Here is a 72089-nt window from a genome sequence, read left to right as displayed (position 1 = left end):
TTCTTTCTATGTAGTCCAGGCGGTTCTTGAACTCTCTCTATCCACTGACCTTAGCCTTCTGAGTGCTGGGATTACAAGCATGTACCACCATGCTGGGCCCCCAAACTTCATTTTTGAATCTAAAGTCTTTTTGACTCTCTTACTTCCAAGTCCCATTCCACTGAGCAGAGGAATGACTCCTGAGGACAGCAGGAAAGAAGTCCTAAAGTGCAGCCCCTGCCTGGCTGGAGAGGAGTCAGGCCTTCCCCTTGTGTGAGGCCAGGATGGATGAACTCTGACTCATTTGGCAAGCGTGCTTCCAAACAAGAGCTCTAACTTGTCTCACTGGCAGCACAGCAGATCTGTACACGGTCTGAGGCTCTGCTCCTGTGAGTCAAGGAAGGATAAAAGATACGTGCTCAATTTGCCATGAGTTGACTGCTTCTTTGATACCAACTCCGTAAACATGAATGATTTGATTGATCGGTTTTGGGCTTGTGACAGCCACGTTTTCTCTCCTCTATGACCTCTCTCAGACTCCTATCTGCCTTGTCACTATTCTGGCTCCTCAATGTGCCCCTCAGGTTCTGACCTCAGCCCTTCCCTCACATTTCTGTCCTGGAGTCCTGACTGTGCCATACCTCGAAGCTCAGCTGCTGGCTAATGTCACCTAGAGGTCAGGCCCTGGTCCACGCGACGTTTCTGATTTTGGTTCCCTCATGTTCTCCCACTGCTGTAACCTACTCCAGCCATTCCCCCCAGTACTTCAGACCTAGTGAGCTCCATCTAAAACCAACTAACCACGTTTTCCCCAAACCTCCTGACTTCCTGTTTCTTTGGCACAACTGCCTTTCTCCTTCTCACTAGGTTCAATGCCTCAGTCACGTTGGACCACTTTCTCTGTTCCTTCCCCTCTGAAAGTCCTCCCTGCCTCCGCCTTCCCATCCAGGTGAATGTTTCTCCATGGCCTTGCTTCCATCCGTCCTTTCTTGCCTAGCACCGTTAACTTTCTTCAAGCTCAGCTCTGGAAGGTGTGTGGCTCTTGGCTCCTCTCCTTGTAGCACCCCCTCACACACCCAAAGCTCCCCACAACCCCCACCAAGTCTTTCTTAAGCACTGTTTGGATCCACCTTTGCTCTGCTTCAGATGCCCAAGACAGGTCTTGTCAAATCCAGACCTTCACCCTGGCATTCAAGGCCTTCCCTCATCCAGCTCCAACCTACCTTGGAGCACAAATTTAGATCTAGCCCCACTGGTGTTTTGGCTATTCTACAGTCCCACCTTGAACTTTCTATTTTGGCAAAACCTCTTCACTCCTGTCTTAACCCAGAGCTACCTCTTCCGTCTGGTATCACAACCAGGTTCCTAGTGAGGACTTGGTTTCAAATGGCACTTATTTCCTTCTCTTTTGTATTACTGGTTGTGTTCCTGACTAATCTCAAAGGACCCCACATCTCCTAACACATGTTAAATATACTAAGATGCACTCGTTTAATGAGGAAGTGGAACAAATGCTCACTCATTCCGTTGGCTATGCCATCAAGTGGCCAGTTTATTACTCAGCCTTCCTGACTCTGAGCAGGAGTTGCTTAAGGGTGGCCAATTGGCTGTATCATCAAAGCAACCCTGTTTTGGCAAAAAGAAGTCCACATATTGTTACTATTTTTTTTTGAGTAGCAGAGAGAATGCTAGAAAGAAAATTGTCACGGGGCAGGAACAGACTTTCCCACTTATGTTGGCTATTTTTGTTGTCTATATGGCACACCTTCTTTCTGGTAATGGACCCTGCATAATTTCCTGGCTCCCTCTGCTCCCACCTCCCGTCCCCTGCCACTAGAATGGGAATGTGAAAGCTAGGGTCCAGTGTTGAGAATTCATGTACATAGTGAAGCCCCCAGAGCTGGGTTTTGGGTCCACGCTGTAACATTTGGATCCTTCACGGTGACATTTGGTTGGGGCTGGCAGGGCAGAGGCTGTAAAGATATGACCTAGAAAGAACTGCCATGGAGCAATCCCTGCCTGGAAACTAGTGGCCTCCTTATTGGTCCCCCCACAAAAAATTATTTAGTAGTCCAAGTGATAGTCACCAAGACATCGTAAACTCTGGATGCCCCAAATGAAACTCTTTGCCCTTCAAGCTGCCCCCCAGTCTTTCATAGTACAATAAACGGCAACCTTTTCACCACCTGGATACTCAAGCAGAGCACCTCAGAGACAACTTTGATTATCTTTTTCTTCATAGCTAATCTATCAACAAATTTTATTGATTCTAATTCAGAACTGGCCCTTTCCTTATCTCCTCTGTCACTAATGCCATGACATAGCCCCTCCCTGCTAAACCTCATATCATCGCAGTCTTTCCTTGCCCAGTAAGTTCCAGCCATATTGGCTTCTCTTGGTTCCTCTAGTGACCCTTTGTCTTAGTCCATTTTCTGTTGCTATAACAGAGCACACAAGACTAGTTGATTTATGGAGAAAAAAGTTCATAGTTCATAGTTGTAAGTTTTAGTTCATATGGTGAGGGCCAAGTGTTGTTTTGTGCAAGGAAGAAAAGCAGAAGGGGAAATAGGCACATGCACAGAGAAGACATGGTGGGGGGATGTAAAATTGCTTTAAAACTATCCATTCTTGTGGTAACTAATCCAGTCCCATGAAAGTGAGAACTTTCTCATTACCCAGACATTAATCTGCCTGTGAGGACTCTGCACCCATGACCTGGACACCCCCCCTTCAATGTTTCTGCATTGTGAGTTTTGGTGGGGACAAACCTTTTCTTTATTTATTTATTTATTTTTATTGTTTTATTATTCATATGTGCATAAAGGCTTGGGTCATTTCTCCCCCCTGCCCCCACCCCTTCCCTTACCACCCACTCCGCCCCCTCCTTCTCCTCCCCACCCCCTCAATACCCGACAGAAACTATTTTGCCCTTATTTCTAATTTTGTTGTAGAGAGAGTATAAGCAATAATAGGAAGGAACAAGGGTTTTTGCTAGTTGAGATAAGGATAGCCAAATAGGGGGGATAAACCTTTTCAAATGCAGCACCCTTGCTCACTTGCTTTGGAAATTGTGGAAATGGTTTATCAGTTTCTAGTCTCTTAGTTCCATGTCAATTCCTTTAGAAGTGTCACCTGGCAGCCTTGCCTAAATAAATCTTCTCCCTTTCCCAGCTTTTTGTCACTGTGACACAGCCTTTTGTCACTGTGACACAATAGCTTAGAAAAACAACTAAAAGGAGGAAAGGTTTATTTTGGCTCATGGTTTCAGTCCATGGTCACTTGGCTCCTTTGCTTCTGGTCATGGTAAGGCAGACAGCATGGTGGGGAGCACATGGTGGAACAAAACTGCTCGCCTCATGGAAGCCAGGAAGCAGAAAGAGAGAGGAACAGGCTAGAGACAAGACATGATTCAAAGACACAGCCCAGTGACATAATTCCTCCAATTAGGCCCCACTGCTCAATAATGCCATCAGAATTTGAATCCACCAGTGGATTAATTCATTGATGAGGTCAGAGCCCTCATGATCCAATCACTTCCCAAAAGCCCCACCTCTGAGCCCTGGATTGGGTATCAAGACCTCAACCCATGAGCTCCAGGTCATTTCATAGCCAAAATATGTCTTCCTTGCTTCTGTTTATTTACTTATGGTACCTAAGACAATGGGTCATTAGCTCATTTAACTTGTTGACTGGAATGGAAGCTGTCCCAGAGTCTACTCCCTTTCTGGTCCTCTGCTGCATCTCCATGTTTAGCAGGGTCAAGGTACAAATGTTTATAGAATACTTATAACAAACTAATTTCCTCTGCAATATTGTCATTTTTTCTTTCTTGAAAGGTCTCCTGCTTTGGCACCTAAGCCATAGTATTCTGGTGCTACCTGTTGTGCTCCTCCTCTTTCATTTTCTGAGTCAGTGTTCTCTAAAATTCTGCCTTTGGCTTTCTTCCCTTTGGTCTACATTCCAGAAGGTAAATTCCACGACAGCAATGCCTTGGTCACCATTGTATCCTTAATGCTTACAGAGTAAGAGCTCAATAAAAATAATTGATGAGTGAATAATTCCTTTCCCTTGGTAGCCTTTCAGCTTCAATTCTTCCTACAAGTGTCATAATCATTTCTTTATGCAGCCATGACTGATCTTCCCTACACTTATGATTCCTGCCAGACACTTTCCAAGGACTTGTGGACACTTCCCAGTTGACATATTCAAAGCTGAACTCATTACTTTCCCTCTAACCCTTCTTCTTCCACACTTCCTTTCTGAGTTCTGTTGTCACTTCTGATAAAGATAACATTATATTTCTAATCAACCAATTTACATTTGGGGGTCCTTTTTACTTCTTTGCCCACTTGTTCCCCACATTTATTTGTATGCCAAACTCATTTCTCTCCTCTCTCCCATTCCTTTTCCTCTGGTCCCCGTGCTCCAGACTAATCAGTTTCCCCTCAGCTGGACATCTCGAAATTCTTAGTTTCCAGCCTCCTAATGTCTGTCCTCATTCATGCCCACCCATGCCCAAGTCTCACTGCAGACCATTCCAGACTTCTTTTTCTAAAGCACACCTTTGCTTAAACATCATCTGTTCTCCAGAATGAGCATAATTAAATGTAGGCTGGCTGGGAGCATGGTTCAAGTGGTAGTGTCTGCCTAGCAAGCTCCAGGTCCTGAGTTCAACCCCCAGTACGACCACCAAGCAAACAAACAAACCCAGGCTGAATGTAAGAATCCTTCATGATGTGCCCCAAACTATGGCTCTGCCTGCTTCTCTCCCTGCCACCTCTCAGGCTTGTCCTGCCTTGCAGTCCAGATTAATCAAGGTTCCTTGTATCCATCTTGTCTTTTCTTCTCTGGCACTTATTTTCACACTGTTCACTCTGTGTCCAGTTGCTTTACATGTTTTATTGTATTATGGCACTTACTTCTGCTTTGTGTTAGAGATATTTGGCTGGTTCCAATTTATTAACTCATAAATTCCTTGGGCATAGGACTATGTCCAACTCATGGTTTTTAAAACACACATCTCAATGGTGCTTTTCCCAGAGGAGGTCCTCGGCATTTACCTATTGAAGGCTGAGATGCACTATAAGACAGTGTTTAGGAGTAAGAGGGTTTTGGATCCAACTCCAGCTGGCCTGAGCAAGTAAATTTCTCTAGCCTTGGCTTTCTGAAAAATTGGAAGAATGTTGTTTGCCTCATATGCTATCATGAGAGCACCTGGTGTCTGACAACTCTTAATAAGTGCTGCTGTAAAACAAATCATCAGAACATGTTGTCCTTTTCTTTAGTCACATGGAAGAATAAAATTTAAAGTACCTACTAAGCCTGAGAAGCTGTCTTCCCTCTGTCCCATCTTACCTACAAGCAAGAAAGGATTATAGATGTTCTCCTCTAAGTACACTCGCAATTTCCATCTCATCTTCACAGGAATATGGAAGCAGGAAATATTCTGATAATACTGTGTGCATACCCATTCAATGCCTTGGATTTATGGAGACTGGGGGCAGCTGGACAAGGCAACATAGCAGGCCCTGGAGTGGGCCTTGCTGCTATGGCTTCTTAGCATCCTTCTACTTTCATGTCACAGGACTAAGCATGAGGAGGGTGTTTCATGTCATTCAGAGTTCCTGATTTCATTCCACTTGGAATCCCCCTGATGATTCTGCCATTGCCTTTGGCCAGTTGATGTTGTTGTGAGTTCCTCGGCCAGTTCCTTTCTGTGACTCATTTTCTAGCCAATAGCCTAGACTTTTCCATGTCAGTAGTGAAGGTTGCTCTAGTCCAAAGAAGTCAAGTCAGTGAACTCCAAGTCAGGTTCACAGGATACAAAACCATCTGAGGGTCAGCGCCATGGCTGGGGTTCAGGTGCTGTAATGTGTAGCTGTTAAATCCACTCTTTCATAGGTGGATTTTATAGGTGATCACACCACTCAAGACATGTACACAGGCTCATAAAAAAGCAGATTTAATTCCATAGTGTCCCAAGTTATATCAAGGTAAAAAATGGGGACCAAGAGGAGGCCATCTGGCTTAGATATTAGGAAGTTAGTGGTGAAAAGTTTTAGTGTCATTGTGAAGGTAGAAATGTACCTCCTTCTATACCAACTGGCCAATAAATATTGATTGAGCACCAGCAATGGGCTAGCCTTACACTAGACTTAGAGGTCTAGTAGAAAACAAACCAAATTTAGTACTAAGCACTCAACTAAAGTACACAAAATGGCAGTTATGGCCCCTGCCCTTAAGGAACACATCATTTTTTTGAGGACTCAGGGCAAAACTAAGCTAAGTGGATAATATGAATGATGGAACTGTACACAATAGCTCAGTTCTAATTTTGTATTGGACTATGGTATATTCATAGAATTTCAGAGCTTCCAAGTAACCAATGGGCCAAGTGTGGTAGGTCATGTCTATATTCACAGCTACTAGAAAGATAAAGACAGGGAGATCACAGTTCAAGGCAATACAGGCAAAAAGTGAACAAGAAGATCCTATTTCAAAGAAAAAATTAAAGTTGGGTATGGTGGTTTATGGCTAGAATCCCAGCTACTCAAGAGGTTGAAGTAGGAGGATCATGGTTGGAGGCTGATTAGGGCAAAAGCATGAGACCTTATCTGAAAAATAAACTAAAAGCAGAAGGACTGGGGTGTGGCTCAGTGGTAGAGTACCTGCCCAGCAAGTGTGAGGCCCCATGTTCAAATCCCAGTGCTGCTGAAGAAGAAGCAACTTAATGGTTTTCTTCTTCAATCTTTTTATTTGTTTGGTACTGGGGCTTGAACTCAGACCATTGTGCTTGCTAGGCAGGTGCTCTATCACTTGACTCATACCTCCAGCCCTTTGGCTTTAGTTATTTTTTGGATAGCATCTTGCATTTTTGCCCAGGACTGACCTGAATCACAATCTTCCTATTTACATCTCCCACACAGCTGGAATGGCAGGCTTGTGCCACCACTTATTGATTGAAATAGGGTCTTGTTAACTTTTTGCCTAGGCTGGCCTCAAACAGTGATCTCCCAATCTCTGCTTCCCAAGTAGCTTTGATTCCAGGCCTGTACCACCATGCCTGGAAAATCTTGTTTTTTATATGCTGAAATTAAATCCATAGAAATAAAGAAACCTGGCCAAGTTTACATAGTTATCCCTCTTTCTATGGCACAGATTTCACATGTGATAATACCAGCTTTCAATTATTACTGTCACAATCTAGTGAGGTTTTATGTATTTATTTTGAGAACTTGGACTTAAATGCAAAATGCCATTATCTTTACAAGCATTATAACAATGATAAGAAAGTCCTCGTTCTCACCTTCCTTCAGAACTGGGAGAGGAGATGATGATGTCATCCAGGAACTGCACCAGCCTATTCTATTGGTTATTTTTGTGTAGCTGTGATCAAAATACCCAAAAGAATGACTTAGGAGGAAGGGTTTATTTTCACTTGTGGTTTCAGAGATTTCATCCGTAGTCCTTGGCACTGTTGATTTGGAGCCTATAGTGAGGCAGAACATCATAGTGGGAAGCATTAGAGGAGGAGTCTGTTCACGTCATGGCAGACAGGAAGCTGAGTGCCAGAAGGAGGACTGCGAACTAGGTATAACCTTCAAGGATACGCCCCCACTGACCTACTTCCTCCAACGAGACCCCACCTCCTACAGTTTCTACAGCCTCCCCAAATAACACCACCAGCTGGGGACCACCTGAGCCTGTAGGGGACATTTCATATTCAAGCCACACACCTATGAACTGTTCTGCTCCAGTGAGATAGATACCCTGGTCAGTCTGTACTCTAAAAGTTATGAGATCCTTGGTTGGATGGATGACTGTAAGATGGTCCCTGCCTGGCTTGATCTTCTTTGACAGACTGGGAACTAAATGTTGTGTTTGGCCACAGAGGAATTTGGCTGAACAACAATTCATTTGTAGCTTGCCTTGGAATATCTAGGTTTCTCATACACTTAGAAACACTGAGCAGTGTACTGTGGGAATTAACTTAATCCAATTTAGCCTCCCTTTGAATAGAAAGCCATGATGCTACGTGTCTGTTCTATTAAGCAAGTGCTCCTGTCTATAATGGATGTTTGTGATTCATTGCTTATTGTGGAACCACTTATATGGAAAGTTTCCAAAGATCTTCTCAAAGTCCAAACAAAGTGTCTTGCTCCCTGGTTTGGGGATCAGTACTGAATAGCTCATTTTCAACTTTCACAGGGCCACACACCAAGCCGTTGGATAGAAAAGTCTAAGGGGACTAAGGAAGTCCTGAAAATGTGAGCACAGACCTCAGAATGATGACCATGCCAAGGTTTCCAGAGGGCAAGGCCTTCCTTTGGCCATGCTGGGGGAGCAGAGATGCAGGGGCTACAGAAGTCACTGTGGGAAGTTTTCAAGGCATGACAGAGTAGAGCTTCTGTTCCTTTCCACCCCTGACCTAAAGCTCCAAACTGGCTTTCATTTGAAGTTTCTGCAGGCTAGGCCTTTTTATGGCCATCTCAGAAAGAATGGTTTTCTTTTTATTTTCCTCTGGATTTTGAGTCTGACAGTGGAGTCCCAAACACTGGAATGGCTCCAGAAGAGATCCAATCTCTCTGAGGCTGTCGACCACGGCCAGCATGCAGCTAGCTGGCCCAGCTGGGGTGGTGTAAAACATACATTGGGGACTAAAGCTTGGGCACAAGGTCTGGAGATTTATAACATGGGCATTATTTAATCTCACTGTCTCTCAATTGGCCCATATTTAAAATGATGATAATAAAAGGATCTACTTCATGTGGTTATGAAGGATAAAATGGGTCAATACAGATGAGAGCCCATAGAACAGAGTCTGGCACCCAGTAAGTGCTGAAAGCCTCAGCCATGGCTGGGGCTGGACTGTCATCTCTGAGGCAGCTCCATAAATGGATGTGGCAGGGGCACGGTGGGGTGAGGTGGAGTTAAATGCTTCAGCATTTGCCCAAGCCAGTGGCTCTCAACTGTGGAATTCAGCTGAAGTGCAAGTTAGCAATAAAATTTTTTCCCACCTACAGTTTTGACTCTCAAAACCTACCACATATAAGTATCATTTGTAGAGAAGCTCTGATAAGATGCGCTATAAGATCTCAGAAAAAACTAAACTTTCTGTTTTTGTTCTTTGAAATGAACAATAAACACCTGGTTTAGCATTGTTTACGGAGCTGCATCTTGGAGAAGTCAAGGAACTCAAACGAATCTGTACGGTGAACAGGTGTCCTTTATCTCATTCACTACGGCCCTCAGAACTTGGTAGTTACTGGGGTTGATACACAAATCGTGGGTCACTTCTTTCTGATCTAGCCTAAGCGGTACGACTCAGAATGGGGGAGAATGCAAGCCAATTCTGGAATGATGCTGGGTCATTTAGAGGATACCTATGAGATGGAAAACAGACTGTGCTTGTTCCTGCTGTATTTGACTGAAGATTGGCTCATATTTTTGCTGGATAATACAGGCTAATGGAGGTCTCAGTCAAGATAACTTGATTTGTTTTAACTAACTGAATTAAATCAATTTAATAAAACTGACATTTTAATGAGTTGACTAAAGCAACATACCAGCTTTGACATCTCCCCCACGAAAATATGAATGAAAGAATTACTGCATTATCTCCTTCATGGGTGGAAAATAAGACAATGACATAAAGGGGGAAAAATCTAGACAGGAACAGTCATTAGCAGTTCTCTTCAACTCATAATTTGCACTAGTCTTTGATTTTTTTTTTTTGCCCCTCACATCTGATTCTTTTCTATCATGTCTTTGTAGGTGATATGTGATTTGCACATATACATAGTTAAAGTGAAATATTTGAATTTGTTTTGGCGGTACTGGGGTTTGAACTCAAGGCCTTGTGCTTGGTAGGCAGGTGCTCTGCCCCTCAAGCCATACCCCTGGCCCTTTTTTCCTTTAGTTATTTTTCAGGTATGGTCTCCTGTCTTTTTTTCCCCAGGGTGGCCACAGACCATGCTCCTCCTACCTGTGCCCATGTACCTGGGATGGTGGTTGTGCACAACCAAGCCCAGCTTACTGACTGAGATGGAGTCTTGCTAACTGTTAATAATTAAAATAGTGTTTAGTAATTCAAAAGTTTAGATTTTGCAGGTAAGCAAATGAGGTTTTAGACCAATGATTCCATTTAAGAAGGTATCTTTGAAGAAATCACTGGATAACTAAAACACTAAGATGTTTATTAGATCAATCATGTAGTACTATCTTCTAAAGATACCAAACTAGTATCTTATTATAAAACAAGGAAACTAATTCATGCATACACAATTGGATAGAAAAGTAGTCCTTGGGTTGGGAAAGATGGAAGGAAGGCATTATCTGGGATTTCTTGAGAGAATCTAAGCTTTATTTCACTCCAAATCCTGGGATGATGGGAGAATATGCCAACAGAATGAAAACTTATAATGAAAGTTATTTGTGATAGGTAAATTAAAATACAAAAACCTAGTGCAATTATTAACTTATTTAAATTATAATAAATAAAATAAATAAAGCCATGTGTAAACGTCCCATAAATAATGTGTACTGTTTAATCCATTAACAATCCTGCTTGAGTTCTCTGACACCTACAAGGTCAAAGCAGTTTAAGAATAGATTTTGCACCTCAGGGTGCTAGAGTCATATTTAGATGAAAAGGGAGAACTACAGACATTCTACTTTTTGGTATAAATCTTAAGAGAAACTCTAAGTGGTGCTGGGGCTTTCAGTACAGCAGCAAGCTCTATATTAGCTAAACATTTATCATTTTTAAATGCCTCCCAGCAGGAAAAGCAAATCTAACATAGTGATTTTCATAATAGGATGTAAACAAAAAATGAATAAAGTAGATCTATATTTATGAATCTTAAAAAACAATTATTAAGGGATAAAAACAATTTGCAGATCAATATTGTATAGGATGATAAGACCGAGGTAGATTGGCGGCACTCGGGTTTGAACTCAGGGTTTTGCAATTGCTAGGCACTTGCTTTACCTCTTGAGCCACGCCTCCAAGATTTAGGTAGTTTATTGTGGAAATTGTTTAAAAATGCACAAAATCAGGTGGGTTGGGGGTGCACACTTGTAATTCTAGCTACTTGGGAGGCAGAGGCAAGAATATCACAAATTAGAGGCCAGCTCAGGCAAAAACAAAATACAAACAAAAGTGCTGAGGGCATGGCTCATCATGGAAAACTTGCCCAGCACGTGTGAGGCCCTGGGTTCAATCCCCAGTACAAAAAAAGAAAAAAGCACAAGGCCATACTAGACATCTATATATACATATGTATATGCACATATATACATATAATATATATGTACCATAAAAGTACACACACACACACACAAAAAAAAACCACGAGAAGATGAAAACATCAATTCAGGAAATTAGTTGCCCTGTGAGGGAAGGTGAGTGGGCTAGGGGAAGGGCATAAAAAGGACTAAAACTGTATATATAATGTTTTATTTTTAAAAAACAAATATATTAATCATACATTAAATTCTTAAAATTCTGGGTGGTAGGTAAGGCATATTTGTATGTTATTCTCTGTCCTTAAAATATTTCATTTTTAAAAGATCAAGTAATAGTCTTTTAGACTTACCACATTTGTTCCATCTGTAAAGGATAAGGAAACAGAAATACATGTTCCATCTTGACTGGTCCAGGGAGAAGAGTCAATTCAGTATCTTTTGGACCGAAGAGATGAGATGCATTAGTATTGCTTGCTTGGAAAGAAGTTTGCCAGCTGGAGGAATTTCTAGTTAACAGTTAATACTCCTCCAGAAGTATTACTTTGGGGAATTCAAGTAATGCACTGTTGTTTGTAAATAAACTTGAGTCTGACCTTTCATCTGAGTTTTTGTGTGCTTGGGTGAGCCTTGTCAATCCCCCCCCCCCCCCCCCGCCTTCTCTTCCCCAGCTTTTCCCAGCTGGCCCTTCCGCCTCTCCATCTGTAAATGGAGTGCAGCTGGTTGCAGTCAGGAAGTCCCTAACCTGCTTCCCTCTCTGCCCCACATCTTCTGTTGGCAGGGCTTGATGAGGAGCAAGTTTTCCTGTTAGATGAGATTCTGTGTCTTTAGACACTGTCCTTACCTGATTGGCCCCTGGACCACATGGAAGCTGGTCCCAGCCCCTAACTTTGAGGTCCTCTCTTGCTTCCAATAATTCAGTTTTGTCTCCTTGTGAGATCCTAAGATCTATGGTGCTGGGCAATAATACATTTGTCTTGCATCTGGCTTGACCGTCACTTCCCAAGGCTAAGGCCCCATCTCTTGGTACTAACTAGATGCTCTCTTCAGAGCCCAGCCTTCTCCTGTGAGGTCTCATTACAGCTGCAATTAACCAATCCATTTCATTAACTAGTTTTAATGCTTACTTCCTCTGCTATAATGTAGGTTCTGTGAGTGCTCAGAGCAACACAAGTCATAGTGATTGATTCATGATTAATTTCTGTCTGCACAGAAAATCATATATACATATACGGAGATTAAAAATGGAATGTATTAAAATTTTAGTATGTTGTCCCTTTTAAATTTTTTTGAAAAATTTCAAATATGAGTTCACAAGATAGTCTTATAACGAACTCTCTTTGAATACCTATTACCTAAATTTAATGATGATTAATATTTTGACATATTTTACCTACTTTTTTGCTAAAGCATTTAAGGCAAATCCTAGGCACCATGGCATTTTTCACCCCCCAACCACTTCAGTATATAACTCCAAGAAGAAGAAGAAGAAAAAAAAACCCCTCATTTTCCTAATTGCATCTAAGAAAATTGACAGTAATCTCCATGTGACACCCATCCATTTTCAGTTTCCATGATTGTCTTTTTACAACTGCAAGAAGTATCTTTTTATAATTGATTAGACTTAGAAACAGCTTTTTGTCAAGAGTACTTCATAGGTGGTCCCATGTCATCAGATGTGTCATCTGAGGAGGCACCTCAGCTGTTGCTCTTTTCAGGCATTCTTGTTTGCTTCTTTTTTTTTTTAAGTTTTAAGGTTAGAATTAATTTGTCTAGCTTTAGAAAATAAATATGATGTTATTCTTTTACCAATATTATATTATGTTTATGAATTAACATGGAAATTTTTATCATATTGTCTTCCTATCTGGTATACAATGTGTTTTTAAAGACTATAAGTCATAAATTGGCTTTTTCATTTTCTTAATATGTTTTTGGAGACTTTCTACTTCAGTACATATAGATTCATCTCATTTTATTTATTTATTTATTCATTTATTTTTTGTTCATTTATTCACATGTGCATACATTGTTTGGGTCATTTCTCCACCCTGCACCCTTCCCCCACCCTTCCCCCACCCTCAGTTCCAGGCAGGTCCATCTCATTTTAAAAAGACTGTAGGGTATTCTGTTAGGTGAACTCACTACAATTTATTGATTTATTGTCATCTCTCTCTCTCTCCCTCCCTCCCTCTCTTTCACACTGAGGATTGAATTAAGGACCTCAAGCATGTTAGGCAAGTGCTATGCTCCTTGAGCCCTGCCTCCAGCCCTTTTGTTTGTATTTTGTTTTTGAGATAGGGTCCTGCAATTTTGCCTGGGCTAGCCTCAAACTTATGATCCTCCTGCTACCACCTCTGGAGTAGCTGGGATTACAGATGTAAACAACCATAACCAAATTTATAAACATCCTTTTAATGGATGTTGTTTTTATTTTTAATGTACTTTGATGATAATTCCTAAGCATACATATGCGAGATTTCTGAAGAATAAATTCCTGAAAGAGGAATTCTGGGGCCAAAATGTAAACAGTAGTTTCTCTTTATCTTTAAGGAATACTTTCCAAGATTCTCAGTGGATTCCTGAAACCAGGGACAATATGAAACCTGATATATCTGGTAATCAATAGGGGTGCTAAATGACTAACAGGTGGGTAAGGTATACAATGTGAATACACTGGATGAAGCTATGACTCACAGCATGGGCAGTGTGAGATTTCATCATGCTACTCGGAGTGGCATGCAATTACAATTTTTTGAATTGTTTATTTCTAGAACTTTCCATTTAATATTTTCAGTTCACAGTTGACTGTCGATAACTAAAACTACTATAGAAAGTGAAACCTTGGATAAGGAGGAACTACTTTACACACATCCAAAGTTGTGATAGAAATTGCCAAGTTGCCTTCAAAGAATGGTAGCATTTCCTGTTTCAAAAAGGCTGAATGTTTTCCCTCGCGTCCCACAGTACAGCTGATGCTCATAATCTTTACAATATGATACTTGAGTCACACTGCCAGCAGCCCACTTTGACCCACTTATCTAGTGCAAACTGAGTCTCCATGATGCTGCTACCTGGGCTGCTTCTCCTAGGGGTCTGCACAGGCACACCTGGGCTCAGTGGAATGGCCAAGACTCTGTCTTGAATTGGATTATCTCAAAAAGGGAGTCTCTTTTGGGTGAAAGTAAATTTGGGGGAAGATGTGATCTTAGGAAATACCAATAGAGAAGTGGCAAAGTGAGATGGGAAAAGGAAGACACCCTGTAGCAGTGCGTTATGGGAAAGGGAAAACACCCTGTAGCAGGTGCATAATTAAGTCACTTATCACTGTGGAAAACTAGTGTTCAGTTCCTCTGGAAAACTGGGAGAGATGGTGCAGAACACACTCAGAGTTAGACCAATGGGGAGTGAAGATATTAAGATACCAACCCCACATCTCTGGTTGGATTGAGAGGTACTCTGGCTTGGCCTGTCAACTTGCTTATTGGCCAGGAAGAAAGCTCTGAGGCTGAGAGTTACAAGTGTTGGCAATCTTCAGTACAGAGGAGGCGGATGGGACAGCAAGAAGAAAAGGGAATAAAGAACTCATCTGAAAGATGGAAATTCACTAACCTTTGGTTTCTGCTATCTTCTCCTGAACATTAAGAATTCATTTATAAGAAACTTCCACTCTCAAACTGGGGTTTTCCTACAAAAATTCAGAACCTGTTCTAATTACTGAGTTCATTATTAATTTTTGTTGTGTTATTTTCCCTCACGTATATTTCAGGTATGAATAAAGATCTTCGAGTGGAACTTGATAACATTCCACATTGAATATAGTAAAATCACAGTTGTCCTGGGTTGTTAACCAGAGGTTTCATTTCCTGGTGACTGCCTTCCGTCGCCCCTTCTTGGTTCACATGGTCATTCGGATGGCCCCCTTCTTTTTTTCAAGTGCTTAGGTTGTTTGTTTCTGTAGTCCTGGAGAGCTTTGTCTTTCATATACTCAGCTGTTGTGAATGGTTTTGTGTATCAAATCTGAGGAACTGAGTCCCCCAAGTGCCTTGTTTTCCAAGGCCAGTGGTATGAGCAAGACAACTCTGTGTATCCCATGGCTGCCGTCCAGGTCTGGGATATCACACAGTTGGGTCCATTCTTAGTGAGCTGTCACTGAGTCATAGCTTCCTCCAAAGATGGAAAGAACATGTAGCTTGAGCCGCAAAGGGGTGGGTAATTCATTGTTCTAATCATTATGTCTATAAATCATTACCATTCCCATCCCTCTGATGGGAAACTAGGCTTAAATGGAGGATCTAAAAGTGAGGAAAAGTTAAAGAAAGGGAGGAAAAAATGAAAAGGTCAAATTGGATGTCTATAAACCATTCGGTGGCTAAGATTGGTTTTTATGGATAGGGTCTTTTTGAACAACTTGAGAAATACCAGGCAAGGTCCTCCTAGTCCCTTAAGAATCTAGGGAGATTATTTTTCAGAATCAGAAATATTTGCTTTGGAAAAGTGCCTGTTTTAGAGTTTGGATTTTCCATAAGTATTTTTTATGTCTTCCCTTATTTAGTTTTTTTTATAAATATCAATGATAAGTAATTAAAAAAATCAAAAGCAACATAAACATATTCACTTACAAATATAAAAGAAAAATTAGTTCCAGGGCTGGGGGTGTGGCTCAAGAGGTAGAGCACAAGGGTGAGGCCCTGAGTTCAATCCCTAATTCTGTCTTCAGAAACAAAAATCAGTTCTTACTGGATCAAGGGGAATTAGGATATGGGTCGGGGGGTGGGGAGTGTCTGTTCTGGAGTCAGAGCTCCAGTGGGAATCAACATTCTGGGGTGTTTTTTGCTAAAATCTTGGATGGTTTGTGTTTTATTCATGAGGGAATCTGTTTCCTGTTATGATGTACTTTGTTTTTACTTAACCTACCTTATTCCAAAATTATGTTTATAAGTGGCTTAGCAGAATAGAAAAGTTGGACACAAATTTTAGTTCCTGTTATCAAAGAAGTATCTTGTAGATTACTGTTAGTATAAATCCGAGTTTTGGTTTATTAAGTTTGCTAAAGAAAATGGAAGGTAGTTACTCTCAAGTGCTTTACTGTCTGAGGGTCTTAATGGTAGTAGATTTCACCCTGTTTCCATTTTTTTCCTCCTGGAATGCATTTGTTTAACACTTAAAATTCTACTTTATGTCACTACTTATCAGGTAGAACCATGACCCTTTGATGTGTTTTTTTGGGGAAAAGATCTTGATAATAATATTAGCATACTAAAAACATTTCCCCAGCATGTTTAATTTTTAACAATGATTTATAATAAGCTAAATATAATCAGCAATGTTCAACTTTTATTTAAAATGTGAGCCACAATGTTTTAATATTGCCAAATGGCCAATTTTAATCTTCTCTCTCTCTCTCTCTCTCTAGAGGTACTGGGGATTTGAACTCAGGGCCTTAGCCTTCAAGACAGGAGAATTACCACTTAAGCCACACCCTAAGCCCATTCTTGCCTTATTTTACAGATAGGTTCTTGAGTTTTGCCCAGGGCCAGCCTTAAACTACAATCCTCCTACCTATGCCTTTCAGGTAGCTGGGATGACTGGTACAAAAATGGTCTGGAGTGATCCTTTTTTTGTAGAAGCTTTTGATAAGAACCAAAGAATAACTGATAAAAAATATTTATGGGTTTGCTTTTGTTTTTGCATTTGCAAGTATAGCAGTGGGACAGAAGGAAAGAGAGAGAAAAAGGCCGTTAGAAGGTGAGCTCTCCATGCTCGGACCAGCTCCTGGACTTGCCTAAGTTCCCGACTCATGCATATTTCCCTCTGGCAGTGCGTTGCTGTGTCTCCTCTCCAGGAACACATAATTCAAAAGTGCAATCAGTACACAAAACAACTGCTCGTCTAAACAAATGGGCACTTGAATAATTTAAAAGTTTTATAGGCTATTTTTTAAAAGAAATGCTGCCATACTTTTGCCGAGTATTCAGAGTAAATTGAATTAATTGCCAAGAAGTATTATCAAATTTTATTTGCTGCTGATGACGCAAGTTTCTGCTGAAATATTAGACTTTGACCTTTAAATCACATTTTAAAAAATTTAACCAGTTTACAAAAGAACCACTCTTAAATTTGGGTGCAGGCAAAATTTTAGTTTTCTGATAATCAACTGGTTTTGGGTGCATGACACACGAAAGGGAAGAACAGAGAGTTTTGCTCAGAACAGGCTATTGTGACCTTTTTTCTGTGGGGGTGATATGTCTTTAGGAATACAGGGTTAAGGGTACAATCCTACAAACACCATAGTGCTCACGTGAACAGTCCTGAGTTGCTTTACTGAATGTAAAACTAGGAAGTCTCCTGTTAAGCCAAGTGTTGACAGCCTGTTCAGTATACTGACATTTATATAAAGCCCAGAAAGCTGAAGAAAATCTAAGCGGATAAAAATCCGTGAAAAGAATGATGTAGTTAAAATAGAAATGTCTTTCTTAAAAATTGGCCGCTAATGTAGAGAAAAAGATCAGATTGTTGAGAGACGAGATGTTTCAGGTTGGTAACTGAACCTCTGCAGGTCGCCTGTGTCTGATGTTGTTTGGAGGTGGCTCTGAACCCTTCACAAGCCCTCCACAGCCAGAAAGTGTCCAGGGATAAAACTCACTCCAGGGGAAGACAGATGTTTTGTACTAAGTGAGAGCAATTGGCTGAATGGAATGATTGCTTTTATCTTTGCTACTGAGACTCTGGATCTGCCAAGTATATTTATGCTCCTTGGCAAAGGCTAGATTTTAATTTCTTGGCAAAACATTTGCACAGACGTCCCTTTTTACAATAGCTAGTAAAAGATCCTAGTTTGTAAACACTCATTCTACAGGGTTTAAAAGCTACAGTGCCGGATTAAATTGCCTAAGTCTCCAGAAGGGAAAGAATTCTTCACAAAAGAATGTTAAGGCAGTTAACAGGAAAAGGTCTCTTTTGCAAAGGTATTTAGTCTGGGTCCTCTCCTGGTCTTCTCAATGATTCTGAGAAATGGACTGAATTCCCCATACCACTTAAAAAAGCAGTGATACCTTCCAGCTCTCTCGGGTTTCTCATAAATTCTGGGGCATCGTGGGATCCTCTTGTGTTTGTTTCTGTCTGGAGTGAATGTGATGGTGTCATTTCAGCACTATGAAGTAAGTGAGAACACTGGACTGAGCGATTGGAGGCATCGTTAAGTGTTGCTCAGGGTACAGTTCCCTACATAGTGAGACCAGGGAGTCAGGCATAAGTGAGCTGCTGGCATGTTGCATTAAACAAAACTGTCAGAAATAAAACACCAGTTCCTGAAACTGCTGAGCTCTTGGGAAAAAGTGCGCCTACGTGGAAAAATGTTTCATGTCATCAAACACATTGCCTCCTGGCTGCCACCATGTTCCTGAAGAGGACATGTCCACAGTGAGGGTCATGCCATGCAGGTATGTGATCAGGGGCCCAGAACACAACTGTTTTCCTTGAAGGGAGAGGTGACTAGAAAGTCACCAAGTTGATTTTTTTTTGTCTTTCAAGTGCTAGGTATGAGGTATATGGTAAAATGTCATAGCCCCCTGGAATTACCTGTGACATGTACTCTCCTGAGGGCTATAGATATTCCTTAATTAAGGTTCTGTTACTGTTAACAAGCATTTATATTTTCATACTTAAAGCTCCATTTTGATAAAGAAAAACTTATTCTTTACACCCAGAAAAGCTAATTCTGCCACTTCCAGGGAGGGTGAATTTATAACTTATACAATACAGCTCTTCTGTTTGGTACTTGTGGAAAATATTAATTGATCCTGTCACTCCAATAAGCCCTCAGATTTTTCTCAGTAAGGTGTTCCAGGCAGCTATTACCCAGAGGCTTTGCATAGAAACATAAGAGGGTGTCATGGCACCCAAGAGCAATGCAGGAATGCCTCAACAAGATCACCAAGCAGTCTGTGGGGACCTCTTCTTTATCTGTTCATCTCTGTTCCTCCTTCAGCGTTTATGACAGGCAGGACACTGCCTATCTTACCGCAGGGATCATGCCCAATTCCTTCACCTGTGAATGCTCTTTTACATGGGGAAGCAGACTTTGCAGATATGATTAAGCTAAGTTCTTGAGATGGAGAGATTATTACCCAGCTGGGCCCAGTGTCATCACAAGAGTCTACAGGAGGGAGGCAAGAAGGTCAGAGTCAGAGAAGAAAGGACAAGGGAAGCAGAGGTCGGAGTGATGTGACCTAAGCCAAGGAATTTAGGCAGCCACTAGAATGTGGAGAAAGCAAGGAAATGGAATCTCCCCTATAGCTTTCAGAAAGAACACAGCTCTGCTGGCCCATTTAGGCTTCTGATCTCTAGCCCAAAAGATCTTTAATTTGCATATTTTAAGCTAGTAAATTTGTGGCAATTTGTTAAAGCAGCAATAGGAAATTGATACAGCATTCACCTCATTTGTCTCCAAAGGTGGACTTTTTCTGCCCTTCATTTCTCATAGTTCTCCCTATAGCACCCATAGTGGTGTGACAGGTACTGTCACACACAGATTCTGACTCAACTCTCTTAGTTCCATTTCCAGATTCCAGAAAGAGAATGTGACCAGGTCAGCTCTGGTCAGGGCTTTCCCCCTTGGTTCACCAAATAAAACCAGGGTGTCAGGTCATACAGTATTAAGTTTCCTGTTTTGTATGTATGTGTGCATATACATAAATACTAGTGTCTTGGTTGGTCATAGTTCTTCAGCATAAAGAATGGCTTTCTAGAGATTAATGGGTAATTGTATGCTATTTATCATTAAAGATTTTAGCAAAATTATGTCTTCTTGCAGAATTCTATTCACTGTGCTATGGTTTGAAATATCCCCCAAAGCCTCTTTGTTTAAAGGCTTGATTGCCAGCTGGTGGCACTATTGGGAGGGAGTGGAACCTTTAAGAGATAAAACCTGGCCGGTTGCGGTGGCTCACACCTGTAATCCTAGCTACTCAGGAGGCAGAGATCAGCCAGCCCGGGCAAATAGTTCATGAGACCCTCTTTTGAAAATACCTAACACAAAAAAAGGGCTGGTGGAGTGACTCAAGGGGTAGGCCCTGGTACCACCAAAAAAAAAAAAAAAAAAAAAGAAAAGAGAGAGAGAGGTAGAGAGAGATAAAACCTAATGGGAGGAAGTTAGGTCATTAGGGTATCACCTTGAAGCAAATATGAGGACCCTCACCCCATTTGTGTGTCTCTCTCTCTTTGCTTCCCAGTCACCATGAGTTTAACAGGCCTCCTGCCATGATGTACTATGCCACTACAGGCCCAAGTGACCATGGGCTGAAGTCTGTGAAAATGAACCAAAAAAACAAAGACAAACAAACCCTTTCCTCCTCTTAAGTTGATTGTGTCAAGTATTTTGTCACAGCAATAGAAAGCTAAAACACCATACTTGTGATTTCTTCATATTTAAAAAGATAAGTTTTCTTGTTCAAAATTGATTTGAAACCTTGTATTTTTGCTTCTATTTTTTTGTTGCTATTGTCTTATCGAATCATCTAAGTCTGCAGTAGGTAGGGCATGCATCTTGTTTGTTGGTTAGGTTATTTGGTGTTTGCACTATTTATAACAGATACCAACCAGGTGCTAGGCCCTATGCTAAATAAGTAGGGTAAAGTCTTAGCCCACAAGAATTTTTATATTTCAACAAGGGAGGGAAGTTACACTGTAGAAAATACTGTATAATGAGATCTGGAAAAGATCATAAATTTTATTGTGTTTTCTGCTTAAGGAGCAATTATTCTCTTTATTTGAAAATAACAGTCACCAATCCTACCAAACAGAATTCCATCTTAATGCCATATTTACTGTCATTGCAATATCTATAAATTCATAGTGATTCTTAGGAACAGAATTCTCCTTTTTATTTCATGGGTGAGGATCAAGAAATCTCAGAACAGTAAGTGAGGGCTTCTTCCAGTTAGCCCTGAATTAGGAAAGAGTGTTTATTGCTTAGAGAAAGTAGCGTGTAAGTGAAGCATTCCTGTGTCCTGAGCAGGCAGGGGATCTAAGAGAGTGATCTCAACTATGGGACTGCTGAACTGCTGAGCTGACTTCATTAATGAGTTGTCGTTTGTATATGGCCGTTTGAATGTTAGCTCAGAATATGCAGCCCGGGAAATCAATAGCAGTTCATTTGTTAAACAAGTGAGCTGTAAAAACGTTTTCCATTTGTTATCCTTCCGAAAATATGAGCTGGTGTTAGGCAAGCACCTCAAAAACAAGCAGGTTGGAAATCACTTTTTTCCTCCCCTGGTGTTTAGAATGGCAAAGGTAATCTAAAACGCTATGTTTGATACAATCTGCAATATTACGGTTTATATCAGATTTAAGTCAATAAGCAAATGAATCTAGGGTGTAGGAAAGGTATTGAACAATGTAGGAGTGGGTAAGAGTTGTTGTTCTGCTTTTATTGTTTGGTGACTTCCCCTGAAGAACAGGAAGTGTCCGTAGTCAATCACAGCACACACTGTCCTGGGCAAGCATACAACTTTCCTGCACTGTCCAGGGATCTCTGATTAGGGAGTGTCACCAAAGGAATCACTGTGTGTTCTCCTTCAAAGAAACCCAACTCAGCAACTTCCATGCATGGATTACTATCTCTCTCTTTCTCTCTCTCTCTCTCTCTCTCTCTCTCTCTCACACACACACACACACACACAATTTACACATTGATGTATGTAGTCTTTGTAGAGTCTTTTGTTTTCTAGTTTCACATTACTATTTATTTAATTTTGAAAAAATTTCATTCATAGAAAGCATTAGAAAACATATAATAAAGATATAGATACCAGGTTTTCACAATTAACAAATACTGACAATGTGTTTTATTTGGCTCATTTTTTAAGAAGTAAAAATTATACCCAACGTCCCCTTTGGTGCCACCTCATCCCATGCCCCTCCTCTCATTAACAGAGACAACCACTATCAGGATATCCTTTCCTTTCCCACAAATGTCTGCATTAACAGTTTTTGTGTTTTAAAATTCCCTACAAGTGTCAGTTTATTCTACAAAACCATTTGCAACTTGTCTTTTCCACTCAACATTGTTTTTGAGATGTGTCTACAGCAAAGCATTTAGATCCAGTTCATCTATCCATCTGTTTTCACTGATGTCTGAACAAGGGGGTCTGATAGGGTACAAAGTCTATTTTAACTTGCACTTTCCTGATTACTGATGAGGTCAAACCTATCTTCATCTTCAGGCTGTCCTATAAGTTGTCTGATTGGTCCTCAGCCCATTTTGCTTTTGTGTTACTTTTATTATTTAAAAGATTTATAGAATTCTTTTTATAATTTTGATACTATGTTTTTTTGGCTACATGGATGCCAAAGGTGTTTTTATAGTTTGTGGTTTATCTTTTTATATTATTTGTGGTGATTTCATTCTGTAGGAGTACTACATTTTGATGTATACCGTTTAGGACTCATGATTTTGGTAAAATACACATAGCATAAACTTTCCCATTAGTGAAATTTAATATTCACAATGTTGTGCAGCCATCACCTCTGACCAGTTACAGAACATTTTCCTCACTAAAAAAAGGAAGCCATGCATATTAAGCAATTGCTCTCTAGTATCCCCCAGGCCCTGGAAACCACTATTCTGCTGTCTTTATGAATTTGATGACTCTGGGTATTTCATACCAATGGAATCATGTAATATGTGGCCTTTTGTGTCTGGCATCTTTCACTAAGTGTATTTTCAAGGTTCATTTCAATTGTAGCATTTATTAGTACTTCATTTTTTTTTTAAGGAAGAAAGACTTATTTTGGCTCATGGTTTCAGAGATTTGGCCCATGCTCACTTGGCTTCATGTGGTGAGACAGGATGTCATGGTGGGCAAAGCGTAGTAGAGCAAAACTGCTCACGTAATGGTGGCCAGGAAGCAGAGAGAGAGAAAGAGAAAGGGCCAAAGTCCTAATACACCCCATGAATCCCTCCCCTAGTGACTTACTTCCTCCAAGCAGCCAGAACCTCTCAAAACAGTATCACCAGATGGGGACCAAGTGTTCATATGATCCTGTGGGGAACATTTCATATTCAAAGCATAATATCTCTGGCCCACCCAAGGACAAGTCCATTTCATAGCGCAAAATGCATTTTGTCCATCTCCAAGAGTTCTCACAGTCTTAAAAAATTCCAGCATTGTTGAAAAGTTCAAGTCCAAAGTCTCCTCTGACACTCAGTACAAACTCCGCTGTGAGCTCCTATAAAAACATGGGCAAAGTTACATACTGTGAACATATATTGGCACAGAGTGAACATTCCCATTTCAAAGGGGAGGAATAGGGGCATAGGCAGGGGGGTTGGAGCCAATTCTGAAACCCAGCAGGGTGAACATTAAATCTCATAGATTCACACCTGGCATTTGGGGCATGTGGTGGCATGATGTGAGTTCCAAGAGGCTTGTGCACTCCAGCTCCTACAGCTTTATGGATTGTAGCCCACACGGCCTTTCTTACAGGATAGCTCTACTTGTTGCCTGCAGCTTTCCTCAGCAGGCCTTTCACCACATTCTTGGCATCTCTAACTTCCTAGAACCTCCCTTGCCTCTTTGACTTTACCCTTAGAACTTCATGCATTGCCAGAGGGAGGGATTACCCTCACTTGACCTCCCAGGCCTTCCTTTGAAATCTTGGTGGAAGCTTCCATGGCCCTGTAACTCTTGCATTCTGTATGCAAAACCACCATCATGTAGATGACACCAAGGTCTGACACCACCTCAAGATATATCCAGGCTCCCTTGGACTGTGGCTGTAATGGTCTCTGAGAGCCTAGATGGCTGGATGTGAGGAAACCCTTCCTTAGGTGGCTCTGTGTGAGCAGGGAACCCTGGAACTCTTCTCAAAGCTGAAGAATACCCTTGAGTTTGTGATGGGTAGGGTTCTGCCAATTCACAAGATGACCTTTTTCATTGTCCCACATCAATGCAAAGCACTGGCTTCTTTTCAATGTACCCAGTCTCTTCAATAGTCACATTTTTCCTTGGTCCCAATTTTGTACTTCTTTTTTTGACAAACTGCATGTTTTCCAAATCTTTTTGTTCTCCTTTTTGTTCCCAATTCTCACTATTTATCTGGCTAAAAGCAGCCAGGAAAACCCATGCCACAACCTTGAAATCTCCTCTGCCAGATGAGAGTTTGTCATCTTTAAATTCAATCTCTCATAGGAGTCTCAGAGCATGGTCAAAATGTAAACAAGAGCTTTGCCACAATGTAATATGAGTGGCCTCCAGTTCAATTCCCAATAGAGTCCTAGCTCCCATCTCAAGCCTCATGAGCACAGTCTGCATTCTGTTCACATTCTCATTGCCATGATTCCTTCCCATGGCTGAAAATTTTGGAGCATGTGCAAATACCAGGTTTTAAAATTCATTCATCACTTAACCTACATTTAGGATGTTTTACCTTTTTGGCTATTGTGAATGTGTTGCTATGAGTGTTGGCATTAGTGTGTGTCTTTGAGTCCCTGTTTTCACTTTTGGGGTGGAAATGCCAGATCCCGTGTCAGTTTTGGTCTTCTACAGTAGTTACCCCATTTTGCATTCTTATCAGCAATGTGAAGGTTCTGATTTTGCTACATCCTTACTTGTCTATTTCAAAATGTTATGGTCATTCTCGGAGTGACATCTCATGTGGCTTTCATCTTGTTGGCCATTATTTTTTCTTTAGAGGCATATCTGTCAAGTCTCTTACCACTTTTATTTTTTTTAAAGAGTCTTCATACCCAGTTTTTTTTTTTTAATTGAGATGGGACCTCATGAACTTTTTTTTTTTTTTTTTGCCCAGGATGGCCTAGAACTATGATTCTCCCAGTTTTAGTTTCTCAAAGTAGCTAGGATTACAGGTGTGAGCTGCTGGCACTTGGCTTTCACATTCTTGATGGTGTTTTTTGGTGGGGGAGGAGGGTGAAGCACTGGGGTTTAAACTCAGGGCCTTGTGCTTGCTAGGCAAGCATTCCACCACTTGAGTCATGCTTCTAGTTCTTTTTTTTTCTTTTATTATTCCTATGTGCATACAAGGCTTGGGTCATTTCTCCCCCCTGCTTACCACCCCCTCCCTTACCACCCACTCCCCCCCTCCCTCTTCCCCCCCCTCAATACCCAGCAGAAACTATTTTGCCCTTATTTCTAATTTTGTTGTAGAGAGAGTATAAGCCATAATAGGAAGGAACAAGGGTTTTTGCTGGTTGAGATAAGGATAGCTATACAGGGCATTGACTCACATTGATTTCCTGTGCGTGGGTGTTACCTTCTAGGTTAATTCTTTTTGATCTAACCTTTTCTCTAGTACCTGTTCCCCTTTTCCTATTGGCCTCAGTTGCTTTAAGGTATCTGCTTTAGTTTCTCTGCATTGAGGGCAACAAATGCTAGCTAATTTTTTAGGTGTCTTACCTATCCTCACCCCTCCCTTGTGTGCTCTCGCTTTTATCATGTGCTCAAAGTCCAATCCCCTTGTTGTGTTTGCCCTTGATCTAATGTCCACATATGAGGGAGAACATACGATTTTTGGTCTTTTGGGCCAGGCTAGTTCTTTTTGCTTTAGTTTATTTTTCAGATAGGATCTCACATTTTTTGCCTGGGGCCTGTCTTGGACCTTGATCCTCCTACCTACGCCTCCCATCTAACTAGAATTACAGGCATGTACCATCACATCCAGCTTGTTTTCTGAAATAGGGTTTTGCTAACTTTTTGCCTGGCAGGTCTTGAACTGCAGTTCTCCCATCTCTACTTTTCATGTAGATGGGATTACAGGTGTGCACAGCCACACCCTGCTTAATAGTGGGTTTTGATACACAAAAGTTTTAAACTTCGATGAAGTTAATTTTATCTATTTTTTTCTTTTGTTGCTTACACTTTTGATGTTATATCTAAGAAATGATTGTCAAACCCCGGGTCACAAAGACTTACCCCTATTTTTTCTTAAGATTTTTTTATGGCTTTAGTTCTTATATTTAGGTTTTTAGTTTATTTTGCATTAATTTTTGTATAATTATACTTACAGATTTGTAGACGTTCTTTTCATATTATCAACACTAATATTTTTTGGCTACACGGATTGCAAAGAGCTTTTAGAGTTTGTGGCTTGTCTTGTTACTTCATGCATGGTGTCTTTTATTGTGGAGGAGTATTGCATTTTTACATATACAATTTATCACTTCAGCTTTTTGGGGTTTGTTTAAAAAATCTTTCTCATTTGAGGTCACAAGATTATTTGTATACATTTTATATTTTCCTCAGTTTAGGTCTACATGACTTGTCTGGAATTTATTTTTTTATTTATGGTGAAGCAGAGATCTAATTACTTTTTTTCTACATAGGCAACTAAGTTTCTCAGCAAAATTTATTGGCTTTTCCCTCCTAATTTGCAAAACTGTCTCTGTCATATACCCAGTTCCTGATATGGTTGCCTTGTCCTAGACTCTGTGTTTATACTTCAGCCAGTACCACACAATTTTAATTACTGTCTAGTATTATCTAGTATGCAAGGTCTCTCTCCTAATTCTGCAAAATTGCCTTGGGATGGTAGATGGAGTAATGTCCCTCTCCACAAAGTTCCACGTCCTAATCACTAAAAGCTTTTTGCTTTACATGGTAAGAGGGACTTGCAGATACAATTAAGGATCTCAAGGTACCAGATTCTTTAGGTGAATTCAATGTAATTAGAAAGATTCTTCTAAGAAGGAAGCAGAGGGTCAGAGTTAGACAAGGAGATGGAATGATAGAATCAGAGGCCAGTGTGATGTGGCCATGATACAAGGGATGCCAGCAGCCTCTACAAGTGGGCAAAGCATGGTATGAATTTCCCCTTAAGGCTCCAGAAGGAATGTGGCCTGGCGGGCACCTCCGTCTTAGCACTGTAAGATAATAAATCAGTGTTAAGTCACTAAATTTTTGGCAATTTGTTAGTTTTTAAGAAACTAGCATACTTGGTTATTCTCACTCTTTACTCTTCCATATGAATTTAGAAAATTTTTCTCAAGTTACACACACATATACATACCATCCACAAAAAAGTTTGCTCTGAATTTATAGATAAATTTGCTGAGAATTGATATTTATACATTATTGAGCCTTCCCATCCATGAATGTAATATATCTGTACATTTAGTCAGTCTTCTATGTCTTTCAAAAAAAGTATTATAATTTGTTCCATAACAATTTATTGTGAGGTACTCTGTAGTTTTTCTTGTTCATAGAATAAAACTTTTTTTTGGTGAAACTGGGGTTTGAACTCAGAGCTTTATGCTTGCAAAGCTTGCTTGAGCCATACCTCCAGTCCATTTTCCTCTGGTTATTTTGGAGACAGGGTCTCGCAAACTATTTGCCTGGTCTGGCCTTTGACCTCAATTCTGCTGATCTCAGCCCCCAAGTAGCTAGAATCACAGGCATAAGCCACCAGCACCCAGTGGAATACAACTTTTAAAAATAATATTTCCTCATTTGTCATTGTTTGTGTGTAGGAATGTGATAAGCTTTTCTAAGTTGATCTTCTTTAAAGCAAACTTGCCAAACTTTATTTAAAAAATTCAAATAATTTGTCTGAAGTGCCCATTGGATTTTCCATGGAGACAATCACTATTTACAAACAACACGTCTTCCTTTTTAATTCTTGTACTTGTTTCTGTTCCTTGTCCAACTGCCTTGGTCTTCAGACCAGTAACATAGGATGGTGATAGTATTTCCTTCCTTTCTGGTCAACTTCATAGTTATATACATTTTTGTCTTGTTTTTTTCCCCTATTTTAAATAAAGAAACAACCTTTACTATTTTGGGTACAACTTCTCCAAACCATAGAGACCAGCTACTTTTTTACCCTGTCAATTCTATAGAGATCTTTCTAGAATGATTTCCATCTTTGTATCATTTGTTTTCCTTGGCCTAAAAGACAGCCTTCTTTGGAAAGTTGTTAGGTTCACCCTTATAAACCTTGCTTATGGTTAAAGCTAAAAATATCCCTCAAGGGAGCAATAAGCCAAATAAATCTCAAAAACAGGGCTATCTTCTTCTAAGATCTCTTCATCACATGTAGGCTCGCATCTAGGATATGTTTTGTCAGGCTTTCACCAACTCCTCGAGGATGCAAAGGACTTGCAGATGACCTGGGCATTCACCTGGAGCGGCCAGGGTAAAAATAAGATGAAGGAGGAAATGCAGCTCCTACTGGATGCATAATGGGCCAGGCTGCTGTTCTAAGGAGACTCTGTGGCCCAGCCACTGTCTTTTCCTGCCAAAAAGGACAGCCAGCAAATGCAGACAACAAACACAAGCTACAGTGGTGCCTGACCTAACAGTGACATTGTGGGCTTACGCATGCCTGCTGCTTCACTTCTGCCTTCCAAAACTGGCAGAACTTTCTCTTGTGGTCAACCTGAACCGGAACCTTGCAGAGGGAGTTCTGGGAAAATAATTGGGGCTCAACCACACTCACACACACACAAAAAGCCACAACAATTATTTTCTTGCTAGATAGAAAGTATCGTATATGTATCATACCATCTTGACTGTATTCGGAATACCTTCATTGGTCTTATTAAACATTTTTGATAGAAGTCTATTAAGATTTCATTTTTCTAACATTGGACACTGTCCATCAAGTTTTCCAGAGTCATTCATATTTGGAAGTTGAGCTTTTTTTTCCTTTTCTTATTAAGATAACAAATGTCTACCTTATCATCAAAACAAAGGATAGGCAGGGTGGTATTTTCATTTTTGTTTACATATATAATTATATGTGATTATTGTGTTGCATATGTGATTTACCATTGTGACTTTTCTCAAATTCTTTCCGAAAGTACAGGGGATCTAAAAAAATAAAGCCAAAAGACTACTTGATTTTCATAGGACTTTCCAAACAAAGTCTAAAGACTCCTTTTTATCTATAATTGAATTTCTATACAAAAGTCCTCCTAGTGAATATTTCTATTTACTGACGCTTGAAAATAAAATATGCAATCGTAATGATTACTTCAAAATCAATGTATGGATTCTTTTTTTTTTTTTTTTTGTGGTACTGATGTTTGAAGTCAGAGCCTACTCCTTGAGGTGTAAGCTATTTTGTGATGGGTTTTTCATGATAGGGTCTCACGGACTATATGCCCGGGCTGGCTTCAAACCGTGATCCTCCTGATCTCTGCCTCCTGAGTAGCTAGGATTGCAGGCATGAGCCAATATCATCTGGCTAAAGTACAGCTTCTTTTAAGTGTGCATTTGCTCATTTTTTCTTTTGTTTTTGTTTTAGCCAAAGCTAGATGCCCATGTTGGTCCTGATTCTTGGTTAATAATTCCTCGCTCAGGATTGGAAGTGCAACTCAATAGTTCAACACTTGCCTCCAATGTGTGAGGCCCTGGGTTACATCCCCAGCAAAGCAAAAACAAAACAAAGCAAAAAAGTAAACAAGAATTCTTCACTTGAATAGTCTGAATATTAGATGAAACTTTTAGATGAAGATTTAAACTGGGAGCCTACTAAAAGCTTTTTATATATAGTATCTGGCCTGGTTTTTCATTATGTTACTATTTTGAGATGTTAATCTGAATTCTTAGGAAACTTCAAACTGCAGCCCAGGGTACTGATTTTTGGCTTAAGAACTGCAAATGCTTATCAGATGTCAGTTTTATTTTGCCTGGAGAAAAGTTCAAGTAAAATGATGGATTTAAGTATAACACCATTTTTCTAAGATATAATTTATACTCTGAAAATCTTCCTGGAATATATAATTTTGTGACTGGCCAAGTTAGGCTTCTCATTTAAGGTTCTTGCTGAGTTAAGATAATAGAATAAGTTCACAGAGATACATCTGACTGAAGCATGTTTTGCTTTTTGCTTTTTCTTAAAAGTTTGGGTGCTATCTGTAAGATTATCTGTAAGGGGAAAAACAACTAGTTTGAGGTTTATTTTTCTATCTATGTTTAATTTCTCTTGTAGATTTAAATCATGGTACAATTGCACAGGTATTGATGAGATGCATATTATATTATCATAATTGGAATCTGAGAATATGGGGTTGATATGGAATGGGGGGGATTCTTTTCAGAAAATTAAAACATTTTAAAGATATGCCTGCAGGGGAGCATGTAGGTGCTGGGTTAATTTTACTTGCTCCAGCCAGTTTTAGCAAAGGTTACAAATATATTATTGATCAGGATGTTGAATTAGTTTGATTTTCAATATGATCATGGTGGTGATGCGGCAGGGATTGCAAGAGATGAAACCAGAGAATAAGCTGACCCAGCCCGCACTTGATGTCCACCAAGGAGCCTGGGGATGGTAGGGAACTGATGATTTGGGAATGCATAGGTTTCTAAGCAGCAGTCATAGGTTCTACCGCCTATGTTCTCTAGGTGCAAGGCTATAGAGTGAAGTCCTATTGTTAGAAACCTATCGATGAAGAAAAAGTCATGAAAATCAATGGAAAAGAAATAACACAGAAATATATGCTCTTGCAAGTGTGTATCAAGGGCTTTGTAGTGGAGGTGACTTTGAGGGATCTTTTTTTTTTTTTTGTCTTTTTTTGCATTAACTATGTAGAAGTTATCTGCTTTTGCTTGTAAATCTCCCTGTAATGATGTGGCAATATTTCATTTTCCCAGGGACCTTTGGCCTTGATTAAAAATTAAGGTCATTTGTCTCTAGACTACCAGCTGACAGTTAGATCCATTTATTTGTTCACTCAATATTTGTTGAACACCTAGTATTTGAGGTAGTGTTCTATTAGTAAACAAAAAAAGACAGACTCTGCCATCAGGGAAGAGAAAGACAATAAACACACATTCACAGACACACACACTAATGCCAGGTGGTGAGAAGGGTGATAAGAGGTGTAAGAAAATAACCAGACTGAGGGGAAGGGGAAGGGGAAGGGGAAGGGGAAGAATGGGATATTTTGTAGACAGCTACTACATGGGTTACTAGATGGTTGGGACTGGTCACTACATCTTTGGGGAGTTCTTACTGTGACCAGAGATGTAAATTCAACCAGCTGTATCACCTCTGACTATAGGGCCTCAGAGCCTCAAGTCAACTTCAAACCTGTTAGTGACATCTGTCACTAGAGACTTGCTAGACGAACACAAACATGATATGATGGTAGTAGGCCAGGTTGTTGTTGGTGCTGGTGTTGGTTTTGGGGGTATCAGTATTGATGTTCATGATGTTGGTGGTATTGCTGTTAGTGTTAGTGATGGTGGTCGTGGTGGTATTGGTGCTCAAGGTGATGAGAGTGGTGGTGTTAGTGGTATACTGTTTGTATCGGTGGTGTTGATATTGGTGTTGGTGTTATTGTGAGTGTTGGTGTTGATATTGGTGGTGTTGGTAGTGATATATGTGTGTGGCTTTCGTGATAAGAAAGGTTTAAACAGCAGAGCATTAGAAATTAATACACTGTCGATATAGGATCCTAAAAACAAACAAATTTTCATTTTAAAATACCAGCAATAAAATTAATAGCAGTTATTTTTAAATTCTCTTATTTGTGCTAGATATTCCTTTAAGAATTTTATAAGATGAATCATTTGATTCTTTTTTTGTTGTTGCTTGTTTTTGTTGGTACTGGGATTCGAACTGAGGGCCTCATACTTAAGTCATGCCCCCAGCTCCATTTGATTTTTTTGGAAATCCAGTGAGGTGAGTAACCATTATTCTCATGAGTAGATGAAAAAGAAGGCTTGGAAAGTCTAAGTGACTTTCTCAAGGTTGCACAGTAATAGTAATAACAATATCAGAGCAAGATTTGATGTTGTCTGTCCAACTCCAAAGCTTAACCTTTCTACCAAACAGCATGCTCTCCTGCCTCCAAGGGTGATGCCCCTGGCAGCCCCAGGGAGAATGTGCTAGAGAGGATGTTAGAGCTGAAAAGAGTAAGGCAATATTTCTGATCCATTTCCTGACACTTTACTCCCTGTCCTGGGTGTGCTGCAGGCACATGGTCTCCAGAGTATACACGATCCTTCTATGCTTACAAGCATAGATTTATGATTGAGAAAGAAAGTGAACAAGTAGATTAACTTGCTAGTAATGGAAATTTCATTATGGAAAAAGTCTTATGTAAATTCATCTTCAAGAATAATAAATCTTGTCAGGTGTGATGGTGCATGCCTGTTATCCCAGCACTGGGAGTCTAAGGCAGGAGGATTATAAGTTCAAAACCTGCCTGGGCTATAAGGAAAGACCCTGTTTGAAAAAAATATATCGGTGTAATTTAAAGCCTTCTTGCACCTATGGAGGGCAAACTTAATAGTAAGTGTGTTCAACTATAGCTATCCCATGGTTAAGAAAAAAACTCATAGTTCTAAGGCTCTGCAGAATCCCATAAACTCAAATATCATATAAAGGGCTGGACCACTAATGGGTAAATGAGAATTTTCTATAGGTTCGGATTATTTTGTCATATAATACCTAAGATTTTTATTAAGTCAGTGCCAAAAAATCCCCACATTTTTTTCGAACCTACCCCACATAAGTTTAAATATCAGTTCATAGTTGTAAATTTACTTGGTTTATTTTCTCTACTGGAGCAGGATGGTCAGTAAACAGATTCTTTCAGCCAAACCTTTATTATCATAATGCTCAGCCTGACTGATTGGTGAATAGGTTAGTTAGACTAAAACAATAGTTCTTATCAAGAACAGCTTTATGAGGCACGTCCTTCTTCAGCGAGTAAGTGCTCTATCACGGTATTTAGTTTTGTTTTCCATTTCATATATGCTCAGTGACTTACAACTCAAAAACAAAACATTTGATGCAAAACTAATCAGAGATGCTGGTGGCTCACACCTGTAATCCTAGCTACTTGGCCAGCCTGGGCAGTAGTTTATGACACCCATCTCCAAAATAACCAGAGCAAAATGGACTGGAAGTGTGGCTCAAGCTGTAGAGCACTTGCTTTGTAAGTGCAAAGTCCTAAGTTCAAACTCCAGTCCTACCAAAACTAATCAGAGTGATAGAAATTATTGTGCTTGTAGTTTAATTTCTCCCTATCTACAAAAAAAGCATGGACTTTTTTATTTTGTTTTCTTTCTCACAGAAGGTGTGCATTCTGTTTTATTTTTTAATTTTTTGAATGTTGAAACTATTAGAAACATTAGAAACACAGGACATATAACTTTTTTGCCCTGAATTATTTTAGATTAGGTTCTGAGCCTGAGGTATCATCATCATCAGATAATTCAATATTTTTCCTAAGGACATTAGGAAAAATAAAAACACACCATAATAACCCAAGTCAGGACATTAATGCGGACACATTAATTACCATCACCTAGTCCTCAAAACTCGCCTAAATTTTGCTAGTTGTCCCAATAATGTCCGTTACAGCAACAGGATCTAGTTTATAACTACTTGTTGCCTCTACTTGCCCTGACCCTTTAGTGTCCTTCAGTCTGGAACAGTTCCTCACTCTTTCCATGACTTCCATGACCTAGAATCTTTCAAAGATCACAGGCCAGTCATTTTGCAGAAAATTCTTCAATATTGGTTTGTCTGGTGTTTCCTTATGATTAGGTTCAGGTTATGAATCTTGGAGAGAAAGGAATCTCACAAAGCCAGGCATGGTAGTAAACGCCTGTAATTCCAGCTACTTGGCAAGCAGAGGCAGAAGGACTACCAGCCTGAATCCAACCCAGAGAAAGTTAATGGGATCCTATCTCAAAACCAAAAAAGGGCTAGGGGTGTGGCTTAAGTGGTAGAGCAGTCACCTAGCATGGGGAAGGAAGGAAGGAAGGGAGGGAGGGAGGGAAGGAAGGAGAGGAAGTGACACAATCTTCTGGCTCATAATTTAAGTTGGTTCCATCACTGATGATATTTATGTTGATCCCCTGATTAAATTAGGACCTCTCAGGGCTTTTCAATGTAAAGTTACTCTTTCCCTTTTTCGTTAATTATTTTATTGGGAAGTAATTTGAAACTGAATAAATATCCTGCTCCTCATTAAACTTTTGTTTTTCAAATTTCTTTTTATCTGTGTGGGATCTTGCTTTCTATTTGATGTAATGAGTCATAATCTGTTATAATACATTTTGATGTTCAAATTATCCCCAGTTTGGTCAGTGTATCCTTTCAAGGTGGCATCTATGTTCTTGTGATGTGGCCTCTTCATTCTTTGAGGAGGTCCTATTTTCCTGCACAGTAAGATAATCTAAACTTGTTTTACTCATTCCATCCTCGGGCCTGGAACCAGCCATTTCTATAAGAATTCCTGGCTCCTTTTTGAGGAAAATGGTTTGTAGAGGGGAAAATGGGTACAAAAGAAGTGCTCAGTGCTGTTGGACGGGGAAGAGGTTCTCTCAGTGAACACAGCTAGAGAAAACACACATAGTTATTTCTGAATTTATCTATATATTGAAAAATATGAGTTCATACCAATACCCCAATTCCAATCCAATACCACCGAGTTCATCCTAGTTTTCTATTTTCACTTTTTCTAACAGTGGCAACTCTGATTTCCATTGTCCTTAATATACTTATTTGTTTGATAAATCCCGTGTGTGGCCAGTTTCTCATCCCTGCCATCACTCCTCCTCATGCTTTCAGTCCCCAATCTGAGCCCCTGACTACTCCACGTGACGTCATCCTCCAGCTATTTGGGTCATGATAGCCTGTGATAGGAGGTCCCAGAAGTGTATGCCTTTCACCCTGCTTAGGCCTTTCAACCTTTGGCCGTCCCCTTGCAAGGATGCCCTGCTCTCCCACTCAGGCAAGACCTTATCATTTGAAACAGCTTTTTTAAGACTGACGCCACAGGATAATTGTGTTTCCCCACTTAGTATTTCTTGGCAACCATTGTATTGCACTACTACTTCGTGAAGAACTTTGCAGAAGGAAGGTAGGAGTCTGCCTGTCCACCTTCCTTAGTTTTCCAAACTGGCACGGCACAGAAAGATGTGAACATGAGCTGGTGTTTCCTCTTGGAGTGGGCGGCCAACTTCCCCCATCACCGTAACAGGTAGTGCAGAGAATAAAAGTGTCTACTTTATACTTAGACATGCTCTTCTTTGAACAGAATGCCTCCTCGCACATGGAGATTTGTTTTTACAGGTCAGAGAGTAACACTGCAGTATGCAGCCCATAAGGTTCTGGTTCTGGTGTCTTTTGTGCTCAAGTAACGTGAGGACATTTATTTTAAAAAACATACAAAGTTAACATAGGATTTCCAGAAGTTGAAGGCGTTGGGGCTTGTTCTTCTGAACTCTTCCCACTGTGGACATACTGAGAAACTCTCTAAGAGCTAAAAGACAGTCTCAGCTATGTTTTCTAAGGTCTGATTGGGCAGCTGTTGCAATTTTTAAATGTTTGTCATAACATATCAAGCACACCTTTAGGACTGAGATGAGTATTAGCTGGTGAACTAAAAATGAGCTTGGTGATTAAGAGCAGGGGGTCCCATTTCCAAGGGACCTTCCATTCTCTGGGTTAGGGCACTAACCACATCATCTCAAGAGTCAACTTAATGACACGAAAGACCAGATTCAGCTGACTAGCCCATAGCCTCCCTCTGCTAATATACAGAGAATCCAAGAACTGATATGCAAGAGAAAAGCCAAATGACTTTGTGAATTCAGGCTGGCAAAATCAACACCATAATCATAGAAGTGATGACCTTAGTGACCAACTCATGTCACCCCTGTATGCCCAACTTTCCTCTACATAAGGTGCAATACCATTGCTTCTTTCATCTGCTGAAGGTTGTACAGGTACGATGTCATTTCTAAGAAAGCTTTGTAATCTCCAGTTGTATTTGGAGAAATACAATGTCAGGGCCTGATGTATCAAAGCTCAGTACTGGAATGACTGGTTTAGATATCTTAGTGTTTAGTTCTGGCCCAGCTCATTTAAATGGGCATTGATAACTCGGATAAGATCTGGAAGAAGCCACCAAAGGGTGAGGCATCTTGTGCCCTATCATCTGTCTCGGCCCTCTCTTAGGCGTACACATTTCCTCTGCAATCCATATGTGGGCCAATCTTCATTACGTTCTCTGACATGTGAACTTGACCCACATACTTAGTGTTGTCCCTGTTCTTGACAGTTACCCAGAATTAGCAAGTACACACCATCACCCCGAGCACCATCAATGAGGACCAGAACCTGGACTCGGGTGAATGTGAAGAGGTCAGAGGGACCACTAAATTGGCTATCTGAGGCCATACTGTTGCTTAACCTTCTCAGTATTTTCCATGTCCAGGCACTGTGCTAAATTTCCCGAATTCTCAAAATAATTGAGGAGGTGGATGATGTTACTATCATTTTAGAAACATGAAACTGAAACTCCAAGAAGGGGACAAACTTGAGAAACCTCAGCAGCCTGATGAATCTGTAACATCCTCTGGATACACCTAGAGTTTGCTGGTTGTGTGCCTCAAAGAAGATAGGAGGAGAATGTGTGTAGGGGGTGGGGATAGAGAAGAGACAGTTCATGCTAGGAAAAGGGTGCTCCAGAAGGGCATAAAGGAAGCTGGGCATGGTGGTACATACCTGTCACCCCAGTACTCAGGAGACCGAGGCCCAAAGATCCTGAGTTTGACATCAGCCTTGGCTACAGAGAGAGTCCTTTTCTCAAAAAAAAAAAAAAAAGGGGGTTGCTGGTGGTAAAGGGAGGTGAGTAAGCGAGTAAAAAGCAATACTGTAATGGCAGGAAGAGCTATACTGGCAGATGGCCTGGGAGCTGTACTTTGTCCATTCTCTCTCTCTCTCTCTCTCTCTCTCTCTCTCTCTTTCTCTCCACATGCTAGACAAGTGCTCTATTACTGATTACATCCTCGTTCAGCTTTAGAATGGCTATGATGCTACACTGCTGTGGGCAGGGAAAGCAGACACAGTCCAGTCTGATCGTCGTTCTCTTTCCTATCATATTATCTGCCTACAAAGTCACCACTGAGCTTCTGGGAACAGGGTCTAAAACAGCATTTGGGGAGGGGGATCTATAGTATTTTATTCCTTTCCACAGAAATGGGGCTGATTCCTATTTCTCACACTTGACGGGATATCTATTTGGAGAAGGCAAAAAGAGAGGCTGTTCAATTTGCTGTCTCAGTTATTGTATTGGTGTAATTTAAAAGAACCTATTTTTTAAATCTACTTTTACTGGATATTCTTCATTCCCCCCTAGATCTCCTCTCCTCCTGTACTCTGAACCCCATTGACCATATCACTTACGTCCTCCTTAGGCTCTGGACTGCAGTTGGGTTTGACTAATGGGAGGAAGGGGCAGAGGAGAAGGGAAGGAAAGAGATCCTCTGGGAATGTCGCTCCCTCCCTGTGGTGTGGCAGTGGCTGTTTCCCTGCTCAAGGTCACAGCTCCTGTTGGATGACATTGCTACATCTCCTATATCCCCACATCCAGGCCTGGGAGTGGTAGCAACTTCCAGGGGATTCTCCATCATCCTTTGTCAATTTCTTTAACCTTGCCACCCCTCTGTTAATATTCCTTTCATTAAACTAATTACTTGGCTCCTCATTGACCTATTTGACTCTTTACAGATTTTTAAAAACGAAATGCATGGATTGCAGAATTAAACCACTAAAACTGACCTTTAATCATACATTTTACAGGGAATAAAAACATATAGTTCAAGAAAATTTATTTACAATAAAACCTCACGAAAGCTGCCAGGAGAAAAAAGAGTAACTTTCTGAAAATGGTAATGCCCAATATATGGCATTGGCCATGCACAAATTAGACTGTAGCTTTTATGAACAATACTACTTTCCATAGTGTGTATGTATTGCAGGTGCTAAAAATGCTTTGCAATGAAAAAACTCAATTATGATGGTATTAGTTGATTGGAAGTATGTTATAAGTGCACTCTGGGAGAAATGCAATGCAGATGGAAGCAGGCCAAGACAAGTCATCAAATATCAAAGCAACTCTGCCTAACAGCAGGCGTTGGAAGCCTACATGGAGAAAGCGCTCACTTACAGTGAGGAATGCATCTCTGTCTGTGAACAGCTCAAATAGGGGCCCTTCCCAAGTTCAGAAAACCATTACATTTGGCTTAAGCCAAGTGAAATAAACAAACCTTGGCCTAAGTGAGAGCTGATTGTCCTCCTCTGCCTTTCAAACTCATCAACTTCTAAGCCAGCCTGTGTTGTTTTTCCTTAGTTCAAATCAGAGCTGACTTAACATTCGCATTAAGACACCCCTCCTTCCTTCAAAGTTTACTGACACTGGAGACTGGATGCTAGAAGTTGAACTGAATTACGCTGAGAATGTGGCAGGGATGGGATCTGACCTCCCTGCTGAGGGCTTGAAGCCTCTGCCAGCATCGTGGTTTGGGGATGGCGTTGTTTCATGAGGTTTGGCCTGGCTCTGGGTTGTCATGGGTCCAAAGCACTTTGACATTCAGATCTTCTGGAGGCTTTCTACAGCTTCTAAGCAAACTTGGTTTCCTATCAGATCTCTGGAGATTCAAGGCCACAAATTAGCACCAGTATTTCCCAGTTCTTTCTTGGAAAAGATGACTGGGGCCGCACTGAACCACCTGGGAACAGCTTATCTCAGAGCAGACCTTTTGGATCCGTCCCATTCCAGGACACAGTGAATCAGGACTGGTATTCTCAGGCGAATATGCATGATAGAATCATTCTCCTTTTTACTCCATTGGCTGCTGGAGGCAAAGAATAAAATGTAGGTCTTTTGTGAACACCCAATTCTCTAATATGTCGAAGTATGTACTTATTTCACTTGAAAATGAATCAACAACTTAAACAAGTATGTCTTAGATGAGAGGATTTTTAGAAAGGAAAATATTACATATTTTCCCCATGTAATTTTTTTCTAAGTTACCTTTAAAGTGCCATTAATAGTAGGTGATTGACTATTACCTAGAATTTACCTTTCAATTTCTTTTATGTATAAATTGGTGCAAACAAAACAATAGGATTTAGTCATCTAACACAGACAAGGAACAGGAATAAATGAGAAAAGAAAATTCCGGAAACCTACTAGTGCTTAAATAATTGACTGAAAGTCTTCTATTTTGAACTCCCAGTTTGAACAATTTTGTTCTGACTAGTTATTCATTTTTAAAAATTCTCAGGCATTATTCTGGAATTTTGGGGTCAGTGAGGTGGGGTGAGGGATAGTTATTCTAAGATTAAAAAACATTCTACATTTAAAAAACTCATCTGATGAAAGAAATGAATCTTCCAGATTCAAATAACTTCAGAATCTTAAGTTTAGGAATTACCCATGTGCCTTGTCATTCATCTCGTTGAGAATAATTTCTTAACATTGGACTGGTTGATAGATAGGGAGAATTTATTTATCCACCTAGAGTTTAGTTAAGTTAAATTTCACCTAGTTTATTTAAATACGTACAAATACAAACCATTTATTTATTCTTTTTAAAAATATGAACTGATTTGACACATCATGTCAAAATGATGTCTAGGTTGGTTTTGAATTTCTCTAAGTGATCAGGTAGTTAGATAACTACCTATAGCAAATGGTTTTGAGTAAATAACTCAATGAAACTTTGGGAAAAACCTAACATCCTCTTTTTTATGCTTTATAATGGCCATCCTATAATAACACTAACAAAAACGACTGGTTCTACCTTTTTAAAGACCATCCTGGAAGGCTGAAAACCGAAGGAAAACTGTTTGAATACCAAGTCCTCTATTGAATATTTTAAACTGTAATTTACAATCCAACCATCCCATAAAAACCTGCCAAGTGAAATCTAATATTTCCCACTAGATCTCACTTTAAAGATACCATATCTACATTAATTGTAAAATGCTGTTTTGGGGAGTTCATTAAATGCTATTCCATTTTCAAATTTTTTGCTTTATAGTTTATTTTTGTAACATTTCAAATGAGTTTACACAGTAACCATGATTGAATGTGCAAATTCACTGAAATATTTTGAGGCTAAGTTTACAAATGCCAAACGTTCAGAAATATATTAAGATGTGACTCAGTGTTACAGGATTTCTTATGCAGTATGAGTCAAACTATGTTCCTTAAATAAAAATATAGACAGATGAAATTTGCTACAACACAGTCATCTAGTAAAGTATACGTTAGTCATGCCCTAATATAAACATTAAAAGAATTCCAGTATAGCTGAAGAATGGACTTGATTTTTCAGTATGTAATCCTAACATTGTGCTTCAGACATGACCACCTACATCCTCCCCTGGAACCAGAATTAACTTCTTCACAACCTTTTTTATTATTTCTTGTGGAGAAGAAAATTCCTGAAGTCTTTTTGATTAACATTAGTACAGCAGATATTGAAAAATAAATAACAATTTGACACATAGCTTCTAAAGGGTGTGTGAGCCAAAGTGACATTTAACCGAGTGCAACCCTGTACGAGGATCCCGTAGTGACTGGAGAGTCCACCCATGCCTGAACATTAAAAAAAAGACTGTGATGCAAACATGGGGGCCGTTAAGCAATCACAAGACAGCAGCTTGTCTATCTTGGTTGCTTCATTGCTTCCACAAATCGGCTTCCTAGAGAATTCATACGAAATTTCCATTTGGTTGGCTGTATACTGTATGTTTTCAACAGTGATAGCATAGAAGATTAAAATAGAAAAAGTTTTAAACAAATCACAAAACCACATGCTTTGTCATTCAACAGGAAAGCTTAAATAAAATGGCAACTGGATCTTAAATGCAGCTGGGTGTTCCTCCCAAGGCCACATAAGGGCTCTCTCAGGGTAGATGTTATAGATTCTTCTGACACTTTCCATGAAGGGCCTTGTCAGTGAGCCTGTAGCCCAAACCACTGCATAAATGTTTGTTTACTCTGTTTTGTTAGGATAGTTTCATTTTGTTTATGCACTAACTTTTTCTATTTCTCCAAGGAACCATTTCAAAGGATCTTCCAGATGCTCCCTAATGAAACGTGTCCTCACGACTGTCCACAAAGGTCAGCCTGTTTACTGGCATTTGACTGTGTAGAACAGGAAGTTTGTGGTGCATCTTGGGCTCTTAATGAAGTCCGACAACAGAGGACTGAGCGCATTAGTCTCAGAACGGGAGGCCTGAGGATGGCAAAGACCCAAGGGTCAATGATTGAATTAATTGATAAAAATCTAAGAGCTTGGAGGTCCCACTTTTCTTTTCGGGAAGAGGTTTCATTCATATAGGCAAAAATCTGTAAGAAGCAAAGAGGAAAAATGCTGTTAGTTCTACACTGCAGCGGTGGGTAGCCTGGGACCCTACACTCCTTCTCTTGAGCCTTAACGGTATGGCAGTAGTGATGGCAAAGGGAGAAGGTCGCAAAGGTTCATCCTTCTTCCAGTATGTAAATCATAACATAATGAATGCATTCCCCTCCCCCCTTGAACTTGATGCAAGAATATTTTCTGTGGATTATAGTCAACACTGAGCTCATGTACAACCTTCTGATCTTGTCATTGGGAATGGAAGGAAATTAATAAGCTTTGCATGGCACCTAGAATTGCATTTTTAAACAATGGTAACAATGTTAATGTCACTAGTTCCCACTTATCAATACACGTCATGAATTCTACTGGCTACTAAACCTGGGTTATCCTACTCCTTACAAAAAGTTGACACTTAAGTATTGACTCCTTTGAAGAGATGAGGATGTAATCTTTGGGAATGGTATTAATAACGCCACATTTATTTCCAATACTTGATCTGATTTAATGGTCCCAATTCAGCGATAAAGGGCAAGCAGCAGGGCACCACCACTGGGAGTATGCATTCTGGTCACTGGACTGCTTGAGTTAGAATTGTACCTCTGTACATAGTGTTGGCACCATAGGCAAAAAAACTAACCTTTGTGCCTCAGTTTCTATATCTGGAAAATGGGCGATACAAACCATATCTACTTCACAGGATTGCTGGGAGGATAACAGGAAGCAATACATGTTAGCTACTTTAACAGTGCTCACATAGTAAGTGCTCTAGTTAATAGCTCCATCTTTTCAATGAGGACATTTAGGCACAGAAAAGTTAGGTGTCTGGCCCAAGAAAACAAGCTGTCCGAGTCAGGACACAAATTCCAATTCTGTACTACATCCAGGCCAGTCACAGAGTGAACCAAGCCTTGTATGCACATATGAATAATAAAAGAAAAAAAAAAAAACAGAGTGAAGTTCTTCAGAATAGTGCACTAGATGCTGAGAAGTGACATCTCTTTACCCATGGATCAGTGTTTTCAAGCTGTATCTCACTATCATTTGGTTCCTTAGCTATTTAGGGAGCAGCGCAACTTTTTGTTCAGATTGAGAGGACTAGAACAGTATGTGCTTGCAAGAGATTGAACATGTTCTCAGAGCTTACAGAAAGGAGGAAACAAATGTTGGTCACACCTCATCATTTAACACCAGTTCTTTATGATTCCCCAGGGATCCTCTAACTAATCACAGCCTGTGACTTAGGGAGCCCTCCTCTCTGTCCCCGACTCCCTTCTCCAGCAGAAGGAGTCATTCCTTTCCCCTGGTACTTACTCTGCAGGCATCTGGGGACTGGATGTACGAAGCAAATTGCAGGGAGAGAGGATAGTCATCTTCGGGTTGCTTATGTTAGGACAATAGCAGGAAGGTTTGGCAGCCAGAGGTGTTTATGCCAGGGAATGTTGGCATAGGGAATGGAGAAAAGATTTGGCAGATGAGTGAGGAAAAAGAAGAATTGATGGTGGGTTTCCCAGATCCCAGAAAGAAGAAAGGTAGGGTGATAAAATTGAGCAATAGTTTTCTTCTTGGTTAAACTACTTTGTATGCAAAATAGACAGTAGGGTATATTAAAAGAGAATCTGGGGGAGCTAGAAATTTGGATAATAATATACATAAATCTGATGGATTAAAATACATGAGTCACTACACACAAACACACATACCCCTACATGTGCATGCATAAATAATTGAGCGCTCTGTTGATGAAAAAGTCCATATCTGAGTTTGGGATCAAATTTAGCCAAAGAACATAATAATGCTGAGTTGATCAGCCCAGACAGGCAGTGTAGACAGGGTTGAGACTCACAGCTCCACCGCTGGAGATGAGTCAGGTTTCCCGTGGAGAGTAACCTACCCCACAGTTCCTGATCTCTCTAGAGCATGACAGAGTAATGAGAAGTGAAAGATGGCTTTAGGGATGAAGCAATTCTGTACTGTTTCCTTTCCATCCGCTACACTGGGTAATGTTTAGAATTGCTTAAAATATGCATTTCAGGAGGTGGCCAAAATTTTGTAGAAAACCATACCCTCTTTTACACTTGGAAAAGAGACCTACCTCAGTGACCCTTGAAGTTCTTGGTGTGAGCTTTGTCTTCTACCTCCATTTCCCCACTTTGGTTCTCATCTATTGCTTAGAGTTTACTACTTTTGATCTTCTGCATCCTGGGTTTGATTATTTTTAAATTGTGGTTAAAACATCTATAACATAAAATTACGATTTTAGCAGTTTTCAAGTGTACAATTCAGTGGTGTTAAGTACATTCACGTTTTCCTGCAACATATTGCTTGTATTTTTAATTTTCTGTTTATTATGATGTCCTGATACCTGAAAAGTCGCTCTGGCTAGGAGAGACTGCCCCTCCTTGGGCTGGCTAATTCTTGGACAAGAAAAAGTCTCAGCTGGGAGCACGTCTTTACTACTGGCAGTGCTAACCAATCCTGAGACCCCGCCTCTATCAACCCCATATGCTCAGAAGGCAATATTCTTTTAACTTATTCATCCTGGAGCCAGGTACCAGGCAACTACAGATGACTGCCCTATAGCTTATAGCCTGCCAAAACCACCCACACCAGCCAATCCTAAATCATTTGCCTTGATGTAATTTTCCTGTGGAAACTCCAGTAAAGGCCGGGGTCCAGGCTTTCCCCTCCCTCCTACCTCTTCTGCCAACTGATCCATAGCTGGTGCTATTCCATGCCTCCCTGACCGGTGGGCCGTGTCTCGCCTCCCTGAGCCTCTCCCCTGTCTCCTCTTGTAAATTCACTTTACTGATCCATAACATAAAAGAATATTGAGCAGCAACTATCACTACCACCTGTCTTCAAACCATCATCTGTCTTTGAAACTCCAAATCCATTAGGACTTTATGTGTTTTTTAATGAAATATGGGATGTAAGGCAATAAATGATATTCTAGAATTCAAATTCAGAGACCGAAGGGATTTAAGCACCTTTTTGCATATGCTACTAATATATTTGCTGTGAGAAAATATCAAGGCTAATCTAAATGAGTCGAGTAAGTTTAATTCTATAGGCTAGGCCCTCTCTACAGGGCTTCACAAAGAATATAAACCTGTGACACTCAGCAAGGGGGCCAGATGAGAATCAGTGCTGTTTTAACATGGTCTGGAGAGGCCTCCCATGGAAAACTTCATCTTGGCAGTGATTAGAGGCAGTTTGTTTAAACTACTATCTTTAATGCAACTACAAAGTGAGTTCAGAAATTTGGAGCAAATGAGGACTTTATTTGGATGATCACTGAAATCATCTGGGGAGCTTTGAAACACTCTGATGCTTTGCTTCCTCCTTTAGAAACTCAGTTATTTAGTTTGGGCTAAGACAAGGCTTTGGGTTTTTTTAAAAGTCCATCCCCTCACCCCGGGTGGGTCTAATATGCAGCCGAGGTTGAGAAGCAACCTAAAACCTGATAGCTTCAAATTATTCATTTATCGCACTTAAAAACAAAAGACCTGCTTAGGCCTGATGAATAAAATCAGGGCTTCCAGAATTCAGTTCCTAATCATTCATATACAATCTGATTCTCTTTTGGAAATGAAATCCTATGGTGATGGCAGCTAGTCCTCATTAAATACCTACTGTGTACTTGGCATGGCTGAGCAATTTCTAAGTCTTTGGTTAAATCCTTACACAAGCCTACAAGTCCTAGGTTGAATCCTTACATAAGCCTACAAGGTCTTACTATTCCCATCTTACAGAGGAGGAAGCCAAAGCTTAAAAGGCTAGTTACTTCGCCTCAGGTCACACTCTGGGCAAGTAGGGGAACCACCAATCAAATTAAAGCAGTGAGACACCAGACTTCACTTAGTCACTACAGGGTGTGCTGCCGTTTATACAAAAAGCCTTTGATGTGACATGACATTTCACCTAAGATTCACAAGTGACTGGCTGAATTATGCGTTTGTATAGACTTCTCTTCAAAGGTGTCATGAAGGCTTGTGGATATCACCATTCCTGTTTATGGATCAAAAAACGGGGCTCTGTCTAAGTAACTGTTTGGTTTTCTCTGGGGCTTCTTTTTCCTCCTAGTGACGCACAGCTAAATTGCAGGCATTGCTTTTATATGTTTATTTGCCTTCTGAAAGACATTGGGGTGTCCTGGTTATAGAATTTGCAGAATTAATTCTTAAAAAAAAAACAAAAAACAAAAAACAACATTTTCTTTTGGGGGAGGTGCTGTATTTTCCAGATATACAATACTTTAAAGAAATCCTTTCTTGCAAATCACAGGTGCTTTCTGGTGTGGAGGGAAACTGAAGTTTATTTTCCATCACGAGAAAAAATTGGAGCATGGATCTGGCTTCAGGATGAGCGTGGCCTTCACCTTGTACTCCTCAGAACTGAGAAGAGGTGTGGTGCTGAATTTTGGAGCTCTGGGCCTATACACTCCAGGATGGTGGCTCTTAACACTGAGAAGGTAATGGGTACTGTGAACCATCTACTCAGGACTCCTGTAAACACAACATTTCGCAAGTTGTTTCACAGAGACCCGTGTACTGTCCGTGGACCATGAGTCAAGAACCCAGCCTAGAGGAAGTTTCAGCCTTCCCTAAATGTACTTTCCCTGTCTCTGGACCTTCCCATCACACACACATCCCAATTTCAGGGTAATTAAGTCTATTTTTGGTTAGGGGTAATTGTAGGCAGCAAAACACTGTCAGAAATATGGAATTTGGTGCATCTTGATGATGTGAGCTGAGATACAATAGACTTGAGCTTGTGATCAGAATGGGGACTGATGGTCAAACCAGGACAGGAGAAACCAAGCAAGCAGACCAAGGTGAGATTTCCTGGGTCTCAAGCCTGTAGTTGGAAAGAGACTGGCTGATTATGGCCCCAAAACACTGCATCTATTTCTCTCTCTTTTTTTTTTTAAAACTTCATACCCTTCTCTTAATGTGCCAAAGAAACACCATCTCAAAAGGCTGCTTTTCTTTTAAGCAGTGGACCAGGCCTAAACCATCTGAAATGGCAAGGAGGATCCACTTAACCAAGGGTGTAGACATAATACACAAATTCTCTTTTAGGAAATGGACTATGGTTCTTGCAGTCTAAAATTTTAAAACCAGTATAATTATATAGTCCCCATTACAAAATATCAAATGGCAAAGGAATGATGGCAAATGAAAACTCATATAGAGGAACTTTCTCTTAAAGGGTAATGTATATTAAAACCGTCTCAGAAATCCCCAAACACATCATTAATGATACCTGAATAATAAGGGGCCTTCAGGTTGTTCATGGACATTTCATTAAAATATCTGTAGGCTCTAGCTGCTGATGGGCAGAGATGGAGAGGATCACATTTTGGGGCCAGTGAGGGAGGTGGAGAGCTTGAAAGATTCCATCTCAACCAATGGCTTGGTGGTGCACGCCTGTCAACCCAGCTATATGCGGAAGCACAAATAGGATTATGGTCCAGGCTGGCCTGAGAAAGTAAGCAAGACTCTGGCTCGAAAAAAAAACCATTGCACAAAGGTCTGGTGGAGTGGCTCGAGTGATAGAGTGCCTTCCTAGCAGTTTGATGCCCAGTACCGCCAAACAAAACAAAACAAATTAACAAAAACCTCATGATCATGAATATGCTCAGAGATTGCTGGATTTCTACTACCTGAATTGCTATTATTTAGTGTATATACTTAGTCAATTTCATATCAGCTTTTCAACGCCATTCACTTACGTTTTACATAAAGAATACCAGCAATGAACTAGAAACTCCAGTATTGTTTATTTGAATTTGTTTTGTACTGCAAAGATCAGATGTCCACTAATCAGATTTACCTAGAAATTATAACCCTAAAGAATTTGTAAAGATGAAGACATTGTTAGAATGAGTCAATGGTCTGCTCTTGAAATTTTAGAACTGAATAAAATGCAGAAGCACTTTATCCTAATGACATGTGGAAAACAGTATAAAATGACCAGAAGCTAGCCACAATTCGTAGTGAGACAATGGCTTTGATATGAGTTGGAAATCAAGACACAAACAGTATTTCAAACAAAGATGGGGATCTCATATGTTTCCTGTGTTCTGTACCATTTCAGGAAGGAAAAAAGTTTCTATTTCTCACTGTGAAATGATGACAACAGCTGATTAACATAAGGAGGAATTTATTAATTTATACAATACTCCTTTAGTGAATAAACAATTTGGAATATGTTGTTGGTCTCATGCATGATTTCGTGTTGGACAGCCAAAGTAATGTCATCTCCCAAACACCACATATTTTTTTTAATCACTAAAGAAATGTTTTATGTGTACTAATGGAAGATTTTATGTTACGAGTAATCTGATTATTTCTTAATTTAGACCAGCATTTACATTAGCCAATCTCTTAAAATCTCAGTCTCAGACTTTTATTTCCATGGGGAAGAAAAAGGAAATGATATATTTGGACCCTGCTTTACCCCCCTTGAGCTGACATGGAGAAAAAGGTCTTTGCCATTTTGTTTTTAAAATTAGCAAGTTGGAGTTAAAAGGCAAAACAGCCCAAGTATTTATAATATCTTCATAATTCCCTTAGCTTAATCTTAGCTTAATCTTCTTATAGGTTACCCTTGAAATGAGTATTTTCTCTTTGACAGTATTGTAAGTATATAGCCTCAGTGCTTCAAATGCCTGGTTTTCAATCGAGAAGAAGTTATTTGCCTCATCTGTATAATGGGAATCATAATATCTGTTTTATAGGTTACTGTGAAGATAATGGATTAATGTAAAAATTGACATTCAAAAACCTTAGTCTTTTTGGTGTTTATAATAATGATACATGAGGTTGAACTTGACTTCATTTCAGGATGCTGGGCATTCCCTCCCTCTCCCCTATTTTGAGAGTTTCATTTCCCAAACTTTGGGGACCACAACCTTGGAGAAAGCAGTGATTCCACTCTGCACATGCCCTGTGACAAAGGCTGATGTCAGTAGTTCTGGGCTTCCTAAATCCCCATTTTCCTCCACTGCTAGAGTGCTTGGCAGAGACTGGTGTCCCACTGAGTACAGCTGTGAACTGTCCTTCCTGATGGTGTGGTTCACTTTTGAGGGGCACAGAAAGCAGTTCTCATTATCCTGAGGAAGAATTGGGCAGAGATAGAGGGGATTGCTACTATTTTCTGGAACACAAAGAAGAAAATTAGTTGAAGTATCTTGATCAGTATTTTTACATGGATTTTTAAAAAACTGATAATATTCCGGATATATTGGCTCAAGTAAAATATATACTTAAAATTAATTTCATCTGTTCCTTTATACTTTTTGCTAAGTGACTTCTTGAAAAATCTAAAATTCCCTGTGTATCTCACATTTGTGGCTCACATTGAATTTCTATTGAACCATGTGCACTCTGTTGGAGAAAAAAAGAATTTCTGAAGATAATCATGAGTCTTTGTTTGGTCTCATAGTGCTCCAAGTTAGGATGTGTGCAAATAAATGACTCTCCATGTACAAGGCCCTATATTCGATCCTCAGTACTTCCCCAAACCAAAACCAAACAAACAAAAAAGATTCCCACCTCAGGTAGGAGATTGGTGTAGGCCATTTCTGACCATAATTCTACTGTGAACCTCTCAGTAGACTCAAATGACTTGGCGGGAGGTAGGGAGAGGGGGTGGGAGTGTGTGTGGCAGGGAGCACCTGCTGGGGCACATGCCAAGCATTCTGAAATAGCAGAATGTCTAAATCAAGCAAAAGTCATGAGTTCTGAATTGTCAGAGCAGCCCTTAAGAAATAACTTCAGTTGGAATAGTGTAGTGCTTCCTAAAGTTTAAAGTGTTATGTAAGGGAAAGACACTAGCAATTATTACCAACAGGCTACTGAGGAAATAAACATAGCTAATGGCCAATGTCAATTTCCTTATTAAGAGACAACTTTATACTTGAGCTTTCTGTTCTGTGCCTCCTGGACTAACTACGGTTCACGTGCCTGTCATGCCACATGGTAGTCAAGAAGTTAGCAGGGCTGGCTTCTGATTATACTCATACTAGGATTTTCTCCTGCTCTCTGGGAAGTTTTTGCCATGAAAATCTGCAGATTTCCTAAAAAATACTTTGCTGATTGTGTCAATTTTAAAGAGTGGTCTGGGGGCGCTAAAGCCACGATCTTCATCTGCCCTCCCCCCAGGCCATCAATAGTCAATCTAAGTGAAAACAAACTTCCAAGCAAACTTCCTACTCCCTGCCTCTTCTAACCAGGCTTTTGGATCTAAGCCCCTTTCTTTTGGGCAACTCTAGAGCTGCCCCGACCAAGTATTAAATGGAGGGGCGAGGGACAGTGGGAGAAGAGATAAATCAACATTTGGTAATGATGGAGTCCTCATGATAAAAGGGAACCTATTGAAAATCATTGCCTTTATTTCTAAAAAGTACAGTTTCTGCAGTGGGTCAATCACAGTCAAGGGGATACCTTTTTCTTCTTGTTTGCCTCCTCTAAATGGCTTAGGAAGGGGAATACTAATCTTTTTACAAGTAGTGGTTACTCCAGAGCCCATCCCAGACTATTGAAGTAGCTGGAGGCAGGGGATGTTTTTATATATCACTCACAAATGACAGCTAAACTCCAAGAACTGAGATCCTAGCTCCCACCAGACACTCCCTGATTCAGGATGGTTTATGTCCCCCCAGGTGAATTCTGTTGTTTAGTGGACCCTGAAGTGCTTTCTTTCATAAGTAACATTCTGTATCCTATTCCAGCCCACAAAGCTGACATGGCCCCTACATAATTAAAAGGTTCTTCTCTAAACAAAACAAAAACAGAAGCCATGTTGGTTTCTACATCCCAACATTTCTGTAGTGCAAACTCCCCTGTACTACAGGGTAGAACGGGCCATGCCACCTCCCAACAGTCCTTTGACCAACTCATCTCAGATTCAGACCAGCTTCTGTGCTGACAGAGGATGAGATAGAAGTAAGAGGCAGTGGGGACCAGGCTGAGACAGGAATTCACTAAAGATGGGATCCTATCTGAGCTTTTGCCACTCTGTATCCTTGCCCATCCCAGAGGATGAGTGGATGAAGAGAATCAGCAGTGATGGGCAGGAGGTAGAAAAAAGCTTTTTCTCCAGCTTCTACAAGTCAGACCTGCTAATGCAGGGCACAGTTCATGCCTGTCTTCTCCAAACTCCCAGTTTCTTGCTGTCTGTAAGAGGCCAGAGCATGCTCAGACTGTAGGCCACCGCATTACACTTGAGGAGGTCTGCACTCACAGCGCCTTAGAACTGCTAGGCTGCCTCTTACCAGGGCAGCAGCAGGGGTGCTGGAACCTGAGCTCCTGCCTTCAGTTCCTCAGGCAGCCCTATCCTCCCTTCCCTCAAATGGACCGGCCATCCCTGCAAGTAGCTTCATGCTCATAAAGTACTCAACTATCAAGTGAAGAGCACCTGTGCATATTCTTGGCACTGATGTCAAGAGGATATTTTGTAAGAGATTACAAGTGTCTCCTCTGGAGGGACGGCAAAAGCTTAGCAAAAGGTTCCTCTATGCAGCTGTCTTTTCCTTTCATTATCACTGTGGAAAGTGTCATGAGTTTTTCACAACCGCAAAGTATATGTAAATTGGGAAATCTGTTAACTAGAAGTTCGTTGAACTTTTAGGGCAAATAATGAAGGCTCTTAACTTGTACAGCAGGGACCCTCTTCACCTGGGTTCACTTTCAATGGCAGTTGGAATGTTATGACTGGGGAACTACATTTTGCAGGGGAAAACATGAGGCAAAGCACAGAGACCTACCACCAACGGCTGGGTGCTACAGGGCAGCAAAGTGTCAGATAATAGTAATGACAACTGTCCTAAGGTGGCAGGGCATCTCCTCCTCAGTTACTAAGCCAAGCTACCTAAGGACAAGAAAGCGACAGTGCACAGTGACTTTAGGATGGAGGCTGGGCTGGCTTAGCAAAGGGCCAAGGCTCCCTTTTCGGGGTACCCTTCTATAATCAAAGAAACGCTAGTTTAGTGAGACTGGGGGAGGAAGGAAGTGGGGTAAAGATGAGAATCGAGAGACGAAGACTACAGACCTTTATAAAGTAAGACCTGTTTATTTCAAGATGCAAAAGTTTGTAGGGCGGTGGAAAGGGTGGGGGCGAGAGGGCAAAGCATGAGAAGGCAGAGCACAGCTGGGCTGTTGGAAACAAGTGAGTGACTTACCGTGAAAGGCAAGGAGCACACGGCGAAGGTGATGGTCATGATGGCCAGGAGAATGAGGTGGTCCGCCTCCTCGGCCATGGATGTCCTCTCCCCTCTCCTGCGGGGCCCGGGACCGCCCCGGCCGCTACCCGAAAAGGGTCCGCAGCGGCTCCTCTTGGCTCGGCGGTGCATGCGGACGAGGTTGAGGATGACGCTGAAGTTGCAGGCGAGCACCGCCACGATGAGCAGCAGCAGCACGGTGGCGTAGAGTTGCAGGTACGCGGTGCGCCCGTGCCGGATGAAGCACCAGGTCCCGGGGCAGTACTGGACGTACTCCCCATAGCTCAGCAGCGGCAGGGAGCAGAAGAGCAGCGACACGGCGTAGATGGCGGGCAGCACGGCCAGGCCCCCGCGGCGCGAGAAGCGGCGCTGGTAGAAGTAGGGGTGCCCGATGGACAAGTAACGCTCCAGGGCCATGGCGAAGAGCATGAGCATGGTGGCCAGGCTGAAGAAGGTCATGGCAAAGGCGAAGTAAGTGCACGCGCGGCCCTCGGGCGCCAGGGCCACCAGGGTCTGGTTCCGCGCGTACGAAGCCAGCACCACCGGACTGATGAGGCAGGTCCCCAGAAGGTCGGTGAACACCAGCTCGGTCACCAGTACATGGAACAAGGAGATGGAGTTCCTGCCGCCCGCGCTGCGCCCCGCGTCCCCCCGCCAGCGGCGTGCCAGCAGAGCTAGCGCGATGAGGTTCCCCAGCACCCCGGCCGAGAACATCACCGAACTGATGGCGGGGCTTTCGCCCGAGGGGAGCCACTGTCGAGTCTCGCAGTCCTCGTCGGGCCGGGAGTCATTGGAAGTATTGCCCATGGTGGAGTGCGTGGAGAAGAGATGCGCCCTGCTGTCCCCGCCTGCACCTGGGAGGAGGAGGGTCTGAGACCCAGCGGGAAAAGGGGAGGGACCCAAGTCCAGAGCCCCCTTCCGGCCCCCAGCACGCGCCAAGGGTAGCCTCGCCCGGGTCTCCCGCCGCGCGCCCAGTGGCCGTTCAGCTGCAGCATCCAGTGGCCCTTGAGGCTCCTGCGCCTTCCCGGCGCCGGCGGTACCGCGAACCCAAGCCGGAGCAGCAGCAGCAGCCACCCCCGCCCGCGCCGTCGGGGGCGGACCCAGGAGTGGCGTCCTCGAGGGCAAGTGGCAGCGCCGAGTGGCTCTGTGGGTCTCCCGCGTGCGCCGTGGGGATTAGCCAGGAAGGGGTCCGCGCACCCACCCTGCGGCGCGCTGGGCAGGGGCGCGCGGGCATCCAGGGTCCTGGAGCCGTCCTCGTTCCCGTGGGGTCCGGAGCTCAAGCTGCACCACCATCTGACCTTGGCTAGGATGCGTTCAGCCCCTGCAGAAGGCTGGGAGCGAGTGCAGGGCGCCCTCGGGGTCTGAGCAGAATGCACGCAAAGGCAGGCTACAGGAAAGTAGGAAAGCAAAGCCACTCACTAAGCAATGAAGTTAGCAGGACCCAGTCCGGTGACATGCAGAAAACCAGGGAACATCACACGCCCAGGAAAGCTTGAAGTAAGATCGATAGACTCTTTTTCCCCCTCTTAAACACTCCCAGGAAGATACACTACGAGGGCGGGACAAAAGTTGGGAGGAAGTGAAAAACAAGGCTGGCCATCCAAGAATCCAAACCACGCACACCACTGAGCGGCCTGTTGCTCTGTTTTCGCCTTTTCCTATGTCAACACCATAACGAATAACCACTTGTTTAAGCAACCTTAAAAGAATGTTTCTTGTAACCGTATAAAATTGTGTTTGTAGCCGCAGCTTGAAAACTACTGCGCCTCATTGTTCTCCACTCCAGCTGTCTTGTAAGCCATTAATCTTTTCATGTTCGGTTACCCACGCAGGGCTCAGGGCACAGAGGAAAGACCCGTTCCTGGTATGTGTTGGTAATTGGCCAATTTCAGAATGGAGCTGACAGAGATGGCTGCCTCTCCCCCATTGTCATAGTTACCGAACCAAAAATGGACTGATACTTAAAACAAACAAAATCCAGCTAGTGCTGTGGAGGTAGGTCAGCGGTAGAGCACTTGCACAAGGCCCTGGATTCCAGCACCGCAAAACAAAACAAAACTCCAGCTTGACAGATAATATGGGTAATTGCACGCCACCAGAAAGGTCGTATTCACTTAGGGAAGGGGAGAATCCCTGAGACTTAGAAGGAAAAAAAGAAAAAAAGTCATAGTACTGGAGGAAAGGGAAGATTGCCTGCCCGGAAGCACATCTTGCTATAGCTTGTCTCTTCTCCATGGTTATTTTTAGCTTCCCTTGAAGATGGTCCCTGGTGTGATACTGGAATGCAAAGGGAGCTTCCAATAATATGGGACAAGCATAACTTGACAAGCTGGCAGGCCTATTTTCACACACTGGCAGCCACTACCTCATTCTCTAAGCTTTGTAGGAATAGATGGGGCAGGCAGAGATCATGTTACACTTTTCTTTTTTGGTAGTACTATGGTTTGAACTCATGGCCTCAGGCTAAGCGTTCTACCATTTGAGCCATGCCCCCAGCCCATTTTGCTTTAATTTGTTTTTCACATAGGGTCTCATCCTTATGTTTGTAGCTGGCATTGGATGGTGATCCTCCTACCTCTGCCTCCCAAGTAGCTGGGATTACAGACTTGTAACACCATACTTGGCTTTTTCCCAGACTGGCTATGAATGGAACCATGATCCTTCGTCTCTCCCCTTCTCCAGTAGCTGGGATTATTGGCAGGAGCCACTATGTGGGGCTTACAGTTTTCTTTGAGGCTGTAAACTGCAGGTCAACAATTTATCATAAACCTTTCCCTTTTAATGCTGACTGCTCCCCAACCTTGCTTATCTTATCCCAGTCAATGCAGAAACTATAGGAATCAAAATTGTTTCTCAATAGGAAAATACTGTGAATCTGTTTTACTGTATAATTCCTCACTGCAGTTTTACTATTAAATAAAGGATTTTTGAGTCATGGGATTTTCACTGTGATGTTTTTCCAAGTGTTTTTATACCTTTTCTGTTTTCATAAATCTCCTTGTAACAAAAGCCCATTATTGAATCTTTCCTGTATATTTGTTTATAGCTTTCCTTTGGTTGGGTACAGAGTGACAAGCCTCCCCTGACTTTAATAGGGACTAGAGACAGGGTGCAATTTGAGTTCCTCACCCCATACACTGTCTCCCTTCTCTTGCTAATCTCCATCCCCAGTTCAGTCCTATACCATGAAATGACTTGCACAGAGGTTTGTGGGCACCCTAATTCCTGATGACCAAGCTCTGAACACATCTCTTGTCAAAAAGTCACCTCCTGGGCCTGAGCATCTGCACCCCAAGCATACAGTTGACCTTTGGGTGGGTAGACCTGGGGTAGATGCCTACATGAACACTGGAAGTGGGTGCAAGACCGACATTTGAGCAGGGAATTCCATCAGTTCAGATTCAGGGAAGGCGGTCTACAATGGAGGCAGCCTGGGGTCTAGGTAGGGAGTGCCTCATCTGTGGGGAAGACAGTCAGCAGGAGGAAGATTGGGGTGGGGGCCTATAAATCTAGGGGGCTAGTATCTTATCAATTACTCTACTTCTGCCAAATATTCAAGTTAGACTTTTTGTTTCCAGTACTTGGACAGAGGAAAAGAATGTGTACAAATATAACTATACTATGCCCATCTATTTGGTTTAGCCATCTTGCTGTGTGCCATGTTGTCAGATGTCTGACTAGCTTGGCTCATTAGTTTACCATCCCACATTCCTTGACTGAACCATCAGATTTGTTCCTGTAAATCTAAATCTTGTCTTATCTTGTAAAAGCTGCTTTTTAATTTTAGTGTCAGCATCTTAATACAATTTTGGTTCATACAGCCTAGAATTTCTTAACACAAAACAGATTAACACCCTCAATTCTAGAATTGAGCCATAAAGCTTTGCTAATTTTTTAGTTCCTGTTTGTGAGACCACTGTATTTGGGGAACATCACAGGATGGGCAATTTTATGTGTCAACTTGACTGGAATGTCCAAAGGGCTGGTTAAATGATATCTCTGGACATGTCTGTTAAAGGGCTTCTGGAGGAGATTAGTATGTGAGCTGGTGGACTGAGTAAAGCAGATGGTCCTCCTCAGTGTGGGTGGGCCTCATCCAACCTGTTGGGGGCCCTGCATAGAACAAAAAAGGTAGAGGAAAGTTGAACTTCCATCTTGAGCTGCGTCATTGGTCTTCTGTCCTTAGCATTCTTTCTTCTCAGGCCTTCAGACCCAGACTGAAATCTACACCATTGGCACTTCAGCTCTGAGATCCCCTTCAATAGCGTCACCTGCTTTACTAGCAGACACAGATATACAGTCATGGGTTGCTTAATGACAGGGATAGATTTTGAGAAAATTGTTGTTTGGAAGCTTAGTGGTTGTACAAACATTGTAGTGTGTACTTACACAAACTAGTGTGGCTACAGTGTAACATGCTGTCATGGGACCACCATTGTATATGAAGTACATTGTTGATGGAGACATTGTTACGTGGCACATGGCTGCATAAATAGGAAAGATGCACACACACACACACACACACACACACACCTGTTAGACTTTTTCATTGCTGTGACAAATAACTGAGAGAAACCATTTAAGGGGAGAAAGATTTATTTTGGCTCAGTTTCAATCGCAGGTCAGCTGGATCCACTGCTTTAGCCTGAGGCAAGGCAGAATTGATGCAGATTAAAGTTGCTCACCTCATAGCAGCCAGGAAGTAGAGAGAAAAAGGAAGGGGCCCAGAACAAGGCATATCTTTCCAGGGCCTACCTGCAGTGATCCATTTCCCCCCAACTGGGCCCCACTTTCCACATTTCTACCACCTCCTGATAGTTTATTCAAATTGAGCCCATCAGGGGATTAATACACTGATGAAGGCAGAGCCCTCTAGACCCAATTCCTTCCCCAAAGCCCCAACTCTGAACATGGCTTGCATCGTGGACCAGGCCCTCTGTTCATGAGCCTTTGGGGGAACACTTCATACCCAAACCATAGCATACACTTGTATACATAGCAACTTGTTTCTGTTTCTCTGGGGAGCCCTGGAAAATGCATATTACTGAAAGTCTAAAATTCATAGTTTTCACTTATGTATTCAGAAACTCAAAGAAGTGCTTGGGAGGCAAGTTACTTCAAAAGAAAGCAAAGATAAACATAAAGGAAAAGAAAGCTGTACAGGGGGAAAGCCGACATTAATTCTTGTTCCTTGTTCTAGTCATGTTATTTGCCTCTTTCAAAAGACTAATTTGAATGTTTATTTTGTGATTTCTCTTCATGTTATAAATACATCTCTTTTTTTTCAAATCAAGTTCTAAGAACACCATCCGTGTCCTGTAATATCCTACATAAGGATCATACTACTTCATTGCAATACGCAGGAGAGAGGAAGAGAGAGAGAGAGAAAGAGAGAGAGAGAGAGAGGACATGGCAATAGTCCAGATAGTTCATTGCCCACAGGGATCAGTTGTTTCTCACATAAGTTTCTTGACTGCATGCGGCGGACTCTTTCTGTCCTCCATCCCTATCATTCCTTGCACACTGGCTTTATGTCCCCATGGTCTTCCTCAGGAAGTTGCCATCAGATTCTTGTAGCAATGAGGAGTCAACCAGACCAACGGGACTGCTATGAACAATAGAGAATGTAGAATTTATTATTTAGACGTGAGGCCTGCATTGCCCAATATGCTAGCCACCATTCACACGTGGCTACTTAGATTTAAATCAATTAAAATTAAATAAGAGTAAATTTTTATTTCTCAGTTGTTCTGGGTACATTTCAAGCTATATGTACTAGTGACAATCCTATCAGGCAGCTTGTGCATTAAACACTTCTGTCATCACAGAAGTTCTGTTAGTGCGACCTCAGATGCTATATGATGTGGGAGCTGGTGGAGGAGTCTATGCAAGGTTGTTTGTTGTCTTTGGTTCTTGTGTTGAGGCTGAAGTTTATCGTCGGTCAGTCCAAGTGGCAGTCAGAGTAGAAAACTGGTCATGAGTGAGAGCAAGAGCAGATTGGAACCATGAGAACACATTGGAATTCATGAATGGCTGAAGTCTTTGAGGACAGACTGGATCTTCATGTGTCTCACTAGCTCTAGTCTCAGTAGTGGTGTCCTGCAGCACAGATCTGCAGATGCACTTGGCATGAGACTTGAAGGGACCTAAGGAGGAGCTGTAGTGGCAAGCTGACAGATCAGCAGCAGTGTGTGTGCGCTGCCAAAGTGCCTGGAGCCTTGTCCTTCCCTTCAGTGCGTAGACACTGCAGAGGCCACTTTGCTGCTGTGTTTTAGATCTCATGCAACATGTCCCTTGTGACCAGGGTTAATCTGGAACCTGGACAACAGTTCCTGCTTGGCTGGGTTGATCCATCGGATGCTACCACAGCCCCAGGGTTCAAGGCATCAGTTCTGCTCTGAGGTAGGGACAAGGGAGAGACGGAATCGGTAAGCTCACTCTTGCCTGTTTCTCTCACCAGGATAGCAAAAGGCTTTCTTCTTAGAAGCACCCACATAAGCCTCCCTTCAGGTCTCATTGGCCAGAATTTGGTAACATTGCCATCCCTTAACTCCAAAGAAGGTTGACAAAGGGGACAGTGAGCTTTTCTAGCCTTTCCACTGTGGAGTCAGGCAAAGAAGAAGAGGCTGGGGATGACTGCTGAATGTCAACCAACAGTGTCTGCTACACATCCTTATGGTGCATTCCCCACCACTCCCTTCCTTGTAACTGAAAAGCTCAAGGACATCTAATCTGAAACCTTCTTTTCCATGTAATGAAATTGAGTCTAGAAGTGTTAAGTGACTTACCTATGACACACAGAGTTACTACAATGTATCCAGAAGTATGGCACCCAGGGCATCTGACTTACATTCCTGGCCCCTGTATGGTATCTATACTGTCCAGAAAGTAGCATAGCACAAGAAACTCATCCTCAGCACAAGAACTCACTGGCAGACCACTGACTGTGACAGGGTGATAAAGTCTGAAAAGATTGCGCTTGCCAGGATGGTCAAGGAGAGAGATAAATGGGTTGGTGGTAAGTGCGAGTGGACATGGCCTTCCTGGTGCAAAATGTTTATTAATTATTAAAAATTTAATGTACTTCAAAATAATATATAGATATATAATTATAGAAATAATATTATAGAAATACACTGCCCTAAAAAGACAAAGTCTGTGAAGTGTACAAAGATGTACTTGTGTAGATGTGTGTACAGCTACACACACATACACACACACACACACACACACACACACATGAAGAGAGAGGCAGAGAGAGAGAGAGAGCTAACACTTATAATGAAAGTATTAATTTCATTACTTAGAAATAATGTCCTTCTAAGTGCTAGGAGCATGGTTCAAGTGGTAAAGCACCTGCTTAGCAGTGTTCAAATCTCAGTACCACCAAAAAACAAGAGAAAATTTTGGTCTGTAAAAATAATGCCCTTCTATAGGGGTCTGGTTTAATAAATTATAGTACACTTGTGGAATGCAATATGTACTCATTAAGAAAGATGGGTATCTCAAATCTGTCTCTAATTAGAAAAAAGAATGTGTGTCTATGTTTATTTAAATGATCTTTACTATATTCAGTTAAAAGTATTATATAATGCCATTAATATAAAATTACAAGTATTTTCATGGAACAGTGTCTAGAGGGCCATTCAACAAAATACTAATGATATTTTCTCTGAGTAGTATTTTCTTCTTATACTTGTCTATTTTAATTTTTCTATAATTATGTATTACTTTTATATTAGCAAATGCAAGAAAGCTGCTTTTCATTTAGAATAAAGTTGTAATTGGAGAGCACAGTCTTTTCTACTTGGTGGGAGGCAGAGCATTAGATGGTAATGATTCAAATTCTCTCCCACTTTTCCTCTTTATTGAGTGGGAAGGTCTTGCCAGTTGCTCGAGGCTGATCAAGAATCAGAAACTACCCATCCATCTTGCAGCCATAATTCTTATGTGAACATTGGAAGTCATCACACATCGTGCACCGTTTCTAATGAAGTGATGGCCCTAACCTACTTCAAGCAACTACCCTGACCTTAGAGTCTTACCATCTTCACTTCATTGCTGAACTCAGTTATGACGTTACAGTCACCAGGAAGTCTGCCTCTCATAAAGGTGGTGAAAACAATGACAACAACAAAAACAGTCAACCAAAGTGTCACAATAAAAAAAGGCTGCCAATGGAAACCGATTTCTAAAGAGTACAGATTTTGAGTATAGTGAATGTTCAAAGAATTATGGAAATGTCAGTGAACAGCTGGGGAATCTCAGTATGAAATAACCAAATTGAAATTGTAGAATGAATTAAAATTTTCAACAGGTGGGAATTGGCAGAAGAGCACACTTGAAGACTGGTTGTAACTGGTCATCTTTCTTTTCATGTCCTCATGGCTTTTGTGCTCCTGAGAAATCTTCTCACCATAGCATGTAAGATAAAGAGAACCCTTGTTTCCTGTCGTTCGCCCTGTTTCTATCCAAGAAGTGAGGCCTGAGTTTTCTGTACTGTCAGGTCCCCTCTACCTCTCTGAGATTTTGGAGTACATTTTGGAAGAAAGTCCTGTGTTAACATCTAAACTCTCCTTGTTCTCTTGAATTTTACCTTCCCTCCATCACAGCTGGTGGAAGTGGTTGGGGGAGAAGGTAGCCACTCTGCGCTATTCCTTATCTTCTCTGGTCTGGGTATCCTAAGCCTAGAAGTCAGAAGCCCAGAACTGAGGCCTGTGCTCTTAAGTTCTGTCATATTGTCCTTTTTCTGAGGCTGGGAGCATGGAACACCCTAGCTGCTGCTGAAACTGGGGACTGATCTGGAGGATCACACATATATTAATACATCAAATTATTATGCAGCTACGTTTGTGCCCGTGTAGGGGTGTGTATATGGGTGTGTGTTCAAGGCTTGCAGGACTGATTACAACCACACAGGATGTTTGAGAAACAATTTGATCGAGTCTTTACAAAACCCTGAGTCAATAAAAACTGCTTTACAATGGATGGAACAATACAGTCAGTTCTGTTGTCCTCAGAGAGGAGACACCAGCAAGGCAAATCTACTGCAGTGCTTCTTAGCAGGAGGAGACAATCACAGGAACCATTCCACTCACGTTAGGAAGGCAAACTACTTACCTCTGGTGTGATTTCCTTTCAAGGTGGCCAGAGGACAAAGAACACAATGTAAGCATGAACACTTTTCTTGCAAAGGTTTGCTTTCGGAGACAACTAATTGCAAGGTAGAAAAGCAAATAAAACACAAAGGTAGGGCTGTGGTTCATTTATTTGTAACAACTCATTATAGACAATTTGGAAAAAATAGAAGGAAAAAATGTTCACTCATAAAATGGTCACTTAAAATGGTCATTCAACATTTTGGCGTTTTCTTAATTTTTCTTGTATGCGTTTTGTTGTTTGCATAGTTGTGATTATATGGTGCATGAAATTTCACATACTGCTTTTTAAACACTTAATGTTATTATAAATATCCTACATTGCATATTTGTAATTAAAGCTTTTGAAATATGCATGTCCTCAGACCTATTTCTAGAAGTCTACTCTCCATTTATTTGTTCACTCAGCGGTGTGTTAATGCATGTATTTCCTGAGGTGACATGGCATTGTTGGAAGAGCATGAGTTATGGAGAAGATTGCTTTGAATTCAGATTTTACTTCTGTCCTCATGCAAGTTACCTCCCATCCGTGTGCCTCAATTTCCTCATCTGTTATACAGGATAATAGCCGTACCTACCTCCTAGGTACAGGGGAACAGGGTGTGGATCACAGGAAGCACTCAGCAGGTGTCAGCTATTTTAACATAGGAAACTTATTACATGCCAGGCTCTAAGTCATGCTGCATGGCTCCTGCCCTAATAAACTTATAATCAGACCATGATGATAACGAAAAGACTACAATTTGTTAAGGAGCTGATGCCATCCTACTAAAGGCTTCATGCACATTACCTCATTAATCTTTGTAACAATTCTACAGGAAGGGCTAGAGATATACCCATTTTACAGAAGAAACTGAGGCTGAAAGTACTCGAAGTTGTAAGAGTAAAGCAATTCCTTTCAGTTTTGTTTATAAACAAAACTGTGGGTGTTAGGAGAGTTATAAACAGTGTATATCTGAACAGTGGAATATTTATGCATCTATTTAAAAATATGTCTCTACATTTATTGATATATATATATATATAAATGTTAAACTAATTAAGTGAATCATGAAACACCATGTATAATATGATTTAATTTTTGTAAAAATAAACACTATAACAAGATACATGGCTAGTGGGTATTTCATTAAAAAATATTTCCCACTGTTACCTCTGTTTGTAAATATTAAAGTTACTTATTAAAATTCCAACTTATTAAAAGATCAAGGTTCAATGTTAAAACAATGAGCTATCATTTTAATAAATATTAAAGTTTTAATACCCATTATATTGGTTACCTATTTCTAATTTAATAGTTCAAAGCAGCTGTTGGTTTTGTTTTTAATGATAAGTGGGTCAGTAATGTTGGGCCAGATCCACGTAGGAAATCCTTGCACTTTTAGCTGTAGTCACCTGGAGGCTTTCTTGGGGACTAGTGTGTCTAGGAGGCTTTAGCCCATCAATGGGACAATTCATTGATGGCAGTTTGCAGGCTCCTGTGGTAGCATGGTGTCCCAACATGGTGAAGGCAGGAGCAGTAGAGCCCAGATCTGGAAGTTTCAAACCTTCATGTATTTATTAGTCAGAATAAGTCTCCAGGCCAGTCTGGGTAAAAGGTGCCAAGAAATGGACTTCCATCAACTGGGGGGGGGTGCAGTGTATGTACACAGAATGAAGGGATTGTTGCACACAGTCTGCCATTCCTGCCATGGGATCCATGCTTATTATAGCTCTCATATTTACACAATAGCTTCATTTTCTGTAAGATTAAAACAGGAAGTATTACCCATAGAAAGTTCCATTACTGGACCATTTATCATACTTTGAGCTCCTGATTTATTCTTCACTGAAAGTGGCTGTCACTTGACATCATTGCAAACAGGGATAAAAGGGGAGTCAGCTTATGCTCATCAACTAGGATATATCAAATCTCTGCTATCCCTTTTCAGGTATCCACATTTGCATAATCCTCACATGGAGTGCAGAAGCAGGAGAGGAAACAGTGCAGCCTAAGAAAGAGAGTGAAAATGTGATTCATTGTCACTACATGGGGACATACTGACCTATCCCATAATTTGGCTGGATGGTGAATTGAGTCACATAGGGTGTTTCATTTTAGTGGTAACCATGTGTCAGGAGGAAATTTCTCAAAGCCATTACTGAGTTTTATGATAGTCCTTATGGCCATCTTACACACCACAGAGTTTAATTATTTATTGATTTTTGCTTGTTAACTGGTTTGTCCCTGCTAGAATACAAGTTTCCAGAGGACAGGAATCTTTGTGTTTTTAATTCATTGATGCATCCCAAGGATTAGAACAGTGCCTGGTGTAGAATAAGGGCTAGTGAAATCTCTGTTGACTGAATTCAAGAGGGGGTGGTAGGCTAGGCATTGCTGCTGGAGGGTCTAGTAAGATGGTTCAGATAACTGGGGGCCATGACTTTCCTACATTGGTGGCCTTGTTGAGAGCTCTTGGTGGAGTGTTAGGGACAAAAACCCAAGGAGAGAGGAGCTAGAGGGAAAAAAAAGGAGGAGACTGAAGATGAGAAAGTAAAGGCAGGAATAAAGAAAGAGCTATGAGAGGTGCTGAGAGGGTGACAGCTGGAGGAGTCATAAGATCAAGAGAGATTTTTCTTTTAAGAAATGTATTTATTTATTTATTTTGGTACTGGGGTTTGAGCTCAGGACCTTGAGCTTGCTAGGCAAGTGCTCTACCACTTGAGTCACGCGCCCAGCCCGAGTTTTCTTTTGAGGATGGGTGATAGCATGTAAGTGGGAATTACCTGGTAGAGAGGGAGGAAAAGATAAAATAGAAGTGAAAAGCCAGAAATTGCCAGAACAAACATCTCAAGAATTTGAGAGGAAGATTTAGGGCAAGTAGAGAAGTACCGTAAGGAGGCACCAGCACTTGTCTTCCATTGAAGCTGGATGGGAGTCAGCGAAATGTGGGCACAGGGGCAGGTAGGGCAGGAGGATTGGTGGCAGAGGCTGAGGAGGTTGTTAAAGGAAGAGAGAATGCTGGTGATTTCAAATAGAAAACGTGTGTTCTTGCCTCCTGGAGTAGAACTGCAGGATCATGGGAAAGCATGGCATTTCTATCTCTATTAGGATGAGATGCGGTGGAGGTCAGCATTTATAAAGGCAGGATGCCCTACTTCTCTTGCAAATCTTTTTGTAAGAAAGATATGTTAGAACAGCCGAACAGCCCCAATTGATAAGGGAATGTTGTACTTTACAGAAGAATGTTAGCCAAAAATGTAGAAAGTATGAATCAGAAAAATTGTGTTATTTCTATTAAAATTATTGATTTGAGCAAGTATGCTCTTAAAACATGTAAGTATGTGATTGATAGGAACTAGACATTCACAACTCCACAGTAATCATTTTCTTGTTGCAAGTGGTAAAGCATAATTAATTGTTTAATTAAAAGCTCAGACTGTCATTACCTCAGTCCAGGAGGGAGTCTTAGCAACTAGTTAATATTTATCTTCTCTGATATAACAAAAAATCAATATATATGATATATTCTAGCCATAAGAAATAACTTGAACCCATCAAGTCTTCAATTTTAACTTTCAAACTTAAAATTCAGGGGTTGATGAATAAGTTGTAAGGTAACAAGCAGAAAAACTCAGAAAATGGAACAGCTGGCCAGGTCTTTTCAATACATTAGAGTCATAACAAAGAAGAAAGAGAGTCTGTGAGGCAAAAAAAAAAAAAAAGTCAGAAAGTAGGTTGTGGTTTGGACAAACAAACTGTAAAGGACATTTTGAGAGCACATTGTGGAAATTTGAACATGAACTAGGTAGGTACTACACAAGATGAAAATGTATTGAAATAAAAAGTTAGAAATCCCTAAAAAGCAGATAACAAAAACATAGTCACACTTTGGCTACACACACACCTACAAAAATATTTGGAAGGATGTATATACTAAAGTGTTCTTGGTGGTGGGAATATAGCACATTATATTATTTTTCTTTCTTTTGCTTTTAAAATGTAATTTTCTATAATGCACGCATCACGTTAAATAATAATAGTAAAAATACTCAGTAATAGTAACAATAGCAGTCTGGCTGTGCAAAGAAGATGGGGCCCCTACAGGGAGGTAGAGAAACAGCACGTCCATTTTGGCCAAGTGTTCCACAGCTGGAATGGTAGTTCAGGATCCTGGTCTTTTACTTCCACTAGTAAACTATATCTGAGGGAGGGAATCAGATTCCTGAGTGAGCGTCCCCAAACAGAAGAGCCTGGTGGACCATTTCTACTCTTGAATCTCATGATAAATAGCTCTACCTGCTGCTCCTCTGCCTATGAGTCCAGAGAGCTCCTAAGACATGTTCTGGTAACTGAGAAGATTTTCATCATCCAGGTGAAGTACCCCCACACCCCCTCAAAAAAAAAAAAAGTTCTCAGCCCCATCTTTGTCTGGTGTGTAGAAACAGAGGGAGGAATAAACACTTCCCAAGAAGCTGTGGCTCTTCCTGCTGCTCTTGATCCCAAGCAGCTTTGATGTAAAACAGGAAAGAGTTTATGCACCTTAATTAGAATTTTGAAAGTTCAAATCCACCAAACATAAGAATGTTAGTGTGGGCTCAGCTAGAAAGTGGCTGACCTCAAATGTAACCTGAGGACTGTTTGCTGTTAGCATAACAGGAGAGACCCATTGCAACCCCAAAGTGGGTCCATGGTCAGACTTGCCTCCCCTGGGTGGACTCCTAATCAAACTTGATGCTCTGGAGAGCCAACCTTATCAGGAAACCAAAGCCAAACAGGCCATCACATGAGAGTATAGCACTTTTCTTTGATGTTTCAGGGAACGTTATAGGATTGTAATTCCTTGACATTAATATTGAGGCTGTGGCAGTAGTTTGCATCTTTGATTTGCTTTTCCTTTTTATATCTTCCTCTCCACTGGGAACCTGGACTCAAGAAGAGAAAGTATGCCAATGAAAAGCAACACTGACAATAAAAAGTAATGGACTTCCAGCGTGGGATGTCTTCTGCATACCTGTAAGCCTAGAGGGCACGAGGTCAGCTAGTGTGTGTTCCCCAGCATCCTGCAGCTCTGAAATTCTCCACCATTGGGAGATGACAGGTGAAGTAGCTGTTTAGTGCACTCCAGTGCATTTTAAGCACTGGTGCGCCCTCTACAGGAGCAATATAAAAACTCGTGCTGTCCGGAATTCTTAAGAGTTTTGAGGTTAAATTTTGATGTTGCTAAAGGACTCAGGAAAATCCAGTTTTAACTAACTATGAATTTTAAATTATAAAACATCACTTTAATGATGATTAATAATTCCTTTTTGGGGTAGTAATGGGGTTAGGGATACCATGCCCCAGATTTTTTTACTTTGGCTATCTTTCAGATAGGGTCTGGATTTTTTGGCAAGTAGCTGGGATGACAGGTATGAGATACTATGCCTGGCTTACTGATTGAGATGAGGTCTTAATAACTACTCCCTCTTTGGGGCCAGCCTCAAACTGTGGTCCTCTGATCTCCACTTCCCACATAGCTGAGATTATAGGTGTGAGCCACCACATAGGGTCCCTGATTAATATTTCCAATGTGCAATATTCCTCCCAGTTTTGTCTACTATAAAGGACACACAAAATACTGACTCTTGCCTTCTTTTTTCTTACTGTAAGTACTTTCTGTGTAGTGATATTGTAATAATCATATCAACTGAGGAAATTGTAATAATTTCTTATATTGCTGGACAGCTAGATCACTTCCTCTCAAGAACAACTACACTTAACATTTTTATGCATGTAGCACTTTTCACATTTAGGTACCTCCTTTCCTCCCTGCTTCCCTTCCTCCCTCCCCCTCCTTCCTTCCATGCTAGGGACTTGTGCATGCTAGGCAAGTGTTCTGCCACTGAACTACAGTCCCCACGGTTGACTTTCTGCTTCTAGGGTTGAATCTGAGCTGTGAAATTATGCAATCAAAGAATGTGATCTTTTTTTAAGTAATGGTACATATTTCTACATCACTTTCAAGATAGAACTTCTCCATGTAGTCCAGGGTGACCTCCAGTTCCCTTGCCCCACTGAGCCATACTGCTTTCGAGAGAGCTGTAACAATTCCTACATCAGCAGCAATGTAATGAAAATATCAGTTGCAACACACCCACCCAGCACTGGGTAGTTCTGCTTTTACAATGCTTTGATAAGTTTTTTTTGGTGGTGGTGGTACTGGGGTTTGAAACTTAGGGCTTTGTGCTTGCTAGGCAGACAAATTAAATCACAGGTGAATTAAAATCCAAGAGTGAAAGGCAAAACTATAAAGCTTTTACTAAATAATATAGAAAAATATTTCATTATTCCAGAAAAATTTCTCAAACAAGACATAAAAAAACTTAGTCATGTAAAGTTTACTAAACCAGATTCTAATAAAATAAACATTCAATTTATTAAAAGTCACCATAAAGAGACTGAAAACACAGATTATAAGATGGGAAATGACTTTTACAACACGTGGAGGTAATACATTACAAATCAACTTGAAAAGCAGACATTGTAATGAAAACTTAGGCCAAAGACTGGAACAGAAGCTTTATAAAAGAGCATTTCCAAACAGCCAATAAATGTATGAATGTTGTGTGCTACCATTATTATTAATCAGGAAAACATACCAAGATCTCAATAAGCATCACTAACACACCAGAATGGCTAAAATAAGAAAGACAATAATAAGGTATCACCAAAGATATGGCACATTGGGAAGTACCAACCGAGGCTATGTGGCAGTGAGGATTGGCAAACAATTTTTGTAATGACAAAACTGCAGGTGTACCTATCCCAGAGCTCAGCAATTGCCCTCCGTGCACATGCCTCAGAGATGCTCTTACATGTGCCCAGCACAAGGCATGACAATGGTCAAAGCAGCATTATTTGTAACGGGCAAATCTGGAAGCCACCACAGTGTTCATGACAGCACAAACAGAATACGACCTGTCAACAAAAATGGAGGAAACACAGACACATACACAGCAAGGGTGAGTCTCACAGCCTCAACATGGAGTGGATACCATCCAGAACAACCTTGCCAGGCCAGCACACCATCGCCAGCTCCTGTGAGCATTGGCTGCCACAGAAAGGCTCCTTCTCTGGAAAACTGTCCTCAGCTCAAAGGTTCCCCTGGAACATCTCACCCAAAGACTTATTGACATGTTGTCACAAGTGTCTCTTCAAGCTGTGGCTGAAGCTGAGTCCTCCTCCTGGCTTCACTCCTGGCCCTGCCCTGCTACCTTCACAGCAGGTCACGTGTACTTGGATCCTTGTCCTAGACTCTCTCTGCAAGTGAGAATTGATGTAAGACATGGTGTTAAGCTTGAGAAAAAGATACTAAATGCACATATAAGATGCCATGTAGGTGGGAAAAAAAATTAAAATGAGAGCAAAGACACACTTTCTCAAAAGGCAGGACAGAGCCAGGTGTGATGGCTCATGCCTGTAATCCTAGCTACTCAGGAGGCAGCAAGGGCTGTGGATGTAGCTCAGTGGTAGAGCTCTTGCCTAGCATGCACAAGGCCCTGGGTTCAGTCCTTAGCACCACCAAAAATAAGTTAAAAAAAAAAAAAAAAAAGAACCAGAACAGGAGGCAGCGATTAGGAGGATTGAGGTTTGAAGCCAACTGGGGCAAAAAAGTTCACAAAACCCTATGTCAAAAAAACCTGTTACAAAAAAGGACTGGTGGAGTGACTCAAGGTATAGGCCCAAGTTCAAATATTCAGCACCGCAAAAAAAAAAAAAAAAAAAAAAAAAGGGCAGTTACTTCTGGGGAGAGGGAAAGGACTGATTTCAGGGGCTTCTGGCGCTCATATTGTTCTGGTTACTGACCTCATGCTATTTACATGGAGAGTCATTTTATAATTATTACTTAGACTATTCATGCATGGTGTATGTACTACTTAGTATGCATGATACATGCAAAAAGGACTATGTCCATGTAATCAGAGATTTCTTATTTTCAACATAAATAAAAATATCTTTTCTTTCTCCCCCTCCCCCACCTTTTTGCAGGACTAGGGTTTGAACACAGGGCCTTGTACTTGCTAGGCAAGTGATCTGCTGTTTAAGACATACCTCCAATCCTTTTTGTTTTGGTTATTTCTGAGATAGGGCGTGCATTTTTGCCCAGGTGGATGGTAACCCTCCTACTTATGCCTCCCTTGTAGCTGGGATGACAGGCACCAGCTTCTTTTAGTCCAGCTTGTCCATGAAACTCAATCCTCTCTATCTCCACATCCCAAGTAGCTGAGATCACAGGCTGAGCCAGCATACCCTGTCTAAAAATATTTTTTCTAATCAGAGAAAAATGAGCTGTTCAGTTTCTGCTTTCTTACATTTGTTGAGATTTTCTTTGTAGCCTAGTATATAATCAAGGCTTATAAGTATTTCATGTACCATATTTTTCAGTAAAATACATTGGGATTTGTTCACTATTTGACATTCATTAATTTGATTATAGTTAAATCAATTGTACTAATAGTAAAAGCTGAAAAAATTACCCTAAAAGTTAGTGGTTTTTTTTTTTTTTGCAGTTCTGGGGTTTGAACTCAGGACCTACACCTTGAGCCACTCCACCAGCCCTATTTTTGTGAAGGGTTTTTGAGATAGTGTCTCATGAACTATTTGCCTGGGCTGGCTTTGAACCTCAATCTGCCTGATCTCTACCTCCTGACCAGCTAGGATTACAGGTGTGAGCCACCAGCATCCGGCAAGTTTTAAAACATTTTTTAATATTTTGTTTTATGGGGTCAGGATTCTGAGCATATGTTTGCTGTGTCCTCTGACTCAGAGTCTCTTACAAGGTTGCAGTCAACATGTGACCAGGCATAAAAAAAATGAAATCTTGTAATTTGTGGCAATGTAGAGGAGCCTGGAGGACATTATGTTACATGAAACAAACCAGGCACGGAAAGACAAAGAGTGCATGTTTTTATTCATAAGTGGATGCTAAACGGTTGACCATATGGAAGTAGACTAGAACAGTGGTTACCAGAAGCTGGGAGGGGTAGGGGACACGGGGAGTGGGGTGGAAAGAGGATTTTTGGTATTTCTAACACAAATAAATGATAACTATTTGAGGTGATGGATCCAGCAATGATAGATATGCTTGATTTGATCATGGCACATTGTATACATGAGTCAGTATCACGCTGTACTCCATGAATGTTTATAACCATTATATGTCAATTAAAAAACAAACGATGGCTGGTGCTGCAGTCAGCTCAAAGCTGGACTCAGAACATCCACTTCCAAGAACACTCGTGGTTGTTGGAGGATTTGGTTCCTCCTGGTTAAGGACCGAGGGCTTCAGCTCCTTGCTGGGTGTTGGCCAGAGCCCTCCCTCAGATCCTCCCACGGGAGCTTCTCTATAGCCCACGGCCTGGCAGCCAGCCTTCATCAGAGTAAGCAAGCAACAAGGCTTTTTGTATCCTAACCAAGTGTCCAGGTCCAGCTCACACCAGAGGGGAAGGGATTCCCCAGGACGTGAATACCAGAAGCTGTGGTTTGAGTGTGCCCTCCAAAGTTTATGTGTTGAAAACTTAATCCTCAAATTCCTATGTTGATGGTATTTGGAGCTGGAAAGTAATTAGAGTTTGATGAGGTCACGAGGGCATGACCCCCATAATAGGATTAGTGGCTGTATGTATTTATTTGCTTATTTTGCTGTTCTGGGGTTTGAAAAGATTAGTGGCTTTCTAAGAAGAGGAAGAGAGACCTGAGCTGCACACTTGCTCTCTCACCATGTGACACCTTCTTCCATGTCATGCTGTAGCAAGGATGCCCTCACCAGATGCCAGCACCTTGATATTGAACTTCTCAGCCTCCAGAACTATAAGAAATAGATCTCTGCTTTTTATAAACTATCCAGTCTCAGGTATTCTGCTACAGCAGCAGGAAACAGACCAAGACATCATGGGATGCGGCTCCTCGGCAGCTCTTTCCCAAGCTGTGGTCCTGAGGTAAAAGCCCTAGCTGGCTTCTCCTGCACTGTTTTGAAGAATCACTAACCATCACTAACAAAATCCTGATGACAGCATACAGAGCTGCAGAAGGCAGCTTGGTCACAATCCCACATTTACAGAGATTCTGTCCTTACGTCTTTGATTTTGGGGCTCCTCTTGAAACATCTCATTTTCTCTGCCTACAGTATGATGTCACAGATGGCATGAGTCTTCCAATGGGACTCAGGCCTCTTTTTCAACCTTGGTTTGAGATGCTCTGGATGAACACTCCATGTCTTTCTTGGGGTATCTCCAGGGCCCCAAAATGACTTGGAGGTGGATTATATAATAATTTATGCTTAACAACAATCAATTCAAAACATATCTTTCCAGTTTGGTAGCATTAAACTGATTGAATGATGTGGCAACAAAAATGCAAATATATTTAAATGAATTTTTTTTGTCTATTTGGTCTACCTTGATGAGCGGTCGATGGTGAAATTATCCATGACAGTGGTGGTATTTTGACTTCTTACGTTTCTATTTTTTTCCTTTGTATTTTATTGACATGTTACATGGTCAAAATAACTCAGTGCTGTGAAGTATTCACTACTGATTGCTCCACATAGCCACATACTCACTTATAACCATTTGAAATTTCCTGTTTTCATTTTACTTTGCCTAGTATTACTTCTGGTTCACATTTGATTTTTGGTCCAGTTTTTCTGTATCATTTTTGGGGGAGGTCTTTTTTATTTTACATATGCCAATCAATGATCAGTAAATCATATATATATATATTTAAAACAAATTGAGAACTCTGGGTGGTTTTTAGATTTGCAGGAATGAAAGAAGTCTTTCCCAATCCACTGTGAATTGTGTTGTGTGTCAGTTGCTGTTTCCTAATACTGTTTGTGCTGATAAGAAATGGAAGTAGGCAAGCTACCAACTTCATTGTTTGCCCAGGTGTCTACACAATGCACTCCTAGACTAATCTTAAACAGACGTTATCTCTGATTTGGGGATTTGTTGTTTTATTTTTTTCAAACTTTTTTTCTTCTTTATTAACATATTATTGTTGTGCTGGGAGTACATCGTGACATTTACAAAAGCTCTTACAATAAATCATGGTTGAATTCACCCCTTCCATCATTCTCTTTATCTTGGGGCTTTGTTGTTTTAAAACCTATGCCCCACACTGCATCGCTCAGTAACATTTGCACTAGACTGTATGATTTTCAACTTTGTCACATAATTCAATTCGACTCCAGGTGCTTTCTGTAAGTATAAGATCATCATGAGACTCTAGGCGCTTAACTTAAAATATATTTATCAGATTTCCTGACTGTGCTCTATTGTCCTTTGTGGTTTTAACATTTAAGTAACAGCACCCAC

The 72089-nt window shown here is 41.1% G+C and overlaps 1 protein-coding gene across 2 annotated transcripts; it reads right to left on the bottom strand.

The window, feature by feature from the left end:
- Positions 1-21879: 21879 nt before the first annotated feature.
- On the bottom strand, positions 21880-53395 carry Ptger2 (prostaglandin E receptor 2). Of its 2 annotated transcripts, none has more exons than XM_074067944.1 (3): positions 53014-53395; positions 51556-52448; positions 21880-23454 (listed from the first exon to the last, which is right to left on the bottom strand). In XM_074067944.1, the coding sequence occupies exons 1-3, from the start codon at positions 53048-53050 to the stop codon at positions 23377-23379; spliced, it is 1008 nt and encodes a 335-aa protein (XP_073924045.1). In that variant the 5' UTR covers positions 53051-53395; the 3' UTR covers positions 21880-23376. The 2 variants fall into 2 exon arrangements, with proteins under 2 accessions (XP_073924045.1, XP_020015642.2); XM_020160053.2 differs by lacking the exon at positions 21880-23454 and adding an exon at positions 37755-41356 and having other exon boundaries at positions 53014-53200.
- Between the last annotated feature and the right edge of the window lie 18694 nt (positions 53396-72089).

The sequence above is a fragment of the Castor canadensis genome, chromosome 3, assembly GCF_047511655.1.
Source record: "Castor canadensis chromosome 3, mCasCan1.hap1v2, whole genome shotgun sequence".
Classification (NCBI taxonomy): Eukaryota; Metazoa; Chordata; class Mammalia; order Rodentia; family Castoridae; genus Castor; species Castor canadensis.
Note: the sequence above shows the minus strand (reverse complement) of the source record. Positions and strands in the feature narration are given on the sequence as shown.

Coding starts and splice junctions, on each gene's coding strand:
- Ptger2 (XM_020160053.2), bottom strand. CDS start 53,050: ATGTCACCGGACTGGGTCCTGCTAACTTCATTGCTTA. Junction 52,449..53,013: donor CCTGCTAACTTCATTGCTTA/GTGAGTGGCTTT, acceptor TCCTCCTCCCAG/GTGCAGGCGGGGACAGCAGG. Junction 41,357..51,555: donor TGTGCTCCTTGCCTTTCACG/GTAAGTCACTCA, acceptor TGCTTCTTACAG/ATTTTTGCCTATATGAATGA.